Source organism: Thunnus albacares, chromosome 5 (genome assembly GCF_914725855.1).
Source record: "Thunnus albacares chromosome 5, fThuAlb1.1, whole genome shotgun sequence".
Taxonomy (NCBI): Eukaryota; Metazoa; Chordata; class Actinopteri; order Scombriformes; family Scombridae; genus Thunnus; species Thunnus albacares.
The window spans coordinates 21,210,426-21,282,514 of record NC_058110.1 but is presented as its reverse complement, the minus strand read 5'-3'; the positions used below and the strand labels follow the sequence as shown (position 1 = coordinate 21,282,514).

The following is a 72,089-nucleotide window of genomic DNA, read 5'->3' as shown; positions in this document are numbered from 1 at the left end:
ACGTATTTCTTCTTCTTCTTTGGATTTCTGACAGACTGCATCAGTTCAGTGGGCGGACTGGAGGACCTGCTGCTCACTTTCAATTTTAATGATATCCTCATTTCTCAACAATAAAAAACTCTAAAATGTCCTTGATAACTCAACAATACAATAGATTAATGTTGTGGCCATCTGTTTTAATTATTTCACCTTTGATTCTGAGAAATCAAGTTTTTGTCATCAGTTTTGGATAGCAGAAGCGGCTACATTAGCTTACCCATGAGCCTCAGCCATCATTGCCATGGAGACGGAGACAGTCCATTCTGTTACCCGTTAAAAAACTTTCATTTACTATTATATCTACTATCTACTTGTAATTACTGAATATATTCCAAACTGATTAAGACAACAGAGATAGTGATGTTTGGATTCAGATAGTTGTGACTGCAGCTGACTGGCGGCAATTTGAAATGGAATGTAACCTACCCACGGCAGACAGCCAAAAAACAGGAGTCGAACATGCCAAGTCCACCCACAACAATGCCCTTCCTTAACCCTAACCTGCATTTGCACTAAATTGCATCAAATCTTGTACCATGGCCATATGAACGGGATGAAGACGAGGTTATCAAACTGGACTTTACATTTCACATCCCTCGTTTAATCCCTGCACTTTCATATATTTCATCAAGCTGGACTTTAGATTGTGCATTGCATTTAGCCTCCACTGTTACATAATTTAATTATTTATGCACATGTCACATTTCATTTTTGCTCGTCACCCACATATATTTCATACACTTCATTTCTTCGTCCATAGTGCAGACCATAATTTCCTTTGCACAGTCGATATTTCATTTCAAGTTTTATATCCCATCAAAACTATTACTATTCCATCCCGTAAATAGATTTTAAAAATTCAATTTAATTTTAATACTACTTTGCTTATTTCATAATCATCATTATTATTATTACCTTACTTTTGCCTATTTTTTAGTCTCTGTGTTGCATTACTTTGGGAGAAAACACCAAGGCACATTCTTTGTTTGCTTGCATATGCTAATAAAACAGATTCTGATTCTGATTGAATGGGCTATGTCATACTGACATAAAATCCCAAAACCAAGAATCATAAAGATACAAAAAATCTCCAGGGTTATGTAAATAGTAGCCTATGCATTCTGTCAGAAGCCTGCTGGATATCCTTATATGCCTAGGCATCTCTGCAGCCTGGTTTCTTCCCTTAACGATAATTAAAGTGATCATAACGCCTGATATTGATGTTTCATTCCCTTTGGTCTTTTGATGATGGTGGTGGAGAGCGCTGTCTAACACGTCGGACCAAAATCTCCCATAGGTGTTTAATTTTGTTGAGATCTGGTGACTGTGAAGGTCATAGTATATGATTCACATCATTTTCATACTCATCAAACCATTCAGTGACCCCTCGTGCCCTATGGATGGAGGCACTGTCATCCTAGTAGAGGCCACTCCCATCAGGATAGAAATGTTTCATCATAGGATAAAGGTGATCAATCAGAACAACTTTGTATTGATTTGCAGTGATCCTTCCTACTAAAGTGACAACTGGACCCAAACCATGCCAGCAAAATGCCCCCCACAGCATAACAGAGCTACCGGATCCCCTCACTGCAGGGGTCAAGCATTCAGGCCTGTACCAGTTTTTCCTTTAATTTGTCACCCGTCTGTATCTTAAAATATTGCATTTTCCACTGAGAATAAAAGGAATGTCAGCTATTGTTTTTTGTTTTCACAGGCAGAAATTGACAGTCACGTGACGTGGATGCAGGCCAATAGAAAAGAATAGGCCAAAAAAGAAAAGAAAAAGAAAAAAATATACAATTTTGAGCCATCATTATGACAATAACTACACTAATTGTGAAACTAACTAAACTAATTTTGCGCTATGGACCAATGTAGCTACTACACATGTTGATGTGAGACTGGGTTGTCATATGGGCACCTGCTTGTTGTTTTAAGACAGACTTGAAAATTGTGAACCCATCCTTTAATTGCTGAACTCTGACAGAGCTAAAAACAAGTTAGAAGGGCCAAAAACTAAAGCAATCACATGATATATGTCATACAGGTTTCAACAAACTCCCAGTTTAGCCTGATTTATTTGGAAGAGAAAATAAAGGCAAGCTGTAATATTATAACCCATACATCCATCACAGTTTTAAGAGTGATTTCCTGGTTTAACTTTGATATACAAACTCAGTTGTAGGTGTACATAGTTTTACTGTTCAGTGAGGGATTATTACCATCATTTCATGTGCACTAAGTTTAGTTTTACCTTCAAATTAATCTAAACCTTTGATTTGTTTGTCTTGTATTCTTATATCAATGTCGCTGTGTTCCCAGGTGAAAGCAATTACTTTAGTGAATACAATGTTGTCATAACTGATAGAGATGATGAAAATAATGCCCAAGTTGTAATAAAAATATTTTATCCTTTAAGATGTCAATCAACCGACAGAACAATTGAACACTTTTCAAAGCCCTTGTTAATGCACTCTGAGAATTCCAGACGCCACACCAGTTTAAACAAACACATCCCTTTCTGTCTCCTCTACTCCCTCTGTCCACTTTGTCTTTATTCCTCATTCCGTGCATCTAAAATCAGCAGGCTCAGGCCAGGTGCAGCTGTAGAGCTGGGGTGGATCAGAGAGTTGATGATGGATGACAGGAGGGTGTGTACGTGTGGGTGTGCGGGTGTGTATGTGTGTGTTTGAGAGGATTCTCCATGCATTATATTGAGTGACACACTCCCTGCTGTGAGGAAGCAGGGGATGATGATGGACACGGGAAAGAGGTTAACAGCTTGCATGCTCTCTGACACGCACACACGCACACTAAATTACTGTATAACCCCACTGTGCCACTGTAACTGAGAGGGTTAACACACTATTACCATATTACTTTACTACAGAGGCCAAAAACACATTTGCTTCCAGCACCAAATGCGCCAAATGGACGCTGTCTCCAGCAGGCGACGTTATGCACGCCAGGAAAACAACAAAGGGTGTATTTGTCTGTGTAAAGCTAACACTCCACACCCCCGCCTCCCCCATTGTCCCACCCACTGGGGTGCTAGCTCCCCTTCTGCTTCATCTGCATGTTCACACACACACACACACACACTCACACAATAACATAAACACAAACACACACACATGGACCAAAACACATGCGCACAACCACATGCACGCGTACAGATTGGATTCCTATGGCATAGCAGGAGAAACTCACTGAAAGGGGCAAATTATTACACAGTTGAATGAGCACAAGGCTGTGTGACCTAATCAGAAGACAGGGTGTGTTTGTGTGCTGTGGGGGTTTTGAGGGAAGGGTTAACAACAGTCTAGAGTGTCAACAGTTTCTAGGCTTAACACAACAAAAAAGATCAATGATCAGCACCTTAGATGTAATTATTTCAATATTTTTGTGGTAAAATTATATTTGCTAAGATGACTGCAAGCAAGAACTTCATCATATTCTAATTCTTTAATGTAAGTAACACTTTTCTTAGAGGAGGCATCAGTGTTTTTCATGTAATTTTAGTGTTCTTTAAAGAAGAAAATCTTATTGAATCTTCTTTTATTGGGAGACATATACTGTATACTCATTTCTCTCACTTCTGTTAGCCCCCCTCCTGCTTACATGTCCATCATGCAGGCCCCAAATAGAGACTACTGCAGCTCCTACAGCGGACTGTCTACCCTCATGTTCAGAGAGACATGGGGGTCCAAATAAATACATGGCTTGTTTTTGGATTCAGATCCTGCTGTGTTCTTGACTCCATGTTAGCCTGTCAGGTTGATGGTGAGCATGGCTTTTTTTGCTTTATGCGTATGTGTGTGTGTGTGCATATGTCCGGAAGTATACGGATGGATGGAAGCCACCCTGGTATTCTCTGCACCAGCCCAAATCTTTGGATATCCTGCATGCTGTGTTTAACCAGGCCTGCCTCTTGGAGCGGACACATATGCAACACACACACTGGGTTGCCCTCATGCCTTCTCCTGATGTGAGCAGGGGATGAACCATGCTGCTCTCTCCTCCCAAAAACCCTGCTCCTGTGCACTGGACAATACAGTTGCATCATTTGTACGGCTGCTTATCACAGATATGACAATGCAGCCAGATGTCCTGGGCGATTTAAGCAAACGTCTGATGAATTTCATCCACTCTGAACAGCCAAACATGGAGGGGACATAATTATATAGCGTGACTTACTGTGCAGCAGGCAGCGAGGAGGAAAATGTAATTCTCTCAGCAATTTACATGAAGATGAGACAAAAATGTCTATTATACCATTTAAAATGCAGAGCACCCCTTGTAATTGATAGTGTCACAGGCCTGTAGCCGACGGCCCACCTGACAATGAAACTGCAACCTCTTAACAAATGGAAATCAATGCGAACATTACCAATCAGCTCAGCTATTATACTGCACATACTCCACCAGAACACACTCAATGCGCTTCATGAGGTTCCCAGGTGCCCCACAGTAAGATGTGGTTTTTATATAGTTCAATTTTTTCAGAATGCTGTGAAGGATTAGTGCACCTACCAGCACAGATTTAAATATTTTGAGCAATTATATTCCCACCTTCAATAAAAGGTTCTGTATCAAAACCATATAAATTTTGAAAAAAGTTATCTAAAATGAGATTTCAAAATATCAAAGAAAATGTTCTCAAATACGAGTCTACCCTAACATGTATAAGGATTCTTAATAAAAATTTTGTCCCTGAGGTCCCCTGATCGGCACCACTGGTTGTAAATCAAACCATGTGTGTGTCTTCAAACAGTGCTACAGTCTTTTTGGACCAACATACATTAAAGTTTAAGTGGCGCAGCACACTGTCAGAGCGGCATCAATGCCGAGGGCACTGAGTAAATTAATGATGCTTAAGTAAACTATGGATTAATTATAGATAGCCCAATGTGTCACTAGGCATATATGCGTATCTGAATGAGTGTGCTACCTGCAGCCATGCTAATGAAGAGATAACCTGCTTCAGTAGACAGAGGACAGATAGAAAACACACTTGGCACTACACTGATGCTCTCACAAACATTATTGCCCTTGAGCAGAGCGAGGCTCTGATTAGGCTTCACTTAAGTTAGTGAGCCTGGAGCAAACACCAACCAGCCAAGCACAAGGAAGAAAAAAGGGGCAGGACAACAACAACAACAGTAAAAACATACCAAAAACATGGAAGAGCTTTTTATACATGGTATCTGAATGGCTAATCGGTTTGGACCCTTCAAGATAGGAGAAGTGGGGAAGACATCTCAGAGACCCAAAAACAGAAATTAAGCTGAGGCTGCATAAAATGTGACTATCAGGGAAAGATCTTTAATCTATCTCGATATTTCTCACAGAAATGTTGGGTTTTCTATGAAATGCAAACACACAAAAAGAAAATGTATTTATATTTATTTCATATTTTCTATTTATATACGTTTTGTTCACTTTCTTTTTTATTTTCAGTTGAGTTTGTTTGGGTTGAAGATTAGATAAAATGGTTTGGGTGACGGTTAGGGTGTGAGTTCGGTTATGGTATTGTTTTACTGACAAAAAATAAACACACAAAAAAGCCTGGTAAAGTCCTGGCGTCCAGTCCTTTGATTTCATACATATCAGAAAAACATTATATTTATTTTCTGTGTGAAAGAGCACATCTGTTTACACCATTGTGTCTCTATTATGAGTCAAACAAAAGAATGAAGAACAAAGAATGATGTCTCATTGTTATCTTCCTAAGCTGGATACTGGCTGTAATTTATTCAGGTGAGGCAGGTGGTGATATAAGGCCTATAAATATATTCCAGTAAGTATAAATAGATCATGGAAACAAGGAACTTCCACTGTAGTCCTCTTTCCAGTAAACCAAATTTGTCGGCTATTTGAATATTAAAATATTCACCAAAAAAAAAAAATGCAGTTAGTGAAAATCAAAGCTTATCACACCTTTCAGCACCACTTTGGGTCGTTCGTAAGTTTCTGAATTAATTATGTCAAATTCAAGTCAAACCGACAGAAAAAAGTGGAGTCAGACTTATCTTAACAGCATCTGAAATCATGTCAGGATAGCAACTTTGATGATTTATTTGGTCAGGATAATGAAGATGTAGAGGGTTATTCCAAAACCAAGGAAATTACATATATTATAATATAACCTCTTTCCATTAACTGCAGCTTACTGTACAAATGCTTCTGATAAATCTATGTCTTGTAATGCATTTTTAAACAAAAAGCGCATGTCCTTCTGGAAATTTTATAGTTACATTAAAACACTGCTGTGGATCTGAAATATCACAAAGTTCTGTAAGGTCACTATAAACTCATCATGGAGAGCAACAGTCACATTAAGCGGCTGTATGAAAACTATGGAGCTCATTAGGATGTGTCAGTGAAGAGAATGAGAAAACGCTCTTACCGTCCACAGCCATGGTCGGTCTCAGCGTGTATCTCTCCGTGGTGTCAACAGCACTCTCCCATTCTTCTGCCAGACGGATAAAATGTACTGCGTGTCTGCCCCCGTCTAACCCACTATGTGAGCATGGAGACAGCTCTCACTGTTGTCGTAACCTACTGAGAAAAAGAAACCTGCTTCACACTCTCTCCCTCTCTCTCTCTCTCGGTTCACAGCCATTTGTTGTCCGGGACGCCCGGACCAGTCCGATATGAAGCGGCTCCCTCTGAATCTCCGCCCCCCTCTCCGTACCTGACCGCCGGGAGACAAAAGGTCATTACGACCCGACAGCTGTTACTGGATACAGACTGGATACCTCTCTCTCTCTCTCTCTCTCTCTCTCTCTCTCTCTCTCTCACCCCATCACTCTCTCCCTCTCTCTCTCCTTCTCTCCCTCTCTCTCTCTCTCTCTCTATCTCTCTCTCTTTCTCTCACCCCCCCACTCTCAGTCACACACAACCCATTTTATTTTTATGGTAAACCATTGGCTACAGTAGGGGTGTTCATTATTTTTATTAAACTATCTCAAAAGACAATAATACTGTCAATATGATGAAGCTTAAAATAGCCCTAATGTCACTTTACGGTTAGTGCCACACTTGAGCCAATTCCTCTATACAACACAGAACTTAAAGGGAAATTATGGCAATTTTCAAGCTGGGTGTAATTCCCATATTTCTGTCATTTTTGATTCATGATGATGATAAAAAAAAAATTTACTCAAGACTGCCATTGTAGAGATTTAGAAAAAGAAGGCTGTGGTAAGAGCAACATTGATCAGGGCAAGTAGTGCGAGCCTCTTCAATTTATTTGAAATATTTGTCTTTGAAAACACTTTGAGTGTGACTGAAATTAAACGCAGAAAGTAATCTTCTGGAAATTTCTCTATAAGGTCTTCCTTTAAGCTTCAGACATGAAGACTGCACAGTGTGTACCATGTCGTTTTAAAACTTGCAGACATGAGCCGTTGTCTTGCATTCTCTGTGACAGCAAGTGTGACGACCCATCCTGCACCTACTGTGACCTAATTGTGTTCTCCTCTCTCCCCTTTCAGGAACTAGCCAGCAGTGTGAAGGTCATCAGTGGGAGGAGGTTCACCTGGGTTTCTGGTTTGGGTAGCCTACATAACTGGCCAACTCATTCTGCTTCCCTCTCTCAGCTCCGTCATGTTTCCAGACTTTACCAACTCGCCACGGTTGTAAAATACTGACTTGCAGTATTATAAAGTGCTATGCATTTCATCATCTCACTGTTACCTGAAGCAACATGCCCACACTAATACAGTTCATTTTTGGTCTAAACTGGGTTCACACACAATTTCCATCTGGTAATAGCTCAGAATAAAAAGCACTGAGTCTACATATTCTTGAATAATTCAATACAAATATACTACTACTGATGCAGAGAAAATCTCATTTAAAACATAACTCTGTTTGCTGTAGAAAGGTGAGTGTCACTCAGTAGTCAATTTGATCCTGCGGGATCAGATTTACCAAAAAATATGAAATAATTCGTGTTACAACCCTAATTCCTAATTATTCCAGTCACCAAGTACTTCACAATGAAAAGCTTAAGTGACTTTTAAATACAAAATGTAACTGTTTATCTGATTTACTAATACTATAGGTGCTTTCTGGTGAGTTGGGTGATTTAGTCCTCTTTAGTCCTAGATGTGTACAAAATACATGAATATGAACTTTTCATTAGGCTACAGAATAACAGCCAAGTAAAAACATCAAAAATGTAACATGGGCAGGGTTTGAAGTAAAGCTACATTGTTTAGTCAATTAATCTTTAAACTGATAAAAAGAAAATTAATCAGCAATTATATTTTGATAACCAATAATGAACAATGTGTTGGTTCCAGCTTCTCGAAAATGCAGATTTGCTGCTTTTCTCTATTTTATATCATTGTGAATTGAATATCTTGGGTGGACAAAACAAGTTACCTTGGACTTCATCAAATGACACTGAGATGTCTTAATTTTATTTAAATGATGTCCCATTTCTGTCTGTGTAGCAACGTGAACCACTTTGTAACTGGTGAAATTGTTTTCTTTATCCCACTAAGCACTAGTGGATTTAATGTTATAGTGGCCTACATGAAACACATCAGCGATTTACAGCAATATCCCTAACTTAGTCCTTAGGCTAAGAATGGACGTTCTATATAAATGAAGTATTATTACTATTATCTTAATACATGAAACATTTGTTCACACCCTCTCTGAACACACTTTTTTGTTTTTCAGGAGGTTCATAGGGATAAACTGTGAAAGAGGCACCCCGGCAGGACGGGAGAAAGTCCTGTCATAGAAAAAGATGACATCAGCCAATCCTTGTGTGTTGAGTCTAAAGAAATTAAAGGACTTTTAAGTGGGTCTTCATATAAGTCAATGAACCCTCTCACACAATCAGTCTCTAAGCCACACTTTTCAGTCACACTTGCTACTCACTGAGTTATTCTTGGTCACTCACTCACTGATATTCACTGACCCACTCACTCAGTCATACACTCATAGTGACTGTCATTCACTCAGTCACTTTGTCAGTCATTCACTCGCTCACTCACTACAAACCCATATAATTACACACTTAACTTGGACAGTTACAGCTTGCATTAGAGGAGCATGTTAATATTTTTTATGTCTTTATTTGTGTACAATGTTCAGACTGAATACACTACTTGTTTCAGTATTTACTTTTTAAATGACTGAAATTTAAGTTTAATTACCTGAATGAGCTCCATGCTTTGTTTGTTCTATTACTAATCTAATTTATGTACAAATGTTTAGCATCTTCATTTAAAATGTTAATAAAGTGATTTGAAAGAAACACCTTGACGTTGTGTCATTTGTCTTAACATTTTAAATCACAATTTAAATGGCTGTTTACTCACTGTTGTAAATACTGTCAATGAGTAATTATATCAAGTCACAAAGTTTGGAGGAAAAATATTTTAAAAAGTAACAAAACTCACTGTAGTCAGTTATATAATAGTGTGTCGAGTAGTGTGTTGTACATATTGCAGTTTACAGTAAAAGGTGCTTGTTCTATTATTATGGCTCACACTGACTCCCCTTTCTCTCCTTATAATTTCATGTTAACATTTTTAAAGCTCAGAAAATTCTGACCCATCACCTCTTCTCTTTTTAATGCCTGATAGTTATCCCATGACTAAATCCTGGTTTATTCATAAGGCAAGTGCTTCTAGCCTCCGACGGCCTTTATCCTCCTTCACAGAATTTCTATCTCTCCCTTCTTTTCCATCTTAATTCCCAACAATTGTTGGTGAATGAATCACTCCTATCGCTAATTATGTTTACTGTGTAATTGTCTGGTATGTTGTTTCATTATGTTCTCCTCATCTCCTCTCAGAATTGAATCATCTTCAGGATGGTAAGAATGCTCTCATTTATTTTTGGGTATCCTGTCCTATCTTAATGGCCTACACTTATGAAGATGTCTCACATCAACTAAGTCTAATCTCCAAAATCTCTGTGTTGTTTATCACAATAAACATTGCTATTCACTTTCAGTTGATCTCTCCTTATTGAAATGAGGCTTTTGCACAAGTTCAATAAGGAAGATCTCTATCATCAAACTCTGCCTAAATATCATGGATGGACATTGCTGCTTCCATCTGTTCTATTTCTCCATCACTTCCGCTTTCCCACGCTGTCAAAATCCCTTCATTCTCAATTCTAACATCACCGCACCTGACCAATGATCTTTCTAGCTGCATTCCTCTAGCCAATCAGACTTAGTGCTGCTCTTTAAATATCATGAAATTCTGCTCTCTGTCTTTGAAACCTACTGTTGTATGTTGTCCATGTTGTCCATGTTGTCCATCTCAGAACGGCAGTTTCCTCAGTCAGTAGAGCCTGAGAGCAGAGTCGCGCCAGCACGCTCCACTGGGCCCTTTGAAATGATGCAAGGTTAGTGTGAAAGACAGCCTGAGGGACTGTGTATGCATTTGTGTGTGTCCTATTCCTTTTGTTTCTTTGTTTTTATGTTTTTGTTTTCTTCCTTTTTTCTATATTTCCTCAACAACAACAACAACAATTCAAGGCGCTGGCTTGCTGGTCCGTGAAAATTGCACAATTTTCATGTCCCCAGGTCAATTTTTTTTGCTATATGAAAAGATGATAATATGACATAGGTCCTGAAAAATACAGTGAATATCAACGGGGGACGACAGGAGTTGTCACTTGTAAACTACTTGTAAACTATGCTGGATGAGGGGTCTATTTGTATATTCTTGCATTGGTTTAGTCTCAGCACATGTAGTGACACATTGGGCTCTACGGTACCCTGTCATTTGGGGATGGGGAACTTATCACTTGGTATGTTCAGGGAACTGGCCATGTAATGAGGATACATCAGATTAAATAAGTAATCCAATGACACCCACAGTAATCTGATCACACTCACAGTAATCAGATCACACAAGTAATCAGAATACGCCCATGGTAATTTGATTACACCTACACTGATCAGTTACATAAGTACCCCCACAGTAATCCAAGTACACCAACAGTATTCAGATAACATAGCAGAGATTAGTCAGCAGCTGCTGATTAGTAAACTCATCTCGTCCATCTTTCTTCAGTCAAACATTTTTATAATCTTAAAATTAATACAAAATATTTTCTAACACCGATGGCTCATGTTTTATCTCCTCTCAGCTGTTAATGTTCACTTCTTATTAATAATATCAATAATAAGATGTTTTATCTCCTCTCAGCAGGTACAGTGTTCATTTATTGTTAATAATGATAATAATCAGGGGTGTCTTCGGGCTTCAGAATGAACCTGAAAACAAAAATAAACATTACTTTTGTATGATTTTCTTTTTTTAACTTTAAAACTTTTAACTCCAGAAAAGTGTTTGAATGTTCTGGTCAAAGGTCAAACTGTCACTTTAAACCACTGTGGAGACATCAATGCTGCTCGCTGTGAAACTCTATAGTAAACTATAGTAATTTCATTGGCTGTGCTGGTGAGTGAAATCTCTACATAGCATGACACGAGTCCTGCAGCAGTGTTGATACACTGAACTCTAAAAAGGTGAAATATTTCTATGGAGTCTGGTGAGGGTTCGTAAAGGATTAGTGAGGCTGCAGCTGAATAAAAGCAGAATCAAAAGAGGATTTTCTCTGTAAATCAGTGAAAACATACTTACAGTCTGCAGGCTTATGGACGACTGGATAGACAGATAGATGTTTTATTAACTGTGGGTGTAATCTGATTACTTATGACACCTTTTGTACTTTTGGAGCAATTTAAGTTCAAAGTGAGGGCTTTTGGAGCAGTTTTCAGATCTCATCAGTGTGTGACATCATCAGACACAGGGGAGAGCAAAGATATTTTTAGACCAGAAAAAAAAAACCAAACTGTAAACACATCTCACTCCCACAGTTTTAACTCTCTAAGCACATTTCATACTTCAAAATGTTACCACAAGCCTCTTGTGGTAACCTCTTTAGACTCTCTCTCAAAATGTAAATATATTTCTCATAGGGGTTATAGTGTTTGAGATCTAAACATTAATTGGTAGGGCTCACGCTGTCTGGATCTGATTGACTGTAATACAAACTGCAGGTGGTCTCTCTAGTGTCTTAAACTTACAGATTCTCTCTTCCTTCAAACACTGTGTACATACATTATACATTTTCATCCACTAATGAACTGCCACTAATGATGTACAAATCTCTGGGCTACGAGCTTTAGTTTTAGGCAAATCAATTTCTCCTCAACAAAATGGGAACTTTTTCTTCACACATCAGGGTTAGTCTGCTGGCTCAGTGGTTTAAGTACTTTTCTCACTGTTCTCATGGTCTGCTTCCACAACCGTATAATCTTCAAGATTACAAGGTTGTGGGTTCAATCCCCGGTCTTGGCAACACTGCTCCCTTTAAGGAAATAAAGTCACAGACACACACAGCTGGTTCCAATCAGCTGATTGAGTTCCTCTCTCTTCCTTTTAACTGTTAGTACATTCAAACACATACACACACCAAAACAATACATAGAAAGACACACACAAACCCCACTCCTTGTCATCTTGTCTCCTCTTTTCAAATTAAGTTGTTTAGAAACAGTATTAGCTTATCTGAATATGCTTCCCAGCATGCATTGCAGTGGTGTGAAAATCGTCCCGGAAACCTTTTGTCAGGACAATTTACATGATGGAGGCTATTGTGTGTCTTTTTAAAGATGTGTGTCAGAGGAGTCAGATGGTTTTCTCTCTGATCAACATAAAAACAATTCAACCCATGATGAAGATAGATGTGCACGTTACTCACTGTGTACTGATGCACATGTCACATTCTTATAACTTCACCCATAAGCAGCGCTGTAATATTAAAAGAAAGTTGTTGCAGCTCTAATCGGCTAGCAGCAATCAGGATATGCACATTCAAGTTTGACTTGTCATTTCTTTCAGCATCTAACCTTCCACTCACCCATGCACCCACTTTCATCACTGATTTTACTGATTTCATTACACTTTATTCTTATTTGTTTTTGTAAATAGTTTAATTTCATTAATAGTTTGTTGACCTACAGTTTTTGTGTACTCTCCATCCTTCTTTGTCTGAACTGAGAGCCAGTTCAAGCTAAATTAAAAGTCAGCCACCGTATCAGACTAACATAAACAAACCAGCATGCATTCATGAGTACAGCAAGTAAGTCATCCGGCAAGTTGACAATGTGGATCAGCTGTGCTACACGGCTTTCTGTGTTTACTTTCATTGAGACTTAAAGATAGTTGTTTAAGATGTTTTCCGCTGGTTGAAATTGAAGTAGCAGAGGCTGAGATATTTTGACTTGTAGCCTCTTGTATGATTTAACCTTCAAAAATGCTGGATCTTAAAATTACCATAAAAGCATCATCCATTAGTTTTCCTGCCTTTAAGTTATTTCTATTATCCCCTCATCTTTCAAGCTCCAAAACCCATTTTGTAAAGCTAGTTTTCTGTCAAGCTCAACCCCAGACAACCTGATGATGTCATCTAGGGACATCATCCCTACAGAACTACAGAAGATATTATCCAGGTCTCTATGATGAATCAACTGACCTTTTTTGCATAATTGGTGGAGTGCCCCTTTATGACGCTGAGCTTCACTGAAACAGTAAGTCAAGAGTATGCGTGGGCTAAACCATCTATACAAACACATGGTGTCTGCACAAACCAAGAAGCAGAGACAAGGAGGAGATCTGCTGGATGCCTACAGAAAAGCTTAAAAACAGCCGTACCCCAGTAGACACCCACGTCAGCTGCTATTTTCCTGTCAAACAGCCGAGTTTCATTTCAAAGACGAGAATTTGGGAGCAAGTTCTGAACGTGTCTTTGCCAATGTAATCTCTCCACATACTCAGCTAATTGATTCTGCTGGCATTCAGATGCATGCAGACTGCTGAGTGCCAGTGCTGTTTTGTAGAACAGTGAAAAGATATGTCCCTGAAAGACTTCAAGAAAGTCCATCAGTCTGTGTGAGAAGATGAGGGCCCTTCCCAAAGCCTGGGAACTGGATCATCAAAGGGTGAATAACAAAGAACAAAGAACTACAGCTGGTCCATCAGGGCTTCACCAGAACTGACTTGGAGTAAAAGCAGTACACACTCACTTATACAAACAAACACTCATACAGATTCATAGCTGCACCAACTGTCTTTCTCTTTATCAAACACACATCCAAACACATGGTGAAACACACACATTTGCACACACTCACTCTCAGAGACAGAGCTTAATTTAGAAGTGTGCTACTGTGTGCCTGTAAGGACATTTTGTCCTGTAAAAAATTGAGCAGCCAAAGCTTGTATCTTTAATTCAGAGGTTGGTCAGTGCAGTGAATAATGAATAGACCGGGACCTGCAGAGATCAAGGGGTATGACTTGCTGAGCATCAGTCCATGGGGCGTCAGGTGGCAGAGACACAGCAGCTAAAACATGAGCAACTCTCGTGGAGAGAAATGTTTGTACAGCGTTATGTGGTACATACAGTGCAGATAAACCTGAGGGAACAGGAGCTCAGGGGAATGGAAAATGTTTCTGTTTTTATTCATTCTTCTCTCTGTGGATATTCATTCTTTGCTCTGTCTGTCAGGAGTTTCCACTGATAGTTTGGTTAAAGCATCTTTTCTGTATGATAAGCGGTTGTGGAGGGGAAGAGTGATTGTTACTCAGCGAGTGTTACAAGCATATACATTGCATCCTATAACTAACAGATGATGCCATTAAACTTTTAGCGTCTACTATTAGTGTCATGCCATCACATATGGCCTGTCCTTGTCATGCCAAGACAAGTTTATTATTTGCTGTGACAGTGCAACACAAATGCATGCACATACATTCAGTACAAACAACAGACACACACACAACTTAAGCTGTTCTACATTTTGGAAAACAGCTGTAACACAGAACAACAGTATGTTTGTGCTGCAAACAGCCAGATTGTGGCTGATAACATTAAGAAAAATGAGCTTCTGCTAGAGCTTTCTTCAAAGAGAGCCCACAAGAGAGAGCGAGAGAGAGCACTTCCTCAAGAGACACAGAGAAGCTATTGATACTGGAGTGTGGCATCAGCCTTGCCAAAGCTGGTGTCATGGTGAATGGCTGTCCCTGAGTTGGCAGTGAGAAATATTGCTGCCAAATAGAACAGAAAAATAGAAAGAAAAGAGCATGAGGAGAGAGTGGACTAACCTTGGGTGCATCTAAATGCTCAGAAGAAGAAAACAGAGAAGATTCAAAGAAGTTGGATTTCAATAGAACATAAGAGTTCTCTTCTGCTCGTACTTAATCTGATCTGAAAGGGAGGGCTCTTTCAGGTGGAAGTGAAAGCAATCTAATGAATTCCCACAGGAAGCTATTTACTCCAGTGAGATGAGTGCAGATGATAGAGAGGAATCCACTTTATAGTGTTAAGTTGTGGCCCTGAGCTGTTTTCTTAATCAGAGACCTGGGGGAGTTTTCGTAATTTGGTGCATATATTGCAGAGGCCTCCTTTAAAAAAAAAAAAAAAAAAAAGAAAAAAAAAAGCAGTGTCCTCTCTTTTTTATTCAGCATGTGGAGCAAAAGATGACAGAACCTATCTGAGAGATATATTCCCTTTGCCTCTCCCTGATCATCACCTTGTGTCTCCTGCTCTGCACCCTGTATGTGTGTATCTGTGTGTGTATGTGTGTGTGTGTGTGTGTGTGTGTGTGTGCGTGCGTGTGTGTGTGTACTGCATGCTCCTGTGTGGATGTTTGCACATATGTGCAAGGAGGGAGGGATGAGACAGGAGGGCGATTCTTATTCCGCTCACTCTCTGACAGTGACCTCAGTCTTATGCAAATAACCACAGTGTAACAGACAGCTTCTCAAGCAAACACAAACACGCACACACAGATAAAACTATCTATATATATATCTATCTTCTTCTTATCTTTTCTTAACATTATCTCCTGCTTCCTCCCCTGTAAAGCAAAGTCTTGCTAAACTGAACAAGGAAGAATGTCATCCTCAGCCTCTGGCTGAATGTCATTGATTCCTTTGATGCTGTAGCGCAAAACCAAACTCTCTGGGTGTGAGTTTATGTGTGAGAAAAAAGGAATGACAGAGAGAAAGACAAGGATGGGAAAGCTGACCTTATCTTCTTAATGAATATCTATACAGACAGGGACCAATTACAGGAAAAAAACTGAATAAACAGGCCTTCACGGACATCTTGACTTGTCATTGTAGGAAAATCACTGTGGCTCTGTTATATTCAAGTGTCCCATGTAAGCAATGACAGTATGACAGCAAGCCAAAGTGCTCGTGTCACAATCTGCTCCTCAGTCCCTCTCTGCAGCCACACACTCCCATCCCCAGCTCTCCGCATCACTTCTCCTTGGCCGTGTTCGCTGTTCCTACGCCCCAGACCTGCCATTCTCCACCAGTTCACCAGATGCCCTCAGATCTCTCCCCAGACCTTGCTATCACTGCAATCACCTCATTCCCCTCACCTGTGCTTCCTCACCCATCTCCCCTTCTCTCTATCTCTCTCTCTGAGTTTAAGAGACTCTTGGTTCAGAAACCTCACTCCTGTGCTGACAATCACGTTTTCCCTCACACACTCCCTTTAAGTGTCTGATTCCCACACGCAAAACTATCAAGAGACTGTTTTGCCTCTCTCTCTGGTGTGTTAATGGATGTGTTTGCTTTTTAGTAGAGCGAGTTTATTCAGGCTACTTTCAGTCTTTTTCTGGCATACTGGAACACACCCATTGTGTTTTCTGGGTTTTTGGTTTTCTGTTTTGCTGTGTTTCCCTCCTGTGTTCATGTGCTCCTCCTCATCTTGCTTTTCCCTTCACACCTGGCCTGTATCAGCCTTGTTAGTCCTTCCCTGCTCCTAGTGTTTTCCCTAGCCAATCAACCCCTTGCCTGTTCTCTTTCTAGTCACCTGTACCACATTCCCTCATTAGTTCAGTTTGTATTTTAGTCCTGGTTTTCCCTTCAGTCCTTATTGGATTCTTTGTTCAGTTCTGTTCAGTTCAGTTCTACTCTACTCTGCCTGCTCTCAGACCTCAATAAAGATTTGTTCTTCAAGTTTCTGTTGCCTGCAGTCTCATGTCAGTTAATCAGTCTCAGAGTTTGGGTCACCTGCTTCGCTCCGTGCAACAGCACAATACTAGGACCCTGAAACCGAAGCAGCTAAATGTAATTCAGCCACCATTAATGTTATTTACACCTGTGCTTTTCCCACTGTGACATGTCAAAATGTCTTCCATGAAAATACATACAGATGCCTCCATACAGAGTATTGCATAGTAAAGTAAAGGCATCTTTACATGCTCTGTGACATGTGAAAAATGTTGTGCAGGCCATGCTGACCTCAGTTTCTGACCGAGAAGATCTAAGCGAGAGCACGAGTGCACATTTGAGAGTTCAGTGGTGCAAAAATCAGTCTCCACAAAAACCATCTTTCACAATATTCTGGATTAGTGGATGTGTGAACGTGTGCCAAGAGACTCATAGGGGGCATTTTCCTGGCATGGTTTAGGTCCACTTGTCTCCACGGAGGTCACAGCAAATCAATACAAATTTGTTGTGAGTAATCATCTCTATCTAGTAATAAAACCTTTCCATCCAAATGAGAATGGTCTCTTCCAGGTTAACAATACCCCCATCTACAGGGAATGATGGGTCACCAAATGGTTTTATGTAAATCATATACTTTTGGATATGAGCTTTGCAGTCACCAAATCTCAACGCAATTAAACTATGGGAGATTTTGGACTTGTCAGACATTGCTCTCTATCACTAAATAGTAATAACTTCTTCTCATACTGACCAATGACAAACTCATATAAAGGCTGAGGGATAGTTCAGTACTTTTGGTAAAGTGGTAACACACATTTCTTGTGGTTTTTGCTCATTAACAGTAGCCATCGGCCCAATGTTAAATAAAGACACACTGTGAAGACCACGGCTAATGAAAATAGCAAATCCTGCAAGTCAAAGAGAAAAGAAGAAGAAGAAAAAAAAAAGGAAGAGGCAAGATTTGCAGCATCACTTATCATCCCTTCTGATCTCGAGTCTCATCTTTGAAAGTCAGTGCCCTTTACCCTGGTGGTCACTCTTGTCTTCCCCCAGAGATGGTCCTTTTTGAGCATGATTGCTTCACTATGAGTGATTTATCTTTCCACTTTTTTCACTTGGTAAAGTTTGAGTTTCTGCAGATTGGACTTTTCTTGCTCACTCATACTATACTTAACTGTTTTTTCTTAGAAATTGTTTGAAATTAACAAAGAACACATCAAAAGTAATAAATACACAGTAGTGCATTTTTAAAAAGAGAGCAATCTTGGTAGCCAAAGGTACCCACAAATATACTGTACAAATTTTTTTTTTTATATTTATACTACTTCTGGATACCTAAAATGTATACTTATGTAAATGCCTCCAGAAAAAATATCTGAATATTTATTTTCTGACTGAAACATAATTTTGTTGTAATCCTCTCTGCTGTTATTCACAGCCACTGATGTTTCTGGTGACTGATAGCAGAGCAGAACATTAAAGTAATCAACTCTCTCAGTCTCATTGTATTGTCTTCCTCACAATGTCTGTTATTATCTTCACATGGGAACAATTCTCTGAACAGAGAGCACTAAAAATGTGAACAAACTTCAGAAAATGCATTGCACATTGGCTGATTTAAGACAATACAAAGACAGATTCTCTGGCACGAAAAGGCAGACAAGAAAACAGTGCTACATTCACTTCATCTTTATATAAAAAAGAAGTCTTTGTGTCAGGTCCCTGGGGATGACTCTGATTGGAGAGAGGCCAGGTTTATTCAAGCTTCATACTTCTTATGATAGAATGCTCATTCTCTCTGTCAGTCCCTCCCTATTACTTTTAAACCCCTCTCATCTCTTCCTATCTCTTCAACTATATGTATCTTGGTTTTCCATCCATCAAAACCGTCAAAACTCAGGTAGTATGAGAGTTTCCTCTCGTCTCCTCTCGTCTCCTCTCGTCTCCTCTTCTCTCCTCTCCTCTCTTCTCCTCTCTTCTCCTCTCCTCTCCTCTCCTCTCCAGCCTCATTCAAACAACAGGTCAGGAGAACAGCCTTAGTCAATAATCTAATTTATCTGCTCAGCCATCAGGGAAACAAATCAACTCTACCTTGGATCATGTTAGCTGTCAGACATTTAATGTGAAAAATATGAAAACCCTCTAACTAAACCAGTGTGAGTGTCAGTCACTTGCTCCCCTCTCTTGTCCCACACTGAGTAAAACTGAATGCTTTCAAGGGGAAACAGCAGCAGGGGACGCTGTGATATAAAGTGAAACATAAAGCACATACTGTTGAGCTAAAGAAATTGAGTTTACATTTGTTGTGTGTGCATCTGTATAAGTCTTTGCAATAGTCTTTTCCCACAGACTCAAGGTGACCTTACTGCTTAAGGAGAGGAGTGGGGGGACTCCTTCTCTTTACACGGCAATTAGCCTAATGAATCATATCCAATACAATTGACCCACAATGCACATGTGTCACATTTGTCAATGCATTAGTATTCAAAACACAAAATCATTTCCCTCCCTTTGTGCAGTGTCTCAGGTTCTGCAGTAGACTAATTAACGGACTTGTGTTTATTCAAAACTTTGTTGGTGCACTAAGCTCAGGATCAATAAAATTCCATTTGAGCATCTGTTGCCCAAAACAACTCTGGTCTGCCATTCCTAAAAGAAGGCCCTAATAGCAATTTACTGCTGTCCTTTCACAAGGACACCTCTCTTTGTTTCAGAATAATAATAATCAGCACTAAATAAATCATTAATCCTCTCAGGACTTTCTTCTACGTACAAAATCAGGCTTTGTGCATGTTGACTGCCTCCAACTAAGCGATGGTAATTGAGTTTGTGCGTGTAATAGTGAAAAATGATGATGTCCGTGTCCTATTTTGTGATTTTTCTTTGCCCACATTGTTTTGTCGAATATAATGAGCTAAAATTGACTCACAATGCAGCTCAGGCAGTATGAATGATGTGTCTGTGTTTCTTTGTGTGTGCGTAGGTGTGTATTTGTAGGTGATGCATGAAAGTATATCAATAACCCTGTCATCTCCGCGTATCTCTTCACTGTGTCTAGTTCTTGCAAACAGCAGCTCTCTTTCAATAAGTGGACCGCAAATGGAACATGATGTTATTTGTCGGGATATTTCATCTTGTAATTCTTAGCACTTTTCCTAGAGACTGCTTCTGCCGCTCCCATGCAGCTCCACCTACACTCAAATCTACATTAATTATCACATTGTGGACATCTGCTGTGACAGATAGGACAGATTGTCCAGTGGTTCTCCTCTCCATGCCGTGTCATATGCACTGAATAAACAGATTAAATGGAGTCATGCATCCATGCAAACTGGCACACACATGAATGGACAAACATGCAGAAACATGCAGAGCGCAATATGCTTGCACAGCAATACACACAGTATCACATACACAGAAATACAGCTATAATTTGCCTCGTTTATAGCACATTTAAATTCACCAATTACACACTTTCTCACACATCAGTTTATCATCATATCACAAATTAAAGTATTATTCACAAAATGAGGGATGTTATTTTGTGAATCTTCCTCATTAAAATGCAGTTCTATCCAAATGAAGTGATTAGTCTTTGTTTAAAAAAAAAGAAAAGAAAAAAGGCCATTGCCATTAAATGGTTGCCTTTCAACTTTACTCATATAGACAAATCACAATAATGGCTTACTCTAACAAAAGGAAATTATTCTCTTGCCTTCAGTGCCAATGTGCCAATGGACTGTCAATCACAATCCCGATTTATATTGTGACCTCTTGCATCTATTATTTTAAAAAAATGTACATATGTCCCTTTCACACCACCGTGTCATGATACCAAGTTGTCTATAATGCAGGTAAACTGACCAAAAAATGTTTTTTTTTTTTTTTAAATATCTTCATTCCACACACTGTTTCCAGCTCACAGCTGCATTTACAGGAAGCATTGCCAAATGTTTTATGGCAGCACATCAAAGGGAATGATGATAGTATGTTCTTTGGCGAGACCACTGTTACTCAGTCAGTCTTCACGACCCCCAAGCAGATATAAGCTATCTTTTGCTGCCACAGCAACCACAATGTCAGATTTATTATGTGTATGTTTGTGTGTAGAGAGTGTTGGTGGATTCCTGCTGGATGTGTTTATACATAGTAAACAAGACATTTATGTGGAATTTCTATTTTAGACATGCGGATGGTTACTACTCATGTATTAGTCATAGCGGAGATAAATGAATCCTTTCTCATGCAAAAGAAGAAGAGGACTGCAAGTGTGCTTGGACCAGGCTCTGAAGGATTTTCTCATTGTTAACATTGGCCAGTATTACTAATGATTTATTTATCACTAATGAGACTGACCTGGATCACTCATCCATGGGTCAGCACTGTGCTGAGCACACTGACATATAATCTGTTTTTTTTTTTTTTACTGCCTATCCCTTATTATATAAAACATATGATGTGAAATTAAGCTACACATTATTTTGCCTTCTATATGTGATTATAAAAAAAACATTTGACTAAAATCATTGAACCATCGATCATTGAACTAATCACAGAAAAGTAAAAGAGGCAATGCAATAGCTGGGTGAAATGAGGGCTTGAGTCGCGCTTCATGCTTTTAATTGGTCCTCGGCTGTGTGAGCTATATATCTTCTAATGTGTCTGACAGTCCATTTTCATCATAACATCTTCTCCCAGGAGTGAAATAATGTCTGCCCTCCAGGCGATGTAAATGAAGAAAAATGTAAAGGCCCTGGCCAAGGCTCAGACTGCGGATGGGTGAAGTTAAACGTGATTGAAACTAATTGATGTATGGCCTCACTTCATCTCAGGGGATGAAACACAGAGATGTCATGTTGCAATGTAATTACCTTTATTGCAGTCTCTCGTCTCATGTTTGAATATAGACTCTTCAACATGGATATTTTTCACTCATAAGATAAGTTATTGCTGTAACATTACTAACACATGTGTGTCAGAATTACATTGAAATCACTAAAAATATATGGCTCCATCAACTCTACCCATCTAAATAACCTCTCTAAGAAAATTGCCTCGAGTACACTTCAATATTTTATTAACAACTCTACTGAGACTATCAGAGTATGCAAATGTTTTTACTGCGGAGTACCAACTGATCCTTTCAAATATAAAAGGCCTGACATTATGAAAAATGGGAAGGTTTGTTGGGCAAAACGTAACCTTCAGGGCCCAATTGTATCTTCAGACAAATGTCAGTTGTGTCACGCAGAACCAGTCAAAAGTTTGGACACACTCTCTCATTCAAAGTGTGAAAGTGTGTCCGAACTTTTGACTGGTTCTGCCATAGTTGGGATCACAGGTCCATTTATGACACTCAGCATATTATGTTGATTGATGAAGTTAATTTAATTACTTTTGAAGTTTGCAATACTGCCCTTAAGAAAAGGAATTATGAGAATATTACAGTAAAGTAGAATAATGTACAAACATCACAGAAAACACAAAACCCCACAACAGCTGATTGACTTTGAGCATTTTATATAAATATGTTATGAAACTACTTCATGCAAAATACTTAGAAATGTAATAAATGACCATCAGAAACCATGTTTAAATAGGCCTACAGTATTGAGTCCATAGAGGAATACCTAAGTATATATCTTATAGGTGGACTTTAAATTTTAATTTATAGACTTTTAATAGCCTATTATTCACAGCCTATAATTCTTCAGCTTGTGGCCCCCTCCTGTGGCTGCCATGGGAAACTAAAACTTGCATGCATCATTACAACTATCTCAAATTAAATAATTTCAATCACAAATTCACACATTAAAAGCTGTAAAGTAAATATCATATACATTTGCATCAATCATTTTGGACTTAATACAGGGTATAACCTTAAGAGAAGTGAAAATAAGAAGGGATCAGCCTGTCCTGTGGGGGCGCTGTTACAAAACCACAGCGGACATTTCTAGAGGGACGGGGTCGCTGTTGGTGTGAGCGGATGCGCGACTGTTGTTTATCCGGTAGTGAGCCTCCTCGTCGTTAGAGCAACGATGGCTAGCGGTGCGGCAAAACAAGCGCCCAAAATTGTTTCTAAAACATCTGCGGGAGGCACCGGGGCGGCGGGGGCTGGCGGTGGGCCCCCGATAATGCCCCTTGCCTCTCCGCTCATGGGGAAAAAGAAGAAACCGTTCCTGGGGATGCCCGCTCCGCTGGGATACGTCCCCGGTCTCGGCAGAGGGTAAGCTAACTAGCTAGCTCTGTAGCTAGTAAGCTACGGAGGAGGTTACCGTGTGTCTGCCAGATTAAGACGGCGGTAAAGCAGACTGCCGTGCATTGCAAGAAGTTACGTTTGTGTTGGCAACTGAACTGACGGGGGAAAAAAAGCTAATGTTACATTTGGTATATTAAAGCACATTAAACAACAGTAAACGGACAGTTAAGTGATAATAGTTGGATACAAGAATTACTGATATTACCTCCTAATCAATATCATAATCAGAGTCTGCTTTAATGGCCAAGTATGTTTACGCATACAAGGAATTTGACTGAGGTTTCTAGTGGCTCTCAATGTGCTTACACATAAAAATCTTCAGAAACATACACACGGACAAGCCAAACAGAAATTCAACATAAACATATCACTATTATGTACAAGCAAGTGGGTGAAAAAGTAGATGCATACATATAGAAATCACCAGTGGACAACAACATACAATGTGATATATAGGTGAAAATGTTTCTGTTAACTGTAAACGGGATATAAATAGTGCAAAGGTGTGAAAGAGTGCAGGGAGTGCTGAAATAAATATTGAATGGCGTAAAGTCCTTATGACCTCCCCTGCTGTATCCCCTGATTCTCTAAGTTAAATTTCTATTTGATGATCAATGGCCACATACTTGTTGTATGTGGCCATTGATCATTGATCATCTCTGACCCATCCCACTCTGGACTCAGACTCTTTGAACTTCTTCTCTCAGGAAAAAGACTGAGATCCTTAAAAAGCTCCACCAACAGACACAGGAACAGGTTTCCTTGCAGAAGCTGTTTTCCTACTAAATAGCTGAACTGTTATCAATCTGGACTTTACACTGAACATCCATCTTTCATTTAATCTTAGTACTACTTTGTTTGTTTCATTATTATTATAATGACCTTATATTTTTATTCTTCTATGTTGTGTTTGTGAGAGCCACACATTCTTTGTATGCTTGCATTGGCTAATAAACAAATTCTCTGATTCTGATTTAAGTGGCTGCCAAATTGGTCAGCCAGTTTGATTTAACAAGTCATCCAGCAAAAATTATAGCGGTGCTGAAAGTTTATGATAAGTTATGTTGTCATGCTGTTTTTTGGACATTCCCATCTTGTATGCTTGTCACAAGGCTCCCTTTGTTTTATCTGTGTAGCTTTTAAATTAATTGTTTCCATTCAGTGCTACTGGTTTCACCACCCGATCTGATATCGGTCCTGCTCGTGATGCCAACGATCCAGTGGATGACCGACATGCACCCCCAGGAAAGAGGACGGTTGGGGACCAAATGAAAAAGAACCAGGATGATGATGATGAAGATCTGAACGACACCAACTATGATGAGGTGCCTATGATTGAACTCTCCCTGATTGGAATTGGGATGAAAATGTGTATAGATGAAAAATTGACCAGATGAAAACTCTGCCTATATCTCATTTTAATCACAGTATAATGTCTGTTTTTGTAGTTTAATGGATATGCTGGTAGCTTGTTCTCCAGTGGGCCATATGAGAAAGATGATGAAGAAGCAGATGCTATATATGCAGCACTGGACAAGAGGATGGATGAAAGACGCAAAGAAAGAAGGTGCTAAGAAACACAGACTATTCTGCCATATGAGTTTTGGGGTAAAAGCATCCAAACATTTACAAGTGTGTTCATGTTTGACATGTTCCTGTTTGTTTTCAGGGAGCTGAGAGAAAAGGAAGAAATTGAGAAATACCGTATGGAGCGACCCAAAATCCAGCAGCAGTTCTCAGATCTAAAGGTAGAAATTTACACACACATACACGTACCTAAAATTTTCATCTATTGTCCTCTCCCTACGCCTCTCTCTGAACATTATAAGGATGTAAAATTTATTGTAACTGTTGGATGAAAAATTATATCTTCCCCATTGAATCTAGAATAGGAATATTATCCTTGCTTTAAGCATGACCACCGTGATTTTTTTCACTAGGGTTGCTTCCGCTTTAGCATGTAGATATTTTTCCTCTACTCACAGAAGATTATGTATTCTGTGGTTGTAGTAAAACTGTGAAAATCACTAGTAACAGGATTTAAGGGTTTTTCACAAGATCGCAGCAGTATGTTCCTATAAGTCTGTTACAAAGAAACCACATGTGCCTTTGTTAAATCAGAAATGGGAGGGGAAAGTCGCACACTCATGACATTATTTTTTAAATTTTACACATCAGTATTTTGGCACACCCAGCCTTCTTTGACTGCGCACTGTTCTATGATCAAAGAGAAATTTCAACAACATTGCTGACACTTCAAGATCCACATCTCCCTTTCATCCTTCTTTATTCTTTCTCTTCTTTTCTCTACACAGAGGAAGTTGGCAGAGGTGTCAGAGGAGGAGTGGCTGAGCATCCCTGAGGTGGGAGACGCCAGGAATAAGCGCCAGAGGAACCCCCGCTATGAGAAACTCACCCCTGTCCCCGACAGCTTCTTCTCCAAACACCTGCAGACCGGAGAGAACCACACCACCGTTGACCCTCTGCAGGGGGTCAGTATACACGCAAATACACAAAAACACACTGAAAAAAATCCACACAAAAAGATATTTCTAAACACACATGATGTAGTTTCAATCTGCACCAGCAGGAGTCAGGATATCTCACTGTGAACAAGGAAATCACTTCTGTACAATGAATGCAGTTTGCAATTTATCAATTTCTTCTTGCAACAATGTAATCAGAGTCAACCTCTCGGCACAGTGAGGCTGCATATCATGGGAATGTGGCATTGTTGTGATAAAAACAGTGATTAAGAATGAATATACAATAGGGTTCAAAAGTGTGAGACCACTTTCCTCTTAAAATGTTGTAGAGAAAAAAATCAAACTTTATAACACAAATATGTCAGCTGATATTTGTCACAGGGCCTGTTTCTCCAATTCATTGTGTATACAAGCTGTTCTGAATAGAAAACAAATTAGAAGCATGGCCTGTTGATTAAAAAGTTGTCAGTTTTTCTGGTTGAAAGTATCACTATGACCTACACAACACTGTGTAGTATGAATTTTCACAGGTATCATTTACAGTACTTCGAGAATTTTGACTTATGACGTAGGCCTATGTTTCATAAGCCTATTTGCCATGCTGTAACAAGATTCTGACAGAGATTATGATGTTCCCCTCCGTTATCATTGCTTCCTCTCTCCGCTAGCTGGGAGGTCTAAACACCCCTTACCCAGGAAGCATGACCCCCGGCTTGATGACACCAGGGACAGGAGAGCTGGACATGAGGAAAATCGGTCAGGCCAGGAACACACTCATGGATATGAGGCTCAGCCAGGTAACTAATGCATCATCCACAGCCACTTTCACCTTTACCCTGTTCTGTGATTCATGCAGGCAGGGAAAGGACTAGATTAGCATCAGCAATAAAAACAGCAAAGTGACGCCATCATGTAGGCTTTTCGGGATTCTGCTGGTCGGTATGCCTGATACAAAGAATTTATTTATTCTCTTTCTCTTGTGGCCTTTTTCTCTCTCTTCAGGTATCTGACTCAGTGAGTGGACAGACAGTAGTGGATCCTAAGGGTTACCTGACAGATCTCAACTCCATGATCCCTACGCATGGGGGAGACATCAGGTAGAGACACACTGGTGACATCAGAAGTCCATGTTGTTTATTTGTGTAAAAGAAATTTTTACATGCCTAATGGTTTATCTTTCACTCTGCATGTCCAGTGACATCAAAAAGGCTCGCCTGCTGCTGAAATCAGTGAGGGAGACCAATCCCCATCACCCGCCTGCCTGGATTGCCTCTGCCAGGCTTGAGGAGGTGACAGGCAAACTGCAGGTGGCCCGAAACCTAATCATGAAAGGCACTGAGATGTGTCCCAAGGTAAAAGATGATGAACACAAGCAAACTAAATCTGTTGAAGGCTGACGCACATGTGCAAATAGATAATGTCATTCGCTAGAGAAATCCTAAATTAAGCTGTTAATGGGTTTGTTATAGGTTGATGTTTCGAGAGAGTAGGAAGTTAAACCTATTATCTCTAATATAACTTTGCCCCGGATATTGTATTATAGTGATAAGTGATAAACAGCAACCATTTCAGTCAGCATTACCAGTTGTTTAATTAAATGACATGATTCTGCCTGGGCAAGTTCCAAATGGGGGAAAAGTCCTTGTCCTCATTGGTATAAGCGTTTCTCTCTGCCCGTCAGAGTGAGGATGTGTGGCTGGAGGCAGCCAGACTCCAGCCCGGTGACACAGCTAAAGCCGTGGTAGCCCAGGCTGTCCGTCACCTTCCACAGTCTGTCCGCATCTACATCCGAGCCGCGGAGCTGGAGACAGACGTCAGGGCTAAGAAACGAGTCCTCAGGAAGGGTAAGGCAATATTATCAACTGTAACAATAAATGAAAAAAAAAAAAAATCCTAAAGTAACGCTTTTAAGTTGTTTACCATTTGTGTAAATCCATCATCAGTTTGTGAGAGTCAAGTTAAAGTTTTGAAAAGTTGCTGTTATGTTGTGAAGAGGAGCGCGTACGTGAATGAATACGTAAAATTTCCCTGCCAAAAAGGAAGACACTAATTTCTGCAGGGCAATCGTTCTAAACTAGTTTCAATTTGTCCACTGTATCATAAAAGCACCCACACAGACCCACTCAGGCCCTGCAGACATAAGATTGCATAAAAGATTTCATAAAGGTTACATTTGGCAGCTGTGGTCCTGGCTTCTCGTCAAGGACAGCACCCTATTTGAACCACGGTGTCAATGCCCCTACAAACACACACACACACGCACACACATATCAGTATTTCCCAGCAGCATACCCCACTGACAGAGATGGATGTGGAGCTTCCTCCATGGGAGAGCTTTGTCCGCCCCTACATGTTCAGTTACCTCTGCTCTACTTTTCTTCATTACACACACACAACATTCTTCCTTCCCACTCAGGCACTACTGACGTTTAGTACTAATACAGGATATGCTGTTGAGTGTTTGTTTTTATTACTTGTGCATTTACTGTAATCTGTAGTGCTTCCATTTCCTTCGGCGCCATTGTTATGTGTTATGATGTGTTGCCAGTGTAAATATCATTAGGTCTGTGTATTCTCAAAAGTACTAACATTGCCATTATTGTGCCAGAGTGGCCAATTGGTTTATAGAGATTCTGTAACAAGATCCAAGAATTTACAATCCTCTAACAGCCAGTTTATTGCCCTGAGCAACTCATTGACCTGCCCAATCACTGCAAGTTACTTGAAATAGAGGTCTCGATGGAATTACTGAATAGTTGTGCAATTGTTACCCATGTAGCCCTGGAGAACGTGTCCAAGTCAGTTCGACTGTGGAAGACAGCTGTTGAGCTGGAGGAGCCAGAGGATGCCAGGATCATGCTCAGCAGAGCTGTGGAGTGTTGTCCTACTAGTGTGGAGGTACACTTGGAGATGCTGTTCATACACTGCAATACAACATATGGATATATGTTCTACCCCTGTATCTCGCTGTGTCTGTCTGTCCTCCCTAGCTGTGGCTGGCACTGGCGAGGTTAGAGACATACGAGAACGCCCGTCGCGTCCTGAACAAAGCTCGAGAGAACATCCCCACCGATCGCCACATCTGGATCACTGCTGCGAAGCTGGAAGAGGCCAATGGCAATACACAGATGGTGGAAAAAATCATTGACAGAGCCATCACTTCGCTACGCGCTAACGGCGTGGAGATCAACAGAGAGCAATGGATACAGGTGTGTTCCTGTGCCTTTGTGGTTTCTCTGACATCACAGAGAAAGAGAGAGAGAGAGAGAGCAGAGTTTCAGTAGAGATATATGGTAGAGGCAAGCTGCTTCCAGTGACTAAATAATTGCATTCCCTGAGGCCACAAGAAATGAATATACTGTCAGGATAGAAAATCTTCAAGTTAGGACATAGACATCAAAGGCTTCATATTTAAAGAGTAACAGTATCATTTCATTTGAATTCATCGTAGTGGGCTCCTCATCTAACATATGTAAACTAAAGTGGACAGATTATTAGAAGAGGCTTTGCGAATATTAGAAGAGCTTTTTAAAGGTACAGCTCTCGATCCAAATTGTCACTTGCATAGTTTCCATCCAAATTTAGGCGCAGATTTCAAAGTATTTCCGGAAAATGGGTTAAAGAAAATGCAAATTAATGTCCACTTCTGTCATGCAAATATTAGGAACCGGGCGCATTGCGATGCTGATTCTCCACTCCGGTGTCATTAAACCATTGTAGAGGAAGAGGGTGCAACAAGATGATGTTATTAAAAGAGCACCACTCAAACCTCAATCAAACAAATGAAAATGATGTGGGAAAACATGATGGAAACATGGCATTTATGTGTTTTTTATGTATTAACTTGAGGAATGTTAGTCCCCTTATCAATCCACAAAAGTCTGATGTCTTTGTCTGCTGCAGTCGTTTGTCTCTCTTCAGTGTGTAAAAGCTCTTTTGCAATGTTTTGACTTTTTTTTTTTTCTTCTAATTTTCCGCTCAAGTTCTTTCATGCACACAACCATAACATGTAAAAACAAGCCAGAGTAAAACAAGCCTGTTCAATTACAATCAGCTGATCAACATAAATTATTTGTCTTATTTTATATCTTAATCGGAGACTCTTTGTATTTATAGAAGTACCTGTCAATTATAAGGTCAAAAAATGATTGAATGATCGGCCCATTAAACCTAAGTGTTTAGGGAGTAGATACTGCGTCATGTGTTTTTCAGCTTTGATATCATGCCAGCATACTTTGGCAAAGTGGCCCTCTACTATTTCATCTGGGTGCAACAGAGTACAAGCCAGCACTGTGACTGGCATTTTGTGCATTTCACTTGTTTTGCAATCATTGGCCTTCACTGCAGTCCTTTATGCTTCATCATAGCACCAACAACGGATGAACTTTAAAACGACTGGATTTGGCTGTTCCTAAAAGAATTCTTTTGTGTGTAGTAAGACCACGAGCTTGTTCTCTGATCTTTCCACAGAAAAATCAGTCTGTGCAGAGATTACCTCTCATAAAATACTATTCATTCGTAAACTCAACATGAATATCTATAAATAATCCAGGTTCATTTAGGGGTTTCTCTTGACATATGATATGCATATTAATTTCCACGTAAATGGCTCCCTTGCTGACCTACTACTGAGGTCAGGAGTTTATGCCTTTACTCTCTCTGTTATTCTTCTGTGCAACCACACCCAGTCTGTTTTCTCATGAATGCGTCTTCTTGTCATACAGGATGCAGAGGAGTGTGACAAAGCAGGTAGCGTGGCTACCTGCCAGGCTGTGATAAGGGCAGTCATAGGGATTGGCATTGAGGAGGAGGACCGCAAACACACCTGGATGGAGGATTCAGACAGTGTGAGTATCTGTATATCGGTTTTGCACAGGCCATGCTTAGACCCTGACACCTAAGGGGGTCGTTCACATACTCATGTGTTGTCAGGGTTTAACCTAACTGAAAAGCTTGTATATCTTTCAGTGTGTGTCCCATGGAGCGCTGGAGTGCGCCAGAGCCATCTATGCCCATGCTCTGCAGGTGTTCCCCAGTAAAAAAAGTGTCTGGCTTAGAGCTGCCTACTTTGAAAAAAACCACGGCACCAGGTGACCAGATTTGTTTTTAAATGTAGCAGAGATTTCACTACTTTATTCATTAATGTGTTGTAATGATGTAATCACTTTGTTATGAGTCTGTCTTTAACATTCTGGTTTTTCTCTCTTTTACTTCCAACCTGCTTCATTCATCAACTGCTACTGTGCTCCTCCCCTCCATTACTCTTCCATGTCTCAATGCATCTCTCAGGGAGTCTTTGGAGGCCCTGCTCCAGAGAGCTGTGGCTCATTGCCCCAAGGCAGAAGTCCTGTGGCTGATGGGGGCCAAGTCCAAGTGGTTGGCCGAGGATGTGCCTGCAGCCAGAAGTATCCTTGCTCTGGCCTTCCAGGTGACACATTCATGCAACGTTGATAAGAGCAGCTTTTACTTATAGAACTGCCTCAAGTTTTTAATAGTATCCATGAGAGCCTCTGTCGAATTCAATGTGTTTTCCCCCTTTTACCCACACACTTACTTCTGTCCCTCCTATTTTTATGTTCATCTTTAGGCTAACCCTAACAGTGAAGAGATCTGGCTAGCTGCCGTCAAGCTGGAGTCTGAGAATAATGAGTATGAAAGAGCCCGTCGACTGCTCGCCAAGGCCCGCAGCAGTGCCCCCACGGCCAGGGTGAGTGTGTGTGTGTGTGTGTGTGTGTGTGAGAAAATGGGAGGCAGAGAGATTTCCCTGTTTCAAACTCTCATGAGGGCACTTCTGCATGTGACTGGGTGAAGTTAAGGAATTAGTGTTTTCTTTCAAACCATGTTTGACTTTTCTCAGGACATTTATGGAATACACTAGGGCTGGATGATATGGTTATCACTCACCCTCCCCCTGCGTCCTCAGCCATGCAACGCTGCTGTTTGGTCGGAACTCACCGGCCTCTCAAACAGACAATAGCCGCCTCCTGTCACCATCTTTGGTCATGACGAGCGGTCTGACAGGGTAGTGCAGAGCAGGTTTTAAGCCAAGGTTGTAGTGGTCCCTCATTACCTCTTTGGTTTTTTCGTGACAGTTTCCTCACACTAGGTTTCGCTCCCACAGCCACTCATTTTCTCCACACGGGGTCATTCGGAGTTGTTGTGAGTGCGTTTGTTTGTCTTTTGCAGATTGGCTGTTCGCATAATACAAACAAACTGAAAAATAATGATCAAAAATAAACTCACAAATGTATCATTATCGTGTGAAAGTTAATTAAAAATTATTGCCTAGCCCTAGAATAAACACACATGGCCTTTGCTTTTTTGGCTGTTCTGGTTTATGAATTTGTGAAGGTCATGTGTATTTAAACTGTCCTGTCCTTTTATTCACCCCTACTGTGAGCCTCTGTACCATTACAAACAGTTTGTTTTGTAATTATGTAATTTTGGTATGCTTATACGTCTTACCTATGTTTAGGGGTAGCTGCATTATCAGTTTTCATCTCCACTTTTAAACCAGTTTTTAAAAGTAAGTTGATAGTGTGTTGTACTTGAGGTGTCTTCTACAAACGTGCTGTTTTTCTCAGGTTTGGGCTTGCCAGGTTTCTAAACCTTCAAACCGTCAGCTCCACTCTGGTTGTCAGATGCTGTCAACAATGTTTTAAACTATCACACTATCAGGTCTGTAGACCTGACAGTGATATGTCTATCAGCTAATCTGGCTACACTCCCTTAAGTTATCTGTATTGTGTCTGCTGGTAGATATGACTAAGAGAGGCTGCTTTAATGTCGGCTGTACTGATTGTCCTGTCAGATAAGATATCAGTGTGGATCTAATGAAGCAATTAAGCATTTGGCTATGCCCAAGGAAGTTGGTATTTGATCTTCTGAAAGCTAGTAAGGTATTTGCACTGCATGAATCGGGCTGCAATAAGTATTTCAAAATATTTTTCAACAGTATTCATATATTAAAAGCCCTTGGGAATTGTAATAGAGAGTTAATGGGTCTTGTTTATACATATTTCATGGCTTAAAAGCATTTGTGTGTTTGTATCTCCACAGGTGTTTATGAAGTCAGTGAAGTTGGAGTGGGTGTTGGGGAACATAGAGGCTGCCCAGGAGTTGTGCACCGAAGCCCTGAAACACTACGAGGACTTTCCTAAACTTTGGATGATGAGAGGCCAGATCGAGGAACAGTGTGAAAACATGGATAAAGCGAGAGAAGCCTATAACCAAGGGGTGAGGTGGGGGGGAAGTGTTTGGGGTTTGCTTAGAACCAAGTGAACTGTTTTCTTTTTCTTCATATCTTTTTTTTTTTGATGAAAATGATTGTTTCCTTAATAATTCTAAAATGTCCTGTTTGTTTCTGCAGTTGAAAAAGTGTCCCCACTCGGTGGCCCTGTGGTTGCTGCTGTCTCGTCTCGAAGAAAGAGTTGGACAGCTGACCAGAGCCAGAGCAATCCTGGAGAAGGCACGACTCAAGAACCCCCAGAGTCCTGAGCTATGGTGAGAAAATACACAACAAAGGGATTGTGTTAAGATGCATGAATGCAAAAGCAGGACGTTGCCTGAGGAAGAGCTTTAGCTTGAAATATGTTGCCTGTGCAGATGGTGTATTAAGCATATAAATATTAATCTCAGTGTCCGATGCCTCTTAAAGGGAGCTCTGTTTGTGCTCTGAACAATCAAAATGTTTACTTTGACATTCAAGTGGCTTCTCTCTTTTCCTTTGTTGATATAATTTTGGCTCTTTGGGAACCCTTTCATTCCACTACAAGAAGGAGAAAATAAGGCCAAAGGTTCTATTTATATCTGCAGGAGTGGACAATAGAAATATTTATGACAGAGAACATGTGTATATGAAAAACAAAGTAATTATGATTAATTACTTTATGATTACTTTGCCTTTGCCTCATTTGTTAAAAAAAACAACCTTTTCTTTAAATATCAAACTGGGATTTGTGTTTCATATTAACCAGGTTGGAGTCGGTCAGGCTGGAGTTCCGGGCCGGACTGAAGAATATTGCCAACACACTGATGGCCAAAGCCCTGCAGGAGTGCCCCAATTCAGGTGTGAATATGTTGCCAGTTTTACAGAAACCAAACCAAAGGGACCAAGAAGAATTTTCTCAACCCATAAAGGAGCCAGTAGTCCTTTATTTACTTGTCATTCTGTATTGCAGAACAAAATCCAAACAAATGATGTATGATCTTTCAAATACAGCAATAACTTACAGTACACCTAAATATATTTAAATGTATTCCCCAAAAAGAATATCTCCAGAACAAGACAGTATTCCTATTGTTGAAGTTGCAGGTTTGACTCTTACTCAAACAATTAGTTAATGAACTTGTGTCCGTAACCTCAAATTCTCCGCTTCACCCCTCTCTGTTTTTTTTCCCCTACTAGGTATCCTGTGGGCTGAGGCAGTGTTTTTGGAGGCCAGGCCACAGAGGAAGACTAAGAGTGTTGATGCTTTGAAGAAGTGTGAACATGATCCTCATGTCTTGCTCGCTGTAGCCAAGTATGACTCACTGTTTTCATCCCTCGCTTTCTGGAACTCTTCTCTTAGTGCCAATCTTGATTATATTGTCTTTCTGTGCAGTTCTGATTTTATAGGATATTTATGACCTTTTTTATCGTTTTCTAATGAAATCCTGTGCACACACCTTAGGTTGTTCTGGAGTGAGCGCAAGATCACCAAAGCCAGAGAATGGTTCCTCCGAACAGTAAAGATTGAGCCAGACCTAGGAGATGCGTGGGCTCTCTTCTACAAGTTTGAGCTGCAGCATGGCACAGAGGTAAACATCTCATTGTCTATTCTAGACACGTTATAAGAGTAGTGTCACTTTGTGTGTGTCAGTGGTCACATTTACATTACAGCTAAATTAATTATCACTCCACATTGGAACAAGTAAATCGTGTACAAAAGGGTTCACTTTTGGCAGACAGATTCTGCAATCGGATTTAAAGGACCAGTGTGTAGGATTTAGTGGCATCTAGTGTTGAGATTGCAGATTGCAACCAACTGAATACCCGCCCTCTCCCGCCCCCCCTCCCCTCCAAGCGTGTAGGAGAACCTATGGTGGCTTCTAAACCAGCGAAAAATGTAAAGGGCCCTCTCTAGAGCCATTGTTTGCTTTGTCCGGTCTGGGCAACCGTAGAAACATGGCAGTGCAACATGGCGGGCTCCATGGAAGAGGACCCACTCCGTATGTACATATAAAGGGCTCACAATTCTTATGTTCATGGAATCATACACTAATTAAAACATACTTATGAATGTTTTATTCCATTTCTACAAAGTCTGTTCCGCTAGATGCCACTCAATTCTACACACTAGACCTTTAAGTTCAGTTAGTACGCCAGTATGTACTATGACTGCACTGGGAAAATGTTGCATCATTACAAAATGTTCTGCACAAGATACAAAATGAAGAAAAAGTAGTTGGGGAGAGAAAATCCAGAAATAAGACTAGGTAGGTCTGTTTTCCCTGGTTGTTGTAGATATTTTCTGTGCCAAGGTTGTGAGAAGGAAGAGTTTAAATCCCAGTCATTTACTGTTAAATCAATGCATCTAGTTACAAGTGTCAAATGGATTGAAAATACCATTAATAGTAATGGCCATGGTAGACTGAAAAATAAACATTACTATGGTCTCAGGCATTCTGTATGTGGGAGTGAAGATGTGCCAACAAGTACATAATGTTGTCACTTTTTGTTGTCTATTTTTCTCCATGCATTATTGCTTTTACTCATTAACAAAGTTGGTAGTCATCCCAACAAACTTTATGTGTGGCCAGTGCATGCATTGTGTGTTTTGGGTGCCTAACCACAATGTGCTCCGTCCATCAGGAACAACAGGAAGAGGTGCGAAAGCGCTGTGAGAATGCGGAGCCCCGCCATGGAGAGCTATGGTGCGCCGAGTCCAAACACGTCCTGAACTGGCAGAAGAAGACGGGAGAGATCTTAGCGCAGGTAGCCAGCAAGATCAAGAATACATTCTGAGAAAACTGAGGAAATGTGAACTGAAAACCCCTGGAGAACTCTGACAGGGAACAGCCATGGACACGCTCAACGATTGTTTTGTACCAGGACTCTCCCATCTCAAGCAGACACAAAGTATTCATATATACCTCTTACCTTTTTCATGTTGTATTGTTTTACAAAATTGAATCACAGTGGTTGTAACTAAGATGGTCTTGAAACTAATCAACAAAGATGATTTTAATGTCAAAGTGAAAACAAATCTTTACAAATTCAAAATAGCATAACTAACATCCCTAATCATTGCTCACCCTCTTCAAGTGAATAATCAGGAGTGATACATTTGGCTTTGATTCTTGGCAGCTTTGCACATGTGTGCTACTGGTCAAACTTTGTACAAGGGGACTGTCAGTGAAGTGCAGTTTGCAGGATGGATTGAGGTTTGGACTGACTTTGCCATTGCAGGACACTGATAGAGACTTTTCCGTCATGTTTTCATTTATATTTTGCTGCAATCGTTCTACCTTCATAAGTATTTGAGGGCCTGCTGCAGTGAAGCATTCCCACAGTATCATGTTTCCAGTGCCATGCTTCATGGTGAAGATGGTGTATTTCTGGTTACTGGCTGTGCTTCATTTAACTGTTCCAGTGTTCCTGGGAAAACCTTGTTGTCCAGACTGCAAATGACTTGGCAGGAATGATTGTAGAATCCCTGTCTTCTTGTGAATGAGTATTTTTTTTGTAAATTAGAAATATGTGAATGTAAAGAATGGCAAAATTATCAAAATTTAAATCATCGTCTGTCAACCTCTGCAACTGTGATTGCAGAGGTAACTTTCATCTTTTCATCTTTTGTGAGCTTTAAGTGTTGACAAAGTGACCTTTGTCTCATGTTGATGACACACACGTGATTCATTATGTGAATTCTAGTAAATAGTTGCACCAGTAATGACTTAGGTGTGTTCTAACGAGCAGGGTTTACAACTTATCGACAGTTTTGTTTTATACTTGTTTTCACTTTGACATTAATGTATATTTTTCTACTGGAATAGTGTTGAAATTCTAGTTTCAGTCATTGTGGTTGTGAAAATTGTAAAACAATTGAAGATAAACAAGTAGAAATGAAAATGGATACTTTTAATGGGCTCAAAAAGACACCACGTTGATTGCAGCTTCTATACTGGACTGAACCCTTTTGTGTCAACCAAACTTTTGTTATTGTCCAAAATTGTGTTTGTTAAAAAAATAATCAAAACCTGTTTTCTGAGGAATTTTATTTCCATGTCTTGTCCACACACATTGTAAGAGGTCTCATCTGGATTGTGCTCGTTAAGCAAGACGTGACAGTGTGTATAAACTCTGTGTCCGGATGAATTACATGATTTCTCATGTTGTATTGATTATCTGCTTTTTTTTTGTAGCTTTCATAAATGTGTTGAAAAATCCTTTTCAGACATCCAATAAAAGAACAATCAGTGTATTGCATCAGTCCCCATTCTTCCCGTACAAGTCATAAAAAGTTTGTTATGACGTGAATGTCCAATCAAATCTTGCACAGTTAGTTTCTTTGTGGGATTTGTTCTCCTAGACCCCACAGTCTAGAAGTCTTTAAACCTCCCATGCAGTTCCCATGCATGGTCAGCATTTTGGTTATTATGTGTGGGATGTCATTGTCACTTTGTACCTTTTTTGTTTGGCTTAAACCAGGTTGCATGTTCTAGATTGTTCAACATCATAACCACTAAGCACAGTTTGATTATCCCACTGGTTTTCAGTAGCTCACACTAAAGCTCATGGGGTCCATCACCAGTGAAGCCACCCACTCTGAAAATGTGTACAGTGAAAGTATCAAACAGCACCCACTTAATGACAGCCGCTCTTCACACCACTCCCCCCCGTATAAGGTCTTTCCAACGAAACCGAAAGAATGAAGGCAAGTGATTGATTGCAGAAGTTTTCCTCGACTTGATCGGACTGGAGTTTGGTGAAATCTAAAGCCCAGCGTCAGCAATCCATGACGGGGAAGGAAATAGGAGCAGTAATGACTATGTTGAAAACCACGTTGCACCACATCAGACGTCTGGCCACCACTGCGTTAACCTATCCACCAAAGGACCTGTAAAGATACTGAATTAAAAAAAAAGAGTTTGGATACAATGAATGCAGCCAGATCAGGAGTAATTCCTCGGATCTCCTTGATACTGACAGAGATGGGTTTGCGCGTCTGAGGATCCTGCAGTAGAACATGATAAATGGTAAGTGTGCGTATTTACGCACCAGATGAGCTGATACACAACATTATTAAATACCATCGTGTTCACATTAGTCATGATGACATGTGCTGCAAACGGCTGGATACCGATGGATAATTAAACAAAAGTCCTGCTGGGGCGCGTCCGAGCAGGAGCCAAGTGAACATTGATCTATTATCTATTTCCTCATTGGTGATTTCTTTCTTTAATTGTTATTTGCTTAATATAGTAATAACACACACCTCTCTCTTTCGTAGTGTCTGACCGGAACTCTACTCCGTAGTGTCCTGGTGGTTCTCTTGTTGGCCAACTCTTGTGGTAAACGTGGATGTAACTATAAAGAAATACTGGGCTCCTACAGAGAGGTCGTCTTTGTTGAGCTGCAGAATCTGGTATGAGAACATCGTTGCAGATGTGCGATTATGTGCGACTTTGACAGAGACATTTATCTATTTGTTTTTTTTTTACGATCATTTGACAAAGTGGAAGTAGTAAAATGCCACTTGAGTTGCAGCTGTGGTTGCACATGTGAGGTGATGATAGGCTGCCATCCAGTGTTTGTTTGTTCACCGTGCTTGTAAAAGCTCATGGCCAATTTTCTCCTTTGAATGCCAGGGAACTGAAATGTATTCTCATAGATCCCAATTTGATTCTTCTGTTGCAGAATTTGACTGGTTCATTTAATACCTCCAAAGAGAGAGACCCCTGCCCCTCAGGAAAGGTAAATAGCACCCCAGTATGTGCACCTTCAGCACCATGGACAGGGTAACACTGGCTCTTTCTAATTTATCCTGATACTGTGATACAATGGGTTTCACAAGACCTGTCATATCATTTATCTGTGTGACTGTCAAACATTTCAGATCTGGCAAACGCAGGATGAATTAATGAAGTGTTACTTTTGTTGTTCTATGGTGCCATTTAAATATTATATAGATGGACTATTTCAAATGGCGTTTTATTTTCCTCACTTTTTTGTTTGCTTTGTTTGTCTTTGTTTTATTTTGGGGCTATTGCCCCATGGCAGGCACGTCGCATCCTGGGTTCCATCTATGGTATGACGCAGAAGATGCGGTGTCAGAGGGGTGGCAAGCAGCAGCCTGAGCTGGACAAGCCACTGGAGAGCATGGAGCAGCTCATTATTCACAACTGCAAACCTGATTACCTGGTGAGGCAGCAAGAGCTCATTTCTTCAGTTTTTTTTGTTGATTAGACTTGGAAAGTTTGACACAGAAATAACAAATGATAAAGTAAAATAGTTCTATTTTTGAGCCTCCATATCAAAGGTTGGGCTAGAGAAAATGGTTTGCATATCTATAAGCATTCTCAGGGATGTGAACCTGATAAGAACATTCTTAAAATAGATCACTGGATAAAAATTTTGCTGCATAACATCGCTTTTATCCTTGCTGAATGCTTTCAGGGGAAGAAAGCCACTTGTTCATCTGTCCAGAAAATACGAGGGAAGAAGAGAAAGAGGATCAGGTTCATCAAAGTTATCAAGGCACTGGTCACATGTTGGCAGAAACTTCAGAGCGTCTATATGCTCACAAAGTAGGAAACCTTGAGTCTTCCCAATTCCTGTAAACCTGTGCCATGTCCTCATGAAGATACCAGGTGAATTTCAGAAAGTTCACTCCATCAAACAGAGAATATTACATGACCAATTACTCGATATATATACAGTAGATGGCTGTTTTTTTTTCAAATGCAATGTCATGAATGTTTACTGTTTCCAAGTTCTCAGTGTTTTGTGTATTAAAACTATACAGGATGTCGCATGTCAGCGTGTCTCCTTGTTTTATAAAATAGTTTTATAGTAACCATAGATAAGCTAATAATATCCACAATTCATTTAAGTAATTTCAGAATATGCACAGTTTCCAAGGTCTCTCTTGTTGTAACAACCATTTGTTTTTTATGTTTGTAAGCCATATGCTATCATAGCCGTGAAATATTCTTCTGTCATTTGGAGCATCTGGAGTATATGCCATATAATAAAACTAACTTTTTTAAATGTCTGATTTATACTTATCTGAGGTGTTGATACTGTATATTATTATTAGCCCAATAGTGGTGGAGGTTGTTGTGTAAGTGTTGTATCAATATATCTTTTAGCAATACTTTTTTATTCTGAAGATGTTTTTTAAAAACATCTTTATTAGTAGAATCTATATACAACAACCACACAGATTAACAAGAAAAGACAAAAAAGTAATCAGCAATACAAAGTATGAATAACTAAGTAAATAAATATTAACACAATATATATTAATAAATAATAATAACGTTAGACATTACGTTTGGCAGTACAATTTCCATGTGTTTCAGACACTTGATCTCTACTGGTTAGTACCTTCGAGGAAACCCTATAATAACATAATTTAAAAACTTTTAATTTTTTTTATGTAGTGCAATTTACCCAATAGAATAATCGTAATTATTATATCTTTTGAATTGAGAGTATAATTGTACTCAAAGAAATCAACAATATCATCAGTACACCACCTTGGTAAAGCCCATATTAGTGATGGACGCGGAACTTTTCGAATACAGCACAGTTTCTGTCCGGAGCTAAAAATATGTGGTAAAAAGGCCATCCATGCCTTAATTATCCCCCGCCCTCCCACCCGCATTCCGCGAAGACCCGCCCTACTCTTCCTCTGATTGGCTTATTTTCGTTGTCTTCGTTGGTAAGATTGGTTAGGTTTAGTCATGAGGACCGCGATTGGCTGGATTAGGATAAGAATATCAAGGTCAGAACCAATCAGAGGTAGAGTAGGGGCGGGTCTTCGCAGAATGCGGAAAAGTAAAAAATAACACGACTAAACGACGTCTCAACGAACGATGCGAAACATCAACAACTAATAACACAAGGTATCGTTTCCATAAACGTGAAATACTGCTAACACCTTTATAGAAAAGTACATTTAAAAAGCGGCTTATTTAATTATCTTATTTCGATAGCATAAAAAGTTGCTGTGATAACTGTCTGACGGACATAATTTGATAATATTCTGAGTAAGAAAAACTACCCTAATAGTGGAAAGTGGAGTTTAGTTTTTGCGTTGTCTAGTCTCTCTCAGTAGGCGAGTTTAAGTCAAGTAGTACTTGTGCTCCCGGGCAGAGGAGACATGGCCAGCAGCAGCAGCTCTGTGGACATGGATCCAGATGTTGCTCGGAGGCTGTTTGAAGAGGGAGCTACCCTGGTGCTGCTGGGGGTCCCTCAGGGTACAGAGCTGGGGATTGACTGCAAGAGTTGGCAGGTTGGTCCCCGCTTCAGAGGTGTGAAGATGATCCCTCCAGGCCTGCACTTCCTCAACTACTGCTCGGTTAACTCACCGAGCTGTGGAGGAGAAATCGGCCCAAAGACAGGCCTCTTCCTTACCCTTAAACCTAGAGAGATCCTGTTGGCTAACTGGGATCCCAAAGAGGAAGATCTGGACTTCTCAGCCTCCCAGAATGAAGAGGAGGTGAGCAGGATCAGGGAGAATCTGCAAGATCTGGATCCATACCTTGGGCCCTATCCCTACGAGGTGATGAGGAAATGGGTGTCCCTGACTGACCGTCTGTGTGAAGAGGTGGCCAATAACTTGCAGCCTCTCTCAGGCCGAATATGTGCCTTCAGTGATGTCATTCCTGAGCTTCAGTTAAGACACACCAAGGACAGGGCAGAGCAGCCGAGGAACGACACAGCCTGCCAGAGCATGAGAGAGGGACTCAACAGGCTCCCCAGGATGAAGCAGAGGGAGGGGACGGAGTTGCGCTTCTCTGTTATCCCCGAGAAGACCTACCCTCCTGGGGCTACACCAGCCGAGATCACCCAGTACAGCATGGACCTCAGCTACGCCCTGGAGACTGTGCTGGAGAAGAACCACGGGCTGCAGCCTCTCAACCTGCTAGGTGAGTGCCTGTTATGTGTTCAGGGATAGATACAGAATGCGTTAAATACACAAACATTAAGGCATCAAAATAACACACAGTTACATGTCATATGTTAAAAACAACCTTCATTTTCTCTGTCCTCTCTCAGGTGAGCTGCAGTTTGCCTTTGTGTGTTTCCTGATCGGAGATGTGTACGAGGGCTTTGAGCACTGGAAGAAACTTCTGGCTCTTCTGTGTCGATCCGAGGCGGCCATGCGGAAGCGCAAGGAACTCTACCTGGGGCTCATCGCTGTGCTCTACCACCAGCTCGGAGAAATCCCTCCTGACTTCTTTGTGGACATCGTGTCTCAGAACAACTTCCTCACCTCCACACTGCAGGTAGACGCGCAACTTCAGCGTCCCATATGTATTGGGGAAAACATAATCTTTAAGAACTTAAAGTACATTCAAATGAAATAAACAATGATGTATTATCTGTCAGCATTATCAGGATGCATGACAGCATCTCGTGGTCTAAATAACATATTTTAAATGGAAGTACAGCAATTTATAGTGTCCACCAAATTTTTATTGTCATTTCCTAGTAGTTCAAAGGGTCGGAGCTCTTTAATTGATCAATTATCTCAGAGAATCGAGGTGGTTCTTACTGTCTCAGTTTTCTCAGATTGACCCATATTTGATGCTACTCTTTGGCATAGGATTAAATAGTTTTATTAATTATCTTAAGCCTGGAAAGTAATCTTCTCTCCACCAGGAAAGAACTGGAGAGCTGTCCTAACCTGTTAGGACTTCCTAGAAGGTCATGAAAAATATAAACAGACACTCCAGTAGATGTGGACATGTAGAATATACAACTTTTGATATAAAGTAGCAACAAGCTTTATGAAGACATTGACTGATTTCATTTAGATGCAATCACTCTATTTTATGACAGAAACTGAGTTTCAGTACTCTCCTGAAAGAGTTTTTACATTACAAGTTTAATTAGCAACAAGGAAAATTTCCACAGCAAAAAATGGTGTGTTTTCTCCACCTTTCTAAAGGTCAAAAGTTTCTGATATGATAAAAAAGATTTTATATAAACTCATCTCCTCAGAACAGGCTAGAGGATACGGATGTGTGTCAAGTATATTGACCACTTGATACATATACATGCATTCATGATCCTGGATGTTGTGGCTCAATTGTCCGAGTGGTGTGACATAGACATCAGTGTCAAAGCATCACCTTAAATTATTGTTTTGCCATGATTGTTCACATTTACGATTACATTGTTTGATTTATTCTCTCACAGGACTTTTTCCAGTTTGCCATCGGCCCTGGAGTAGACGGCACACTCCGCAAGAGAGCAGAGAAGTTCAAAGCACACCTGACCAAGAAGTTTCGATGGGATTTTGAGGCAGACTTGGACGACTGTGAGCCTGTAGTGGTTGAGCTGCCTGAAGGTGTAACAGTGGACTGAAATTGCTCTACTGTGGACTTACATACATGAACCATAAGCAGGGAACAGGACTGAAGGAGATTAGAGAAGAAGACCAGATCCAAACGTTCTCAGAAGGCTTGAGGAAACAAGAACACTCGGCCACTCCGCTGCTACAGTCCTCCAAATGACCACACACTCTTAGTGTCAATACATTAATAGCTTTCTAGCAGTATGTATTTACAGTATGTGTCCCCAACACATACTGTTTGGGTTGAAAATGTCTTGTACATTTACACAATTTGTACACTGTTATAAAGAAAGCAACCCTAAGTGTTAGTCATGGCAGGGCTGCAGTATACTACATAGCAGTGGCGCCCTCTGGTGGTGGGTTCCTGTAAGCTCAGCAAGCAAGTTCTCTTTGCTTTGCAGTTATAGTCACATTGCATCACATTTATTACTAAAATCAGTTGGTCCCCAAATATTTTTTTACTTCAATTTAGTCAGGCTTCTTCAGTTCTTCAATTAGTGGCTATGCTAAAAATTATGAACAGTGTACACAGACCCGTTATCCTCATCAGTGAATGAGAACTCAATAGTTCACCAGATCTGCCTCATAATAACTGTATAGATGAAGGAACTCTAATTATAAATGTAATATCTTTATAAGAATTCTCGATATACACGATTTTGCTACAAGAAAACAAAAGTATAGTATTGTGTGACTGCAGTGATTCTATACCTCATTTATTAAAAATGAATAATGCTGACTGTTGATGAATCCTTTTTGTTGCCACACTGTTTGGAAAATGTCAAAGTCGTGGTTCTTCATGTTAAATTAGTCAAACATAAAGACCATGTCTATTTCCCTCAAAACATTTTTACAGAATTTTACTGTTCTATGATTTAAAATAATAAAAGTTCCCTCTAATAAATGCAAAGCTTTTGGTACAAAGTGTGCAGTGCTTTCTGTTATCATTTATCATTTATGTATGTGTTATACCAGTAAGTAGTCATCTCTTTCTCATCCACCAGATGGCGTTGGTGGGCTTTTTGTGAACAGTCATAACTTATTGTATTCTCCTCAGTATTTTCATTGTTTATGAAAAAATGTGCGTTGACACAACATGAAAAGCTGCTGTTTTCAGTGCTGGGAAGAGCTAGGTGCTTGTTGCCATTGGCACCTTGACAAAACTGTCAGAACGGAAATCATCCCTAAACTTTCTCTGATCTCAATCTTTTCTGGTGTGAGGCAGCTGCAGTGAAAGCCTGAGCCACAATACAAGCTGAGAAGATTTGCGAGTAGTAGGTGTGGGGTTCACACAGAGCAGCTACATCAAATGGATGACAATTACACGCAATTTATTAGCTGTGCATGTGTGTGGTCCAGGTACTCTTCACGTTGTGGGGATTGGCCTCCCTTATGAGGACAGAAAGCAAGTCCCCTTCATCTAAATCATTAATTTTAGGGTGAAAACTTGACTTAAAGTTAAGGTTAGTTTAGCGTTATGTTAAGGTTAGGATAAGTCTCCAGGAAATGAATGTAAGTCAATGTAATGTCCTCTGAAGTGATGGAAACATGACTGTGTGTGTGTGTGCCTTGTTTGACTGTGATGGATGGGACAGGCCTTGTGTTAGCCTGTTGGTCCATCAATCTATTCCCGTGTTAATTTCTCCTCTGCCCCTCCTGAATCTTCTGCCTCTCCAGCTGGACTCCTCTGCTTTGACATGCCCTGGCTCCATGAACCCATCTATAATCATAAAGCTGCTGTGAAAAGGACCAAAGCTGTCTAATGTAATTATCTGAATCAATAGAGTCTGGGCCTGTTGATGGAGCTCCAAATGCCAATACAAGAAATCCTTTCTCTTTCCAGAAGACAGATGGTATTGTGAAATGGATGGTAATGCTAGGCTTTATAACGAGAGCTCCCCCTTTGAAAATTTACGCACATCTTAAAAGAAGATCAGTTCTGTATTTGTGGTCCACTCTGAGACCAACTGGGGCCCTGAGCTGGTTGTTATTTTCCTTTTTGAATGCAATTAGATGGAGAAAATGGCTTGGAACATGTGGTGGAAACTTATCAGCACAACATGGAAGGAAATGTCCGCCAATTATTTGTAGATTCATTTTCCTCTCTGGGGATGAAATACATTGTTAATAAAGACGCTCTCAGAAATGACACTGTTGGGACGTCCTTGGCAAACCAGCCCCCACCATTAGTGCTGGAATTACAGTGTAAAGCAAGTCAGCGGACCGCTCATTGTCCTGCTTGTCTGCACCGCATGCACCCCGTCACCCTCACAAAACGCTCTCCTGCCATGTTTCTGGTATGGCAACCATTTTCTTTTTAATCTCTCTTATTTGTTTCGTTTGGTGCGGCCACCCCTAGGGTCTGAAGCACGCTGGGAAACGGGCAGCGTTGATTGTGCAGAACCTCAAAGCCTAGCAGGCCCTGTCAGTCACGGTGGAGCTTTCTCTCCATTAGATGTGAGCTGGCCATTTCCATGGGGCTTACAAGCTGCTCACCCTGCCAGTGTAAACACAGGCCCCTCTGTTTCTTTCTCAGCCACTCACCCGCTCTCCTCCACCCTCACAACAGCAGAGAGGATGGATGTTGGTGTGTGTGACTTCTTGACCGAGCACTGACTCTTATTTTAATAGTAATTATTTTGGATTGAACAAATCAGGTGTTTGATCATGTGTGTATAGAGTTAGTTAATTATTAATTGACCCAGTGGTTTCTGACCACTCGTGCATCCGCAAAAAATGGGTAAAATTGATCGATTTCATTGTGCAAATGGAGTGGTGGAAAATTAGTGGAAATCTTTCTGTTAAATGGGAAATGTGTATGGTTATCAACAGCCAGAGATTCAGTGCCATTTTTTGCTGTTTTTGCTGTCTTGTCATTTCTCTCCCTATTTCCTAACAGATGAATTCAGTCATCCACTGAAGAGAAATCTGTTTCTTTCTATGAGCACTTTGATGTATGGCAAGATGCATAATTAGAACGAATAGCTTGTCAAAAAGTGGGCTTTTGGTAATTATCCGTGTCCCAAGATTAGATGTGGGGAAATATGTTGGTACAGGAGTGGAAAGAGTGTTTACTCTCTGTTCTTTTATCACTGTTCTCCAGAGATTTCATTGGCAAAAGTATATTTACAAACCTCTGGCAGTGTATTTCAGTTTGAGGTGAAGTTAACAGGTCAAACTGCTTATGAAGAGCAATAATATATGAATATTTCAAGATAAAAGTTATGACTTGTTCACATAAACTGAATATGATGACAGGGAAAGTTTGTACTTGTGTATTTATGGTGTGGATTCTTTTCCCTGTCCACACGTATTAATTTCTAGTTCCTACTATCTCTCATCTTCTTGTCTCTGAGTTTTCACTCTGCCTCTTAAGTGTGTGTTGATGACCAGGCTGCGATTCCTCTGTATTCCCTCACTGCTGCAGCACCAGCGGGGCTTCACATGTCTGACTCGCATGACCCAAATGTGAGGCAGGCACGTGTACATTTTCCCAGGACGTGTATATGAGTGTGCAGTGTGGGCTCGTGCACATTTTGAGATTTGGTGCCCAGACATATGGACAGGGGAAGGTGTGGGGGGGAGGGGGAGGGGGGGTACTAAAAGTGGGGATGGGCGAGGTTAAAAATCCCTCCTGGAAATTTCATACACACCGGGGGAGAGCGAGAGTGTGTGCGAGTGTGTGAACAATATGTTCTGTTATAGTGATCTGCTGAAGTGATTAAAGGCAGGAGCTAAAAACAAGGCGGTAGACCTTTGAGGTCTGGTCAGCAGGCATGTGTGTGTCAGTGTCTGCCTTTCTGATCATGTACAGCATAAGGACACGACAGCTGGCCAATAAATTTCCCAGGCTAACTATCCGAAGTTGTAGAGGTGAAACAAGTACAGCCTGTGATTAGCACACACACATACACAGCAGCACAACAGAGGAAGAGATAACCCCCACTGTCATGTCTCACTGTTGTCAGAGCACTCATAAAAGTGTCTGAGCCTGTGCTGTATATCTTCCTTGAGAGCTTAACTTAACACTGGACAAGTCATTTTTAATCAAGCGCCGGTTTAGACAAACCACAGTAAAGAGCCTTTCCTGTTCCCTATTCCCAGTTTACAGTCCATCAGATATCTTTCACTCTCTCCCCCACCTGCCCATCAGATGAATGATCTCTGACTTCCATTTTTAGTGTGTGTGTGTGTGTGTGTGTTGTCTTTGGCTATGGCACTCAGAGCATGAACTCTGGCAAACCATGTCACACCAGAAAGGATTTGAATACCCCTGCACCCCAAATACACACACATACACACACGCACAATCTTTATCTTTTGCTCACTTTCTCTTCCTCCCTCTATTTTTCTTGTGTGTCTGTCTGTGTGTGTGTGTGTGTGTGTGTGTGTGTGTGTGTGTGTGTGTGAGGGTTTTTTGGGGGTGAAAGCAGACCCCTCCTGGTAGCCCCACACCCAGGGGAGAACCCGTTGAATGGTTAAAGGCTGGAGAGGAAGGGCAGGGAGGGAAACCCTGAGCAGACTGGGCCTTTCAGATGGCGCTCTGAAGAGGATGAAAACATTCATCACTTTCTGTTTTCTACTGGGTATTAAAGTTCTTCCTGTTTTCTTATGTCCCTTTTCTGCTTTCTATCATTTTTTTTTGTATTTTCTCTTTGTCTCATTTCTCTTCCCCCCCCTCTGCAGCCTGCACTAACACCTTCCACCTTTTGAATAATTCAGAGATTTCTGATGCATTATTCAGACTTTTCTCACACATACACGCAGCTTTTGTCTGCTTTGATTTTTTTCCCTTAATGTTAAAATACAGAAAACTCTCCTTTGTCTATATATGCCCCAAGGGAACCCTCCCCCCTACCTGCCTTCTCTCCTGCTTCCAAAACGTCAGATATGGAATATGTTGTCAGCAGGTATAAATATTTCCACCATGGAAAGAAAGATTCAAGGATTTAACACAGAGTGGTATTTTCCTATAAGTAAATAGCTTTTTAATAGCTTTTTCCCCAAAGTGAATGCAAGCACTGCGGGGCATGCAAATGTGCACACAAGGTTTTACACTATACTTTAAATTACTGCTAAATGTAGGGCTGCTGCAGCTAAGGTGGTAGAGCAGGACACTGAACCCCAAATTGCCCCTGATGTTTATGAATATGGAAAAGAAATTGGGTTGTTTTGGACAAAAACATCTGCAAAATGAAGTAATACTCAGTGAGTTTGAATCCCATGTTTGTGTTAGATGCTGAGCTCACTATCCTGTAAAGCAGTGGCTCTGAACTTTTTTGGCTTGGGACCACTTAAAACAAAATATTATATTACATTAGATTGTCCAAAATGACTCACAATAACCCAATTCAAAATCAAAAGGAGCAAAAGCTAGATATCAAAATTCCCTACAGAATAGACCAGATCTTCCAATTTAAACTACCAAACAGTTCATTTGACCACACACTACAGCTAAAAGCATGTAAGAGAAGTATAATGCAAGTACTTTAGAACTTTTTTTTAAAGAAATGGAATGGGAGTAAGTGCTAGTATGGGGGTGTTGAAGAGTAAAGGATGGGTTTTCAGCTTGTGGCAAAAGATGGGCAGTGATTCAAAATGTGATGAATGTTGCCCCTCAACATCGGTTGCAAACGTCTACCAGCTGTGACCAGTTCAACCAAGGACTGATTTTTTTCCCCCAAGTAGTATACCCTGTGTTTCTGAATTCTTCTTCTGTTACTCATCTTGTGACACCTCAAATTTGTCTCATGACCCATTGTGGCTATCCTGAGCCACTGCTGTGGCTGCTTTGCTTTGGCTTGTGCTGGGTGTGACAGTTTTAATCTTGACCTTGAAAACAGTAATTTAGCTTAATAATCTTAACTCAAGTTTCAATTACAACTTTTTTCTGGAACTTTCAACCACATCTCACTGTCTTCACCAATGCATTGAGTTTTCGTAGTGCTATGGATATTGTTAGTATTTTGACAATGAGCTCTTTATCTGTATTTGATTACCTTCAGATGCTTTTGTTCAAAGTAAAAAAAAACAACAACTCCACTCGCTAATGAAGACTGTGAGATGTGGTTGAAAGCTCTGGAAAAAGTAGATGCCACTGTAATTGAATGTAAATGTAAATCAAATGCTTTTAAAGTTCAAGCTCTCCCTCTGTTTGCTGATACCCCACTTCTGATTCAGCTATTCTTCTTTGTCACTTTGTTTTTTTCACTTTTTCCTGTTTTTGCCGTCCCTCCTTTACAACCTCCCTGACTCTGCTCTCTCTCAGAGGGCAGTGCAGGTGTGTATAGTCCACCCTCATTAATCATGTTGGCTCATTCTGAAAGGCCCGGGATTTGTTTTGTGACACAGGGAGCTTTTAAAAAGCCTCAGAAAAATCCCTACCTCCCGTTTTATTCCCGCATCTCTTTAATACAACAGTAAATCTCTGCCTCTTCCTGTCTCCTTTGTGTACTTTTTTTTCCTATCCCGCTCTTTCCTACCGTATTCCACTTCCTCCATCCCTCTGCTTCTCTCTGTCCAGGCTCAAGTTGAGTTATGGGACCGTCATCCAGAGTAGCAGAGCAGGGAGAGTCGGGTTTGATCTGTTATCAGTATTTTCTATGTTGCTGTCCCTTCTCCATTATTCTGTGCTTCCACTCTCCCCAAAATTCACTGTTAATCATTAGCAGACCCAAAAAGAAACATCAATTCTCATCAGGGTATGTTTATTAGAGATATTAAGTAAATAACTCTTAATTACCATTTTCTTTAAAGTCTTTCCCTCCTTCTCTTTGGCTTGAACTCTCCCTCAGTGTTGCTGGCCAGAATCCCAGACTCATCTCAGCTGATCGTCACTAATCTGAGCCCTAGCTGTCTCCTGTCCTATCTTGCTGCTGTCATCACTGCATTTAAATCTGTCTAATTGGACAGACTTCTGTCAGTGTGTGTGAGTGCATGTGTGTCCGTGTCCGTGTTGTGGCCCGGCTTACTGGAGCCAGGTGGCCACGTGTTTGGCTCACAGGAGGCCATTTTTCTATCTATGTTAAACCACAGGCAATAAACACAGCCATGTGATGCACACAGAGCAAGGTTTGATGCCAAAGACTTGGCAACAGATGCATGGGAAGACATTAAATATAACCAGGAATGGGACATTTGGCTGGTAGGTTTGAAATTTGTATGCACATATGACCAAAGTGGTTTGAGTTTATTCCAGGATGTTAATGGAACTGTGAAGATAATGGCTCTGGATCTGAGATATGTGGCCTAATAGCTTAAACGCAGATAAGCTGTAGCTGAAAATTCATCAGATCTCTAGTGAGTAGGTTGGGTCTTGTAGCTGACATGGGAGAAGTTCAAGGAGTTAGAGCCCATTATCACAAGCAAAACTAACACAACTAAAAGTATTAAATCATCTTGATTTAAGAAAACTCCTCCGGCGTCAGCAACATGTTAGGTGTGGTGTGATTGTGGTATGTCGGCTTAAGGACATTTAAGGGGCTTAAGTTACTCAACCAAAATCATTAACAACATGCAGAAGCTGCTCATCTGCCATGATGTCACTAAAAGCTGCAACAGAGCATTTTTCAACCATAAACACTCCAGCTAACAGCTCTCTCTCTCTGCAGCAAACCCAGAAGGACGATCACTCATTTGTTTCCACAAGCATAAATACCTTTCTCTCTCTCTCTCTGTCTTTGTGCTGCTCTCCTCCCCTTTCCGCCTGTCATCCTATCTCTGCTATGTGGCTTTGTCTGGTGCTGCTGGTGCTGTTTACCTCTCTGACCCATGGTGTCTGGCCAGTAAACAGATATTGGCCCTGATCGTGGTCTGGAGCGGCTCCATGTTTCTGCTCTGTGCCTTCTCCATATCCACATTACTGCTGAACCACAGCAGGCTAATGAACGTCAGGTCCTTACTGCCCACAAAACGCCTGCATACAAACTACTGGAGTGTCCTGAGAGAAGTCACAGGACTACTACTGTGGACATGCCAGTGATTTTGGAGATCACAATATAAACATTAAAGGCTGGATGGAATACAGGAACATCAGGACATGATTTTGCACAGAATATCAAAATATTTTCCTGTACAGTCATAGTCAGTTTGCTAACATACTGTTTTCATACAGAGAAAACGGTATTACATTATAATTCAATGATGTCTCAGTCCACAGCTGCAACCTCTGTTCTACTCTGTCTTCAACTGAAGCAAAGGATCCCATTGTATATATTGTCTTTACAAAGGTGTGTGCATGTGTGATTTTGTATGTATGTGCTGTTGTAGGTGTGCTCTGGACACACACATATACACACACTAAAACTTCTGTTTTGCCAGGTGGGGTGTCAGAACCTGACAGGGATATCCACCTCTGTGTTCAGATTCGGGGTGTCTTGTTCATGTAGTTTCTTAAGGGAAGACGTCCTGTCCAAAGTAAACATTTGATCTGAGAGCTCACTCAGTCAAATGCAGCTGGCTCTAAAGAAAGGCCCCGGCCATATGCTGAGTGTATGTACAGGGATGCAGAGTGAAGATCTGCTTTATAGCTAGTGATATTCTACTCTCACAGCTTCCAGTCTACACCCCTTCCTGCACCCCCAACACCAGGGCTGCCAGGATTCATGGGTAGACAAACAAAGACCCGCACTGAGACGGAAACACGTGCAGTGATGTGGTCGCTTTTAATGGTCAGAGAGGGGAAATGGTTTTTTTTGGGGGTGCTGACTGTTACTCCCCAATCTGAGGGGAGTGATAGTCATGCATATAGACAAACTGGGCTTTGTTCCTTCTAGTAAAGGTGTTGATAGTCTTATAGTATGCTAAATAGCTGTAAGGTCATGTATGCTTATTTCATTCAAAGCAAAACTAAAAAAAATGTCAACTAAGCAATAAATGCACTCTTGTTCAGTTCACACACCTAGATGTTTTGCACTTGGTCTGGTACTACCAGTAGCTTATGGTAGCTAGTGCTTGCAAACTTTAGGTAGATATTGTTGTGTAACTGACAATACTGATTTGGTTCACTGACTTTATGACCATTCACTATTTGTGCTACTGTTTAGCACTAGCATTTACTATTATCCTGTATTTGTCACTTTTAGCAAAAGTTACATCGGTTTTCTTCAAAATGTTTGCCTTTTATACAATTAGTAGAGAGAAAAAAAGTTTAAGAGTCCTTAAAACAGCCCCAGACACACAGAGTGTTTGCAAGGTGTGTCTCTTCCTGAATAGATGTAAATTTAAAGGAGGATTACGCAAATAATAGGTGGATACATGTTAACAGAGGTGTATCCTCATTTATTCCTGTTGATTTACTGATGTTGTGCTATTTGTGACAAGGAAAAGGAGGCAGGAACATAGCGTAAGTGGGACATATATGATCCTTTATTTAATCAGGTAAATCACACTGAGATTGAGATCTCATTTTCAAGAGAGAACTGAGTACATTAGTGTATCTATGAAACATGAAACAATGTAAAATGGGTAATGCCAATTATAATAATTAACAATAATACCATAATAGTAATAACAATAAGAATAAAAATAATACAAATAACAACAATAATGCAAAATAATAATAATAATAACAATAATAATAATAATAATAATAATAATAATAATAATAATAATAATAATAATAATAATAATAATAATAATAATAACAATAATAATAATAATAATAATAATGATAAGTCAATTAAAAACAAGTTAAAAACAGTCACAGCTAATCAATCAGGGTCTTGACTAGATTTCTGAAATGACCCATCAGAACCAAAGTATCATGCTTCAAAGTACACTGCAAAAAATCTAAAAGCAGTCTTTCCCAAATTAGTTTTAATTCTAGGAACCTGTAGCACTAGCCAGTCCTGGGAGCGACCGTTACGTGTTCCAACTCTCCAGCCAATAAGTGACTTCAAATATAAGGGCAATATTAGACTTATATATAACTGAAAACCAACTGTTAGTAAGACAAATTGAGCAATTTGGCTTTTATGAATGAACCCGGCATCTGATTACTTTAACACAAATGAATAGTGGATGTGGAATTTTGGTTTGTGGTCATTAAACTTGAATTTGATCTTGACCATCAACAAACTGCTTGTGTCTTTTTTTTCTTGAAGACTGTGTGCATTTGGCTGCATTTACCTTCATATTACCATCCATATGAACACGATCTGCACCTCTGCTTTCTCTCTCTCTCTCTCTCTCTCTCTCTGTCTCCAATAAATATGATGGCTTTTGTATATTTGTCTTAAGGCACTCCATTTCCTTATCATTTCCAATGAACTTGATTTTTATTTAGGATTAGATTCTTTATTGTGTTTATAGCTGAACTAAATACAGTAAGTGGAGCGCACTCAGAGAGCACAAATCCCATGAATGTGTATGATGTTTTCCTATTGGATTAATAATTCAGTGTAGGCTCCAGATGATAATATCATAATTTTATGTGTAATAGTTTGAGTAGTAGTTTTTCCCAGGTGGAGTTGAACTGCAGCCAAAGTAAATGTTTTGAAATCAAGATCGCTATGTTATCATTTCTTGCCTGAGTTTGGTGATTTCATTGAAATACAAATGCTGACTGCGCCTATGAGCTCTCCTTTACTTGCAGAATGTGTCTGGAGGTCTGTCCCAAGCCAAGTCAAAAGATTACTGTGAAATGAGTTGCTGTCTTAGTAAATCAAACACTGAATACATACACATTGTGGCTGCCAATTCAATGAAAGCCAAATGGACAGAATCCTTCTTCAGAGGGAGTCGTATTGGATACACTCCCTTGATACCCTCATTCACAATAGGTTGAATTCATTTGCTTGTTTCGCAATTTGTACTATTTTTTTATTTTTTATCCTCTATTTATATTTTTATATATTGTTTTATGATTTATTAACCTACATCATGTGATTGTGGCTCACCTGCTGGGATAGACCTGTTGTGCCAGTTGTGAACATCTATAATTAACCTCACCTCTGTCTATTGTTTGTGAAATTAACAATACACATGCTGCGTCTTGCCTGAAACAGCCAAGTGGCAATTTAAAAAGTCAATTTGGAGTGCTGTCCTAGTCTTTCTTTTTCATTTGAACTACTTTAAGCATCCAGCACCCAGTTTTCATGGTATTATCGTGAGTTGAGAATGTTGCATCTTTTTTTTTTATTCGGTGAAAGCCGCCAATTTCTTAGAAAATCTGGCCCTAAGAGTCTACAGCAATGCTGGCAACTCTGTGAGGCTGTAAAACAGTGCTTTAAACGTAGTGCTAATGCTAGCATAGCAACATGCTCACAGCAACATGGCTAAGGTGCTGATATTTAGCAGGTGTGTGTTTACGATGTTCACCATAATGTAGCATGTTAGCATGCTAACATTCGCTAATTACCATTAGACACAAATACAGCTGAGAATGATGGGAATGCTAATTGTTTTGCATGTATTTGGTCAAACTGTTGGCCAAAGTAAAATTTTGACCAGATGATGATGCTATATGAGCATGCTATATGAAAGTCAGTGGATCACCATAGTGATTACAATTAATCCTGAGGCAGATATGGATATCAGTACAATATTTCATGACAAGCCGTCAAATTTAACTCAAACCCACAATATAAGTCTTGTGGTGCCACTAGAGGAAAGGTCTGGGGATCACCAAAGTCACCCTAACCCTAACCCTGGGGACCATAGGTGTCTGTATAAAATTTTGTGGTAAACTGTTCTGTAGAAGTTGAGACATATTTGTAGTTGTTGAGATATTTCAGTGTGTATCCATGTGTAGGACCGACTGACCAACATTGCTATCCATAAACCCATGTTGTTAGCATGCAATATTATATTTGGAATTATCTTAGCAGAGAAAGAATAGATATTCTTAACTCCTAGTACACTGCTATTTCAAGTATGTATACCAGTCAACAGCTCAGAGCTCTCTGAGCAGTGTCTCTGTATGGTTTTCAGCTTACTTTTTTGATGAGAGACAGGTTATCCTCTTGTGTTCAGAAATAGACAGGTGAATTAACCATATGTTTAAATGTTTGCCTTCCACATCTACTGGCAGTAACAGGCAAGATCTACAGGCTCTTATCAAAAGATGATGGATAACATCTGACACAAACTACAAGCTTTGGAGATTCATCAGCTGACGGCTCTATTGCTTCTGTAAAACATGTTTTTTCTCTCTCTTTTCATTGTGAATGACTGAAACACACACAGATTTTCTGCTATTGGCACAGTTACACTTAGAGAATTGTGGATAATGTGCATGGTAATAAAGAATGGTCAATTCACTGATTTATAGAGACAAGTGAAGCACTTTTTGTTACTTTTTTTCTCTTAATAAAGGTTTTATTTTTCAGACTGTTTCCACTTAGTTTTATCATTATATTCATCTATTTGTTTCTTCTGTCTCATTTAATTTGAAAGGCAGTGTTTCACTCTCCCTTTCTTTTGGCAGGCCTGTCAGTCTCATAAAAGCAATGGGATGATTGGCAAATCGGTGGCCGTCACACCCTACCAATTTGGAGCCCAGCTTTTCACACAATTATTTCACACGCCCGGGAAAGACCTCAGTCTCCAGCAAAGACATGGGAGTGTATTGTAAATGTGTTTGTTTGGGTTTTATGTTTAGAAGAAAAGATTTCAACTTTTTTTGTGTCAAGAGGGTTGGTGGCTGGGACATGAGTACTGTGAAGCCATATATCAAACATATACACACCATACAAAGCAATGAAACCCCTTTTCCCTTTGGGATATATTGCTGACGCCTACATGCTTTAGGGGGATTCTAGGCTAATCCAAGAGAATTCCTGACCGGTCCGATTGGGAATTCCTTCAGTCGTCGCCATGCCTCAGTTTCAGCAGTAGTGCTGTGGTGCTAAGTGTATACAGTCTGCCACAGGTCAGATATCTAGGGTCACCGATGCACAAATTCTTACCTTAATAACCAATAGCCTGAGAAAACACAAGGCAGTCTGTAGATTGGCATGTAAGGGTTTCTTAATCCAAACCACACAAATCTACTTACATGTGCATGCATGCACTCGCTCTCTCTTTCCCACACAAACACACACACACGTGTTTGACTGGCACATGTTTTGCTGTGGCAGATATCCTTCATATCCTGTCCAGTAAAGAGCAGAGACTTGTTAGTCTTTGAGATTCCTGGATGAGGGGCTAAATCCATGCTGTCACTGCTCTCAGAGGCTGATGATTTTTTTTCATTAAACAAAATCATCCCCAGGCCAGGCAAAGTAAACCCTCTCAAGCCACAGGGGACATGATCAACCCTACATGTAACAGTCTTTCTCTGTGATATCATCACAAACATACAGGTATGTGTGAATGTGTGAGGAAGATATTGTTTATTTTAGGAGCATGAATTATTTATTAATGCACGCAAATTATCCAAAATTTTACCATTGATACCTGCCAGGCTCCATGCATAAAACCAGGGATTGCTGAGGAGGAGAGAGAGAGTGAATTGATATAAAGTGAAGAGGAAGTTCATTAGTACCTCATGCCTCTTGTGAAAAGATCCCATGTAATAGGCATGAAGGTATTTTGTATGATTAATGGACTTGGTAGACTGGGGGGCTTTGGGTCATGGGATCTGGGTGAGGTCAAGGACAAGGTCATGGGGATCATGGAGTTACCCCATTCACACTGAAAGTTTGTTGATGGGTTTCTCAGTTTTGATGAATTGTTGGTGATGCAAGAGGCCATGCTGTATAAAATTTCATAAGAAGTGCTGAATTATAATGCATTTGAAATGTGCTATTTTGGTTCCTGTCTTGACAAGGCTGTATTTGACAAATTCCACGACTTCAGTGTCCATAGTGTTTGAATTGATTGCAGAAATTCCAACTGCATATTATGGACCCTTCCAGATGGGCTACAGAGGTGAGTCAATATTCCAGGGATCTCTATAGGTCTGTTAGTTAGGAAGCAGGCCATTTCCTGCCGCAGACCCCAAGTTGTGCTTCCCAGTCAAACCAAGTACTTAATAAGCTAACTGCATATCTGAAGATCCTGATGTCAAAACCTTCAAACATGACAGATTTCCTTGTTATACAGTAGATCCTTAGCAAAAATTCCATCAAAATTCAACCTGCCCACAAAAACAACATGAAACCTGTTTGCAACACCTTCTGTTGGATCAAAATCTTAACTTTTTAATGCACACATAACACGCTTTTTGTGATTTCTGTTATTTCTATACTGTTATGATGTCAGATGTCTATGTTATACATGGTCATGGCTCCCTGAAAGTCAAAAGCCTGCTCTGAACACTTCGTTTGCAATGTTACTTCTATTTCCTCCAACATCAGATTATTCGCATGCCCACAAACGGGCTGTTCAGACTTGAATCTGATATATCAGATCGGATTTGGGCTATGATTTATTAATGTACAGATATACTTGAGAAGTTTCCATTTTAAGTAAAGAACAAGAAAAAGAGAAAAGGGAAATCCTACTACTACTTATTGTTTATGACAAGCTGTCGGAGGTCTGCCAGGACTCAGCTACCAGAACGTGGCCAATCAGAAAAGTTTGGGAATGTGCATGCTACGTCCCCTCAATCATCTCAAAAACACAGCAAAATGTTTGATTCTTTTCATCTACCCATAACCCATGAGGTGCCTTGATTACCTTGTTTAGTAATATCCGTAATATAATGGACTGAACGATATTTCTCCTATTTTAGCATAATCTTGACTGATTGTCTGTCTCTTTTAAAAATAATTTTTTGTTTCACAAGGTACTTGTGAAACAAACAATACTGTCTGAGATTAACAATTTGACACTTGCCAAAAAATGGCGTGTTGACTATCCATACACTGCCTTGGTTTCTCTTGTCATTACCTCTATATGATGTGAATGAACCTTGTTGTATGAAGGCATGGGCAGACAGGGGCACATGACAAGAGGGAGACAGTTATGGTCCCCCATGACCTATGTCGAATCTACACATTAGTCTTCTTAAAAGCCATACTTTTTCAATATGTGCTCCCTCCAGCATCACACCCAGTCCAGGCTCGGTCCTCTTGCCATCTGGAGAAGAATTCCTGTCTTTATTAAAATGTGAGATTTGTTTGGCTAGTACTGTGTCATATGAAGGATTATGCGGCCAGACAAAAGAGTCTGTTTAAACCTCCCTGGGCCTATACTGTAGCTCTCCTTTAAATCAATACGTTCCAGCTCCCATGCGCAGACTGTACAGTTCATTATTGATTTATTGACACTGATCCACCTATCAAGCATGATTACATTCCAAAGTGTATTATGGCAACAGTCGTTTTGCACTTTGTCAAAGCCAAGTGAGAGACTCAGAGGCTCCCCTGAAAGTCGTATATGTGCACACATGCATGCTTTGCGTTTTTCAAGGGTATGGTGATGTGCACATACATTAGGGTATGTAGAGTAGAGGCACTGGCAGCAGCTGTTGTGTGTTTGGTATGTGCTTTATACTTTACAGTATAATGGCATGTAACCTTCGCTATATCATAGAAACATATTTCAAGAATGGCAGCAGGAAGTCCAACGCATATATTAGTATTTAAGTGATTTATATGATTTCATATCTACCTATATTACTACAACAACAATTACAAACCAATTGTGTCACACTATTAAGCTAATGTTAGTCAGGTTTTACTTACCACATGTGTGGTAGTTGCACTAAGTGGTGTGTCTGTCCTACAAACCTCAAAGTGGCCATGTGGTTTGGGCTAAAGGAAGATTTACACTTGTGTGTCACAGTGTGTGGTGGTCCAGCTGTCTTTTATTGCTCCAGAGATTTTTTTATTGTTGAAGCACTTTGTAATCTTGTCATTTTGAAAAGTGCTATACAAATAGTTGTTGTAATTATTATTATTATAGTTCAGTGTTGCATTTAATTCATTGCCACACTCATACAATAAGCACAAACACGTATTGGATGTGTAGTACATTATTATACATTTCATGATTTAATTAGATATAGGCAACATTCACTTTGTGACAGAGAGTAGGAATCATGTCAAACACAAGGGTTCGCAATGGAGATAGTTGGATGCAACATGCTTGATGTTGTCTTCACTATCAAAACTCTCAACCAATATTGGAAACACAAGAAGAAAGACACGAAGAAGAAAACACACTCAGCCCAAGCTGAAAAGTCACAGTTCTTCAATTTGCCACATGACATCTTTTGTACCACTGTCCCAAGTGCTGCGGTGAGCTCTACCTTGCAGATGTATGCAGTTTGCAAGTGTGAGTCTGTGTGTGTCCGTTTGTGTGTGAAAGAGAAAGATAGAGAGACTGTGTGTGTGTCTCAGTAATGTATTGGTGTAAAGTTGCTACATGGATCTGCCCTCTGATCTCCAAGTGCAACAGTTGACCCTGAGAGGCTCTCACCTGTCCAAACTGGCCAACTAAATGATATCTTCAGGTTCTTCTGCCCATAATCTAAACCACACGCAGACATACACACGCACAGTTGTGTTTCCATCACTTAAGAGGACATTACATTGACTTACATTCATTTTCTTAAGACTTATCATAACCTTAACCATAACCATGACTTGCCTAACCCTAACCCTTAGTCCCCAAGTCCCCACAATGTGATCAATGTGAGTGTGTAACAATAACATGAGTAATACATGGTATACACACACACACACACCCACACACACACACACACACACAGACAGCAGCATGTGATTTTACCTCCATCTTCCAGAGCTCTCCATGCTTCTCCTCTGTTCTGACACTTTGCCAGACGCAGCCCATCCTCACAAGAAAAAGGACAGTATAGGTCGAAAATTCAGCTGGCTAAAATGACCTATAGTTACATTTATAGTAGTGATGTGCAGGTCAGGGTTTTTTAATACCTGCACCCACCTGACTCGTTTATGAGAGCCAATCCGTACCACCCAATCAACAAAAATATGCGTCAATCAACCACCTGATCCAGTAAACCAGAGGGACCCACAGGCTGTGGGTGGCCCACACATCACTAGTTTATGCCATTTAGTGGCCATAGTAATTATGAAATGGGGGAGTGATGCAATTCAGATGACGTCAATATAAGGTGACAAACTGTCATATTGAGAGGAAGTGGGTTGGGTGGATGGCTAGATAGGTAGATGGCAAAAAGTGGACTTAGCATAACTTAACATAACAACGATTGTCGTGGTGTTTACTGCTGTCATGATGATGAAGGTTGCCTAACTATAAGGAAGTGTTAACCACGTTACAAGTGATCATTTTAACCCAAACCCTGGTCTTTCCCTTACCCCAACCAAGTGGTTTTTGTGCCTAAACCTAACCAGACCTTAATCACAATGTTGTCACACCATAAAACATCATTATTTTGTAACAGCGATTTGTAACAGTTTTGGAAAGTGGCATATTATGCTCCTATTTTGGAAAGCGGCATATAACGCTCCTATGAGTCATTCTGGAGTGCAAGTACAATCGACCTATGTGGTCATTTAATTACGAGGATGTGTTGGCCTGAGGCTGTGAAATGAGATTATTATGTGTGAAATGAGGAGCCCTCTCCCTTCTTCTTATGATCCTGGCAGGACAAATCAGGGTTAAAGACAGACGATAGATGGTGGTGAGAGATAGCTGCAGGCTAATGCTGCACCACAGGGGGTTACAATACTGGACGAAATTCTTCTGCATCATTACACATAACTTTCTTTGCATCCTGTGGCCTGAAGGAGAAAAGCTTATCCAACCAGAGATAGAGATGAATGATGCATAACCATCTCTTCCAGCTATAGGACTCCTTTCATAAACGATCCCAGGTTGAACAAACATTCATCTGGGCGTGAAGTGCGGTCCTCACCTCCTAACCTGCGATTCCTCTAGCTTGCAGCCTACTGCAGCGTCTGTCTGACTCTGCTGCGATGGCATTCCCTGCATACCTGTGCTCTCAACTGACAGGGGCACATGCGCAGGTCATAGGGCCACAATGGGGAGCGGATGTATGCGTATTAACTCAAATCTCCAATGACATACCCATTTTCCCGTTATTGTGGATTAATCTTTCCCAGGCTGTAAAGGTATAGAGAATATGGGTCAAGCTGCGGAGTGAAGGGCGGGTGAGGAATGAGGGGTGTAGGTGGGTATTTGAGAGAGAAGTTTCAACCCTGGTCTACTGTGACCTCTGACTTCCTGATGTGAACCTCAGGCAAGCTCAGTGGAGGCCGACCTCCTCTGACGGAGTAATTAGCGTGAACAATAACGTACAATTGGTTACAGTTGGATTAGCTTGAACTAATCTAATAAGGCATGCAATGCACCAAGTGGCTCAGTGAAGCGCTCAGGTTGGGGAATGATACACACTCTTTGATGTTTTAATGAAAGGCATCTCTCTCTTCTCAGCTCGTTGGCTGTTTGATTGCCATATGCACTACAGATAATGATGGAGGTATGAAGTTTCTGGAACAAAAGAAGAGCTATGCATAGCCAAATTAACACAAACATGCTTTTCACAAAATATTTTGCATTACTCCACTCCACTCATATTTCAGTCCTTACTTTTTCATTTTTGTCCTTTCTCCCTCAAAATGTGTCCTCTGCCTTCTTTTGAGCACACATTGTGTTTACATGAGCATCTCCATCTGTAAGTCCTTTATTTGTCATTTCTTTGAGGTTTCTCCCCCTTTAGATGATGCAACACAATCAATGGTGCCCATTGTAGGCCTATATGTATTTCATTGTAACATTCTTTTTGGACTTTTAAAAAATGTTTTCATCTCAGAGTCCTCAAAGGAAACATATAAATCAACAGATTCTGTGATGAAATGCATCCATGGGATCACCACAAGAGTTTTATGTCTCATTTTATTTAGGTTGTTCTTCTGGTTGTATTGATGCAATTGTGCAAATGTTGTCAATTTACTTTATGTCAGTAAAAGACTCGGATGATACTTTGATTCTGGCACTTATTGCACAAAGATCTAAACTCCAAGTGGACACAAGCTTCTATTAAAATGTGATTCATGTGTAGTTTAACGATGAAAAGTCGAGGATAACCCTGAAAATTCAGCAATATCCAGATTTTCAGGGTTACTCACATTTTTTTTTCTTTTTTTGACTTTGGTTACGTCTGACTTTCCGTGTTTAAATAAACAAAGTTCATATGTAAAGTTAAGACCAAAAGATTATCTTTAAACTAACATTTAAAAGCAAAATGATCAGGGTGCCTTGGTATGTTATTTCTGTGACACATTTACAATCAATTGTAAGTCACAGAATGCAATTGATTAAAAGTATATCTGTTGACAGGACAGTCGATTCTCTGCATGCTTTTTTCCAACACAAATATTAGACTTGGGGAAAACATCAAGTCATTCCCTGTCAAACGCTAAAGGCCAAGGGAAGTCATGAGTCATTACTATTAAAGTCAAATGTGAGTTGCAAGTCTTTTTTTAGTTTTGTCAAAGCCATGACATGCTAGTTCAAAAATAGGTTGACCAATCTAACATTTGCCATTTAGCAAATGCAAGCCTAACAGATAGTCATTGTTTGGATGTTGAGCTTAAATTTTAGTTAGAGGAAAAAACTGATCAATGTTACACTGTCAAAAGCAAAGGTTAGGATTACATAATCTGTAGAGGAGCAGCAAATACTTAATTGACAACATACCTTTTGTCAGCTAACAATTGAATGTCAGCATTGTGCAAATGTTTTGATTCCGATTATAATTTCATAAATATGTCTACTGTGCTTTACAAATGTATTTTTCTCATCACTGCTAACATCCATTGTCAGGGAGGGCGTGTCTCCTCCAATACACATGCATAGCCACGCGCTTCTTTTCACCTGCTAGCAAAAAATCTCAGCTGGAGGGCCCAGCACGCAAGGATGGTGATGTTATCCCTTATCCCCTTAATTTTTACCCCCCAGACCCTAATCCACAGGCGCCCTGGTAGTGCAGTAAACAGTTGTGTTCGATTAGGCCCAAAACAAAAGCTGTACGCCCTCAATTGAACCCGGGTCTCTGCAGAAGCGGATGGAGCCTTTTTTCTCCTGCGCCACCAGGGCTCCTCTCATATCTCTATTTAACAAAGAAAACCTCATTGCCAGACCGCAAGTGAATGGAATATTTTTTAACTATTCCCTCATCTTTTCAAAAGACTGCATCAAATCCCTACAAAGACCTCTGGATCCCCGTTTGGAAATGCTTCAAAACAAACTGTACCATATTTTATTTTGTCACTGTCAGACAATGCTGTATAATTTAATGTTCTGTGCTGTACACCACCGTGCCATTCCATGGCACAGTATTTTATTGTTGACTAGACACAAATGAGGAGGTGAACACGCTGACCTGTACAATCACACTCATTTCCACAAAGCCTCCAGTGGCAATTTGGTCTGTTTACTGCCTGAGGTGCTGATTGATTGCAGCTCTCTCAGTGTTTACTGTTGTGGAGTTGATTCCAGCATTATTAACAGAACCAAGTGGACTCCAGACTGCAAACTCTGCAAACCAGCCTCTGGTGAGTACTCAGTACAGTTTGTTGCTGTCTTCAGCTCCTGACCAGCATCCAACAAACTGAAGCTTCCTTTCCTTCTCTCTCTCTAGTCCCCCTCCTCGGGCAAAAAGGATGCCTGAAAGGAATGTACTTGATTTATTTCAAATGTTTTGTATTTCCATCTCAGTATTTCCATTTTTTCTTCATTGTATCATATTAGCATGTTATTCAGTAAATACTGTATGCCTCTTGACTTCTATCAGATATCCTGAATAGTTTCATCTAATTTAACAACTGTAGCCAAAAAATGCACAGCAAAGGAAGGAAGACATTCAAAGGGAAAGAAAGCATCCCTGTTAAATGTGCTTAGGTTTAATTCTTTGCAGTGGGAGAATGTTTAGGAGTAAAGGATGCCAACTTGGGCCACGAAGGCTGTTTCCTGGGGAAATGACTCTGACCAGCTCTCCTGGCTTTCTGTCAGTGTGGATCAGGAGCATATCACGAGTAACATATGCTGTCCTCATTCTCTCATACTAACCCAGGTTCACAGTTTTGTTCCTGTATATTACCATACTGGTTAAAAAGTGAACAAAAGGGGACTGTGAACCTTAATTTGTTGGTCAAAGTCATACAAATTGTAAAGTGGGACAGAGATCTTGCTGATATGCAGAAAGTAGCTACTTATCTTGATTACTTTGCCCTAGTGGAAAAGGCACACAATCATTTAATGTACAATTACAGCCTGCTCAGTAAAATTACAGGGTCAGGTCATGTGGTACAATGCAGAGAGGTAAGTCAAAGTCAAGAAGTCTGAATTCAAAGCAGAATTAACCAACCAAGGATTTATAATGTACACCGCCAGTACTATTTAATTAGAACAGGGGTGTTAGGGGAGGACTAGCCTCTATTACCTCTGATTGGTGAGGCTGAAATTATTTCCATTCCTCCATCAATTAAGTTCAGTGGAAGAGGACCCATCTGTTTGTGGTTATAGTGCCTGGCTCTGAAATATATTCTACCCTCTGATATTCTTTTATTTTAATGCTGAATGGGCTTCGTTATGATCAGAGAACTTTGAAATCCATGGTTTGGGTTATAAAATACTATTCAGTACAGTTAGCATATCTGTGTGTGTGTGTGTGCTCATAACTGAAAGTAGACTCCCATCCATTTGGCAGTTTAAAGGGAAAGTTATCCAACAGCACTGCATGAGATTTCATCGATGATTATGCTGTTTACTATGTTTGACTTTCACACAGTGAATTCAATAGTTTAAGGAATGTTATATGTACATGCAAACTATCTTGTAAATCAAGTTTATGCAAGCAATAAGAGGTCCTGGTTTTACTGTGGGAAGGAAAGTTATAGCATTACTGTTTTAATTTGAGCATGCTTTTGAGTGATGAAACAGACACAAAGCAACATGTTCAGTAAATCTTAAAGTCGAACTGAAACAGTAATGGTGAAAACACACTGGAAGCAGACAAAGTGAGCAACATCATCTCTGCCTCCTCTCGATCCTTTCTGTGGGTGTGTCGATGCTCGTAAGCTCGTAAAACTAGTGGCTTGCTCTTTAGCAAACAATGTGTAAATATGTAATCTCGGACTTTCTCCAATAATTTATGTGACTTTGGGCCAAAAAGCACTTTGTTTTGTTTGTATCTGTCATCCTTGAGGCAAGCACATACAAAAGAGAGTCCCCAGAAACTACAATAATAAAATTCCTATCCACAGACATATATTCATAGCAGGTGATGAATAAACTTCCAGACTCTGACTGCATCACTTTTTTGTTGTCAGTTTTTTGTCAGATTCGGCAGATCACTGCGGAATCAGCAGGAAAATGTTGCTGTCATTTGCATAAAGTTAAATATTTTCAATTTTCACTCACTCCCTTTTTTTGTATTACCAGTCAGACAGGAGTGACCAATGATGCAAAGCAGTCCACTAACATTATCTGTTCTCATTAACATTAGTTAGTGATTTAAGCTGTCTGTCCTTTGTTAGGACCTGCTGGTAAGTTTGCAGAAAGTGGAAGCTAGTTAACTTAGCTTGCTAATATTAGCACTGATTCCTGTTCTATAATTACTTTTCGTGCATGTTGTTTTCCTGGACACTCAGTGCTATGTTCGCCCTGCATTATAGAAAGGAGGTATTTGCTGTTTTTCTTGCATGGGTCCATATGTTACCACATATTTCAAATCACTATAAACTCGGATAAAACAAGTTTTACTTTAATAAAATATGTATTTGCTATGTGTCCTTGATGCCTTTCACACAGTTGACTGCATAGAAAGAACCTGAACATCTCTGGGTTTGCAGAGAAAGAGGGTTGAATGAGTGCATGATTCTCCTTGACTCAGTAGATCGAACATGTTTGGAATTCTTGGCCGCTCTCCAGGAGAGATGGCTTTCATTTTTATGATCACAGTCATATAATTTATTGTCATGTGTCATCAAGTTGGCCCACAGGGAATGCTGACATTGAACTTGGGAATAGTTTGTTGTTTTCGTCACAGAACACCCAACTATTGAGAGAGAATGTCAACAATTCTGCTTTTAGTCTCACTATTGTTGGTATCATGATATGTTGATGATTTCTTGTGGTGGTGTATTATTTCATTTGTAAAGGAGAGTGAGAAATAAATGAAATCCAGTCTTTTTTGAGCCCATTTTAAGAAGCTTTAAATCTATGCAACATTTTGCATGTGTCAGTTTTGTACTCACACATGCATTTATTAGAAATCACACAAATTAATATGTTAACAATTTGCACAAGCACACACTTCCCGCAGCTGCTGATTTGCGGTTTGTCCATATGGCAGTCATATTGAGCGAGAAGGAGAGAGGAATAGGGCAGAGCTGTTATGATGTGCTTGGCCGGTAGCCTGTGTTTGGAGGAGTTGTGTGGTTCTGTAGAAGTGACCAGAGAGATTTTCAGTGATTTTCATTTCCAATTTGGCTTTTTCATGTGGCTCCAGAGCTTATGTAACGACCTGGCCAGCGGCTGCTGTTACATCAGCAGCAACAGGACAGCGATGTCCTTGGAGTTGCAAGTGCAGCTGAAGTCACACAGAACAGCACATGTTGAGGCATTACAGAGGCTAAATGGCGCTTGACTGTTTTCTAGGACCATTTGGACCAATCGTTGATAGGTGGGATTTATTCAGATAGGCCCGGAGGTTCAAAACCCTAAAAAGATGGTTGGCTCTGGTGCCTGGCTGGTGATAAACTAGATGCAACACACTGGTGGAAAGTAAAAATTCTGGAAATCCTTGGCATGGACCTTGAGAAAGGTTCATAAATAATATGGGAAATAATATGTGAAGCCAGGATAGCATCTGGCTTTTGTTTGACCAGCAGGCCACAGAGCCAGCCTGTTTCTCAGACCTCGAGTATCTCTATCTGTTCAGTTTACCTCTCTGCTGCCCTCAACAGCCAGCTGTGTTAATAGATTGTTTGGCCATCATTGACAATATGTCACTCAGAATTGTATGAGCTTGACTTCAATGTTCAAAGAAAAATGGACTGAACCTAAAGTGAAAGTAACTTAGTTACAAGGGTACAATGGTACAGTTGTTTGTATCAGTGCAGTTTGGGTTTACAGATTTGGGTAAAACACATTCAAATACTGATGATCTCTTGATACCTCCTGTGTAAATTCTACTTTTAATGCACTTACTATATGTCAACCTTCTGCATCCTGACCTGACGCAGAACAGGTTGAGAAAGTGGTAGCTGTAATTCTTAAAAAAGAATTACAGCTACCATCTTGTGGCCATCTTGAAAAAAACAGATGACTGATTGAAACAATGTAAATACATAACTGAATAAATCTTCACAATTATCCAGTATGTCAATGCAGTACTGAACATAGTCCAGTGTGAGAAAATGGAAAATGGAATGTCTTTTTTGCACACAACCTGGATGGGATATGAACCCACAATCTCTGTATTACAAACTTGATTTTTTTATCAGCTCTCCCACAGAATAATTAAATATGTAGTTCAGGTGACCTCATCAGCTCCATCATAATGTTCATCAGCCTCATGAAAATAGTAGCAAGCCAGTTTCTCTTCATTACATGTATGGTGACATATAATAATATATTTAATTTGTGCTGCACTTTTCATTCATAGACAAACTCAAAGTGCTATAGTATTAATAAAATAGAACATACAACATAAAGAAAATAGTAATATGAGTTAAGATGAAAAAGCCTTCCTGAATACAAAGGTTTTTAGGTCTCTTTTAAAAGAGACTAGGGTCTGTGCTGCCCTCAGATGGTTAGGAAGGCTTTTCCACAAGCGTGGTGCAGCAGAGCAGAAGGCTTGATCCCCCATGGTGTGGAGTTTAGTCCTGGGGGCCCAGAGGAGCAAGCTGCTGGCAGATCTGAGGGTGCAGGTAGAGGTTTGTGGTATGATCAGCTCCCGTAGTTAAGGAAGTGCATGTCTGTTGATGGATTTGTATGTGAGTAGCAGGACTTTGTAGTCAATCCTGAAGGAGATGGCGAGTCAGTGCAATGAAAACAGAATTGGTGTTATATGTTTGTGTTTTCATACTCTTTTCAGGATCCTGGCAGTGCTGTTCTGAATGTACTGGAGCTTCTAGATGCTCCTGCCAGGGGTCCCTGTGAGGAGCACATTGCAGTAATCCAGTCTTGAGGAGATAAAGTTATAGACCAGTTTCTCTGCCTCTGACAGGGTTAGAGAGGCATGGAGTTTAGAGGTTTTTTGAGATGGTAGAAAGAGGTTTTGCATAGATGACTTATATGGTGATCAAAAGTCAGCTGAGGGTCAAACCTAACACCCAGATTAGTGACTGAGGAGGAAAGGGAGATGACCTGGCCGTCAAAGCTGAGATAAGCTATGGGGGATGACTGACTCTGTTGTGGAGTGCCAATAAGAAGAGCTTCGGTTTTGCTATTGATTAAGTGGAGGAAATTTGTGCTCACCCTGGCCTTTATCTCCTTACGATAGGTGCAGAGGTGTGACATGGCTAAAGAAGGGCTTGAGGCAGTTTTGATGTACAGCTGGGTATCATCAGCATAGCAATGAAAAGATGTCCCATGTCTGCTGATGACACGTCCGAGGGGGAGCATGTAGAGGGTAAACAGGATGGGGCCGAGAACCGATCCTTGTGGAACACCACAGGTGACAGGGAGCAATCTAGACTTGCATCATGCCAGTGAGACATACTCAGTCCTAACGGAAAGGTAGGACTGAAACCACTTAAGTGCAGAGTCTGACAGTCCAATGGTCATGTGGAGGCATACTAAGAGGATAGTGTTATCCACAGCGTCAAAGGCAGCGCTCAAGGTCAATGAGAATCAGGACAGAAGGGGACCCTGCATCAGCTGCAATTAGCAAGTCATTCACAACCCTGAGCAGAGCTGTTTCAGTGCTGTGTGCTGAACGAAAACCTGACTGAATTTTTTCAAATAGGTTGCTGTATTTAAGGTGGTCCTTAAGCTCAGAAGCAACCTCCTTATACAGGAAAGGGAGGTTGGAGATGGGTCTCTATCTATCTCCAACATATGTATCCTGTGTAATCATTAAGTTGTACATAATGTATATTTTTGTATTTGTTTTCTCTTACAAGTGAGCATGGCAAAACTGTGGATCTTTTAATGCAATTCTACATAAAGTTTGACCATTTTTTAGATCTCATCTGCACTCTATCAATAGTCTATCTTTGTGCAACCAGCCTTTGATGTCTTCCTAGACAAAGATCCATTATGAAATATAGGCTGCCAGAATGAACTCTTCACATGGAGTAGCTGTATGTCAGAGTTGCCCTCACACTGTATAGGAATACAGTTCTACGACTGATCCTTTCATTACACTGAGTTCAGCCATTTCTGTCATATTAACCAATGATGAACTGGAGCTCAACTAAGAAAAAAGGCCTCAGTAATTGTTTTTTGTTGCTCGTATATCTGAATTCACATCACTGTTGCCCTGAAACACAGCACAACAGTGAAACACACCCCTCACCTACATGGGCTAACCAGATGTATGGCATTTTTCATATAACCTTGCCAATGTATTCTCTCCCTCCTTTGTGACACAAGATTTACAGCATGTGTGCACTCTGTAAGACCTCTATTATGCTACTCAAGTGACTATGACTCTGCAGCCTTTCCATCTACTCACATGTGCACAAAGAACGTCCCTCCATGTGCTGAAGTTGTTCCCAATCGCACTGAGATCTTGGGAATACCTGCTTGGATAATTAGAAATTCCTCTTGGCGAGAGGCCATGTAGAGGCAGGAATACTGGATCATTATTTTGTCATTTCAGTGACCCTGCCTTGATGGATCAGCTTGACCTTAGACACAAAAAAGAGATGGCAGAGAGCCGTGCTGGCCCAGGTGGTCATTGTTACACCATAGCAACTGTAAGAGATGTGGGGAAAACAACAGAGGAGTGGCACTCAATTGTCCGTCAACAAGGCTGTTACAATAGATGGCCAATTTAAAAAAAAGATGGAGAAAAGAGATTTACAGAGATGGAAAAAGAGGGAGACTGAAGGTGTGAAAAATGAAAAAATGAAAAGGTCAAAGGAAGATGGAAAGGAAAGACATAATAGAAAGCTGCAGAAGGAAACAAAGGAATATTATTGCAGGGAGGAACTCAGTGACTCAGAGTGAGAAGGACATAATGCTGACAGATGTATAAACCCCAGGGACAGAGGAAAAGAAAGAGAGAGCAGTGACTAAACTAATAGTCAATAATCAGGTCAAAGGTCAAAGTGGCAACAAGACTTTGTAGTCCAAAACACAGATTGGGGGGCTCTGGTGTCTCAAGAGGTCAAGTCTGTTTGTGGGTGAATCCAACTTGTCAATTTGCATTAGTGAATAATTGGAAAAATCAGCTTTGCATGTGTATTGTTGCATTGATGAAGAATGGAGTGTCTGGCAGGTGAAAAAAAAAAAAGCTGAACGGGTCACGAGTTGTTTGTGAGTCAGTGAGCTGTGTGACAGTGAGTCTAACAGCCCCTCTGCAGGACAGGGCTCCACCTGTGACTTTGATATTAGAGCAGTGCTGACATGGATGGTTTCAAAAAGACTCTTCTGACCTATACGACAGAGAGAGGGGTAAGTAGAAAAACACTGAAGTGGAGATATTGCCTGGAAGGAAAGGGAAGCAATTTTGAATTCTAGGATTCCAGGATTCCCAGGCCTCCCACAGCGGCTCGGAAGCTACAGGAATCAAATCGTCTCAAAGTGAACAGGATGGTCTCCTGAGTGGATGTGCATCTATACAAAGGATGGGATCTATGTCAAGAGAGTCCACTGTCTGAGCTGTTTTCTCCTGTGCGCAGTTTATATTTCTCTCTTATCTCCATTCAGGTTAAAGTGAAACTGAAATTTGAATTCTCCGCACTTTTTGTTTATTGCGATATAAACTACAGTGATGCCGCAGCTATTGTGCATATTTTTTCATTGTTCAAGAGGATAGAAACCTTTTTTATGGAAAAAGTGTCTAAGCTTCAGGCCTCTGGGTGGGCATTTCCCATAGCAGGAGTTTATGACATTTCAGGGCACACTGTCAACCTCCGTAGTATGCTACTGACTGTAGTACTGTACACACAAACCATGATGCAAGACATTTTTTTCCTGCACACATTGCGTTGCAGCGTTTCCCATAGGCCCTACTTGGGCCCAGGTAGATTAACACCTGCCCAGGTAGGTCTGTTTGAGTTGCGTGCTGCAGGTGCTGCAGTGACTGAATGGGGACAAGAGGATTCTCTGTGTGCAGCCACCTAGCCAGTGTCTACTGCACACAGGCGTTTATGAAACATCAGTAAATTGTATCATCTACTGATCATGGGTGTATAAAGAGAACTGGATACAGGAACAGTGCCGGGCTTTGAAGCAAATTTGACATAGTGGCCAAACCGTCTAATAACCTAAATCAGCAGATACATTTTTTTGAGCATCACAACCCCCGCGAAATGAATTGTTTCACAATTAGAATTTGATCCATTTGGTCTGATCACATTTTGAAAGTCTAGAAGGGCTGCATGATTGAATTATTTTATCCCCAATCAAGTTAGTGGAAACTAGTGGAAAATCAAGTGGTTGATAGCTTTTATGGAAGCTAGAATTTTTAGTGTCCACCCATACAGATATCACACCAATCAACTGGAGAACACTAATGTGAGGGGTGGCAGAAAAATAAAGCTTAAATTTGGTAATCACAGTTTTGACCAAATAAGTACACAAGTCAAATATCAGGATTTGACTTATTTCTAAAATA

The 72,089-nt window shown here is 40.3% G+C and overlaps 3 protein-coding genes across 5 annotated transcripts in view; 2 read left to right on the top strand and 1 right to left on the bottom strand.

The window, feature by feature from the left end:
- Positions 1–6,774, bottom strand: part of samd10b (sterile alpha motif domain containing 10b) — a 54,218-nt gene extending 47,444 nt beyond the window's left edge. Inside the window, exon 1 of the mRNA XM_044350615.1 lies at positions 6,452–6,774. Coding sequence (XP_044206550.1) covers positions 6,452–6,464 — 13 coding nt within the window. The 5' untranslated portion in view covers positions 6,465–6,774. The remainder of the gene's footprint in view (positions 1–6,451) is intronic.
- A 16,286-nt stretch (positions 6,775–23,060) lies between these two features.
- prpf6 (PRP6 pre-mRNA processing factor 6 homolog (S. cerevisiae)) lies at positions 23,061–37,270 on the top strand. The gene is made up of 21 exons (XM_044351553.1): positions 23,061–23,286; positions 24,482–24,644; positions 24,768–24,886; positions 24,989–25,067; positions 25,635–25,811; positions 26,474–26,602; positions 26,808–26,902; positions 27,001–27,157; positions 27,487–27,649; positions 28,585–28,703; positions 28,796–29,014; positions 30,530–30,652; positions 30,774–30,895; positions 31,095–31,233; positions 31,393–31,512; positions 32,865–33,041; positions 33,175–33,308; positions 33,782–33,873; positions 34,213–34,327; positions 34,478–34,604; positions 35,659–37,270. Exons 1-21 carry the CDS (start codon positions 23,099–23,101, stop codon positions 35,809–35,811), a joined length of 2,910 nt encoding a protein of 969 aa, XP_044207488.1. The 5' UTR covers positions 23,061–23,098; the 3' UTR covers positions 35,812–37,270.
- A 3,557-nt stretch (positions 37,271–40,827) lies between these two features.
- aar2 (AAR2 splicing factor) lies at positions 40,828–43,964 on the top strand. Of its 3 annotated transcripts, none has more exons than XM_044352738.1 (4): positions 40,828–40,919; positions 41,151–41,945; positions 42,076–42,305; positions 43,222–43,964. In XM_044352738.1, exons 2-4 carry the CDS (start codon positions 41,177–41,179, stop codon positions 43,387–43,389), a joined length of 1,167 nt encoding a protein of 388 aa, XP_044208673.1. In that variant the 5' UTR covers positions 40,828–40,919; positions 41,151–41,176; the 3' UTR covers positions 43,390–43,964. The 3 variants fall into 3 exon arrangements, with proteins under 3 accessions (XP_044208673.1, XP_044208671.1, XP_044208672.1); XM_044352736.1 differs by having other exon boundaries at positions 41,119–41,945; XM_044352737.1 differs by having other exon boundaries at positions 40,834–40,919; positions 41,170–41,945.
- The last annotated feature ends 28,125 nt before the right edge of the window (positions 43,965–72,089 follow it).

Excerpts from the sequence above, each read along its gene's own strand:
- prpf6 (XM_044351553.1), top strand. The coding sequence starts at position 23,099 with ATGGCTAGCGGTGCGGCAAAACAAGCGCCCAAAATTGTTTCTAAAACA. Across the intron at positions 24,645-24,767 it reads ACGACACCAACTATGATGAG|TTTAATGGATATGCTGGTAG; the intron begins GTGCCTATGATT and ends CTGTTTTTGTAG. Across the intron at positions 26,603-26,807 it reads TGGATATGAGGCTCAGCCAG|GTATCTGACTCAGTGAGTGG; the intron begins GTAACTAATGCA and ends CTCTCTCTTCAG.
- aar2 (XM_044352738.1), top strand. The coding sequence starts at position 41,177 with ATGGCCAGCAGCAGCAGCTCTGTGGACATGGATCCAGATGTTGCTCGG. Across the intron at positions 41,946-42,075 it reads GCAGCCTCTCAACCTGCTAG|GTGAGCTGCAGTTTGCCTTT; the intron begins GTGAGTGCCTGT and ends GTCCTCTCTCAG. Across the intron at positions 42,306-43,221 it reads TCCTCACCTCCACACTGCAG|GACTTTTTCCAGTTTGCCAT; the intron begins GTAGACGCGCAA and ends ATTCTCTCACAG.